Source organism: Cyprinus carpio, chromosome A1 (genome assembly GCF_018340385.1).
Source record: "Cyprinus carpio isolate SPL01 chromosome A1, ASM1834038v1, whole genome shotgun sequence".
Classification (NCBI taxonomy): domain Eukaryota; kingdom Metazoa; phylum Chordata; class Actinopteri; order Cypriniformes; family Cyprinidae; genus Cyprinus; species Cyprinus carpio.
In genome coordinates this window covers 27,373,681-27,431,084 of record NC_056572.1, presented here as the reverse complement: position 1 = coordinate 27,431,084, position 57,404 = coordinate 27,373,681, and the positions used below count along the sequence as shown (strand labels likewise).

The 57,404-nt window shown below is 34.9% G+C and overlaps 5 protein-coding genes and 1 long non-coding RNA gene across 8 annotated transcripts; 4 read left to right on the top strand and 2 right to left on the bottom strand.

Moving 5' to 3' along the window:
- Positions 1 to 207: 207 nt before the first annotated feature.
- LOC109101301 (sodium/hydrogen exchanger 9B2-like) lies at positions 208 to 8,127 on the bottom strand. The gene is made up of 12 exons (XM_042758585.1): positions 7,610 to 8,127; positions 6,561 to 6,774; positions 6,115 to 6,285; positions 5,685 to 5,827; positions 5,330 to 5,457; positions 5,076 to 5,251; positions 4,274 to 4,380; positions 4,007 to 4,156; positions 3,623 to 3,731; positions 3,376 to 3,521; positions 3,120 to 3,223; positions 208 to 322 (listed from the first exon to the last, which is right to left on the bottom strand). Exons 1-12 carry the CDS (start codon positions 7,679 to 7,681, stop codon positions 208 to 210), a joined length of 1,635 nt encoding a protein of 544 aa, XP_042614519.1. The 5' UTR covers positions 7,682 to 8,127.
- Positions 8,128 to 8,852: 725 nt separating this feature from the next.
- On the bottom strand, positions 8,853 to 9,693 carry LOC122145632. Its single transcript, XR_006160444.1, has 2 exons — positions 9,273 to 9,693; positions 8,853 to 9,116 (listed from the first exon to the last, which is right to left on the bottom strand). It is a non-coding gene; the product is annotated as an uncharacterized LOC122145632 (long non-coding RNA).
- An 8,443-nt stretch (positions 9,694 to 18,136) lies between these two features.
- On the top strand, positions 18,137 to 20,916 carry LOC109068406. The gene is made up of 9 exons (XM_042760129.1): positions 18,137 to 18,235; positions 18,367 to 18,431; positions 18,586 to 18,689; positions 18,884 to 18,920; positions 19,014 to 19,192; positions 19,408 to 19,523; positions 19,618 to 19,673; positions 19,843 to 20,074; positions 20,291 to 20,916. Exons 1-9 carry the CDS (start codon positions 18,170 to 18,172, stop codon positions 20,384 to 20,386), a joined length of 951 nt encoding a protein of 316 aa, XP_042616063.1. The 5' UTR covers positions 18,137 to 18,169; the 3' UTR covers positions 20,387 to 20,916.
- Positions 20,917 to 22,318: 1,402 nt separating this feature from the next.
- Positions 22,319 to 28,446, top strand: si:dkey-56e3.3 (zinc finger protein 19). 2 transcript variants are annotated; one of them, XM_042760001.1, is made up of 8 exons: positions 22,319 to 22,749; positions 22,850 to 22,956; positions 23,630 to 23,732; positions 23,991 to 24,088; positions 24,175 to 24,277; positions 24,677 to 24,762; positions 25,081 to 25,138; positions 25,278 to 28,446. In XM_042760001.1, the coding sequence occupies exons 1-8, from the start codon at positions 22,332 to 22,334 to the stop codon at positions 26,066 to 26,068; spliced, it is 1,764 nt and encodes a 587-aa protein (XP_042615935.1). In that variant the 5' UTR covers positions 22,319 to 22,331; the 3' UTR covers positions 26,069 to 28,446. The 2 variants fall into 2 exon arrangements, with proteins under 2 accessions (XP_042615935.1, XP_042615931.1); XM_042759997.1 differs by having other exon boundaries at positions 24,674 to 24,762.
- Positions 28,447 to 32,755: 4,309 nt separating this feature from the next.
- Positions 32,756 to 37,755, top strand: LOC109068405 (mannosyl-oligosaccharide glucosidase-like). Of its 2 annotated transcripts, none has more exons than XM_019085218.2 (5): positions 32,756 to 32,909; positions 33,299 to 33,705; positions 33,811 to 34,034; positions 34,700 to 34,893; positions 35,111 to 37,755. In XM_019085218.2, exons 2-5 carry the CDS (start codon positions 33,357 to 33,359, stop codon positions 36,873 to 36,875), a joined length of 2,532 nt encoding a protein of 843 aa, XP_018940763.2. In that variant the 5' UTR covers positions 32,756 to 32,909; positions 33,299 to 33,356; the 3' UTR covers positions 36,876 to 37,755. The 2 variants fall into 2 exon arrangements, with proteins under 2 accessions (XP_018940763.2, XP_018940762.2); XM_019085217.2 differs by having other exon boundaries at positions 32,763 to 32,919.
- An 8,610-nt stretch (positions 37,756 to 46,365) lies between these two features.
- Positions 46,366 to 49,193, top strand: LOC109090443 (zinc finger and SCAN domain-containing protein 32). The gene is made up of 2 exons (XM_019104257.2): positions 46,366 to 46,928; positions 47,117 to 49,193. Exons 1-2 carry the CDS (start codon positions 46,772 to 46,774, stop codon positions 48,379 to 48,381), a joined length of 1,422 nt encoding a protein of 473 aa, XP_018959802.2. The 5' UTR covers positions 46,366 to 46,771; the 3' UTR covers positions 48,382 to 49,193.
- Positions 49,194 to 57,404: the final 8,211 nt, after the last annotated feature.

Here is a 57,404-nt window from a genome sequence, read left to right as displayed (position 1 = left end):
ACTCTTCTGTAATATATCTAATGCAAGAAATACTATCAACACAAATGTAAGCCAGTTAGAAAAAATAATAGTGTTTTGCATCCACCTTGGAAGGTAAAAATGAGAGTTGGGTTCCTTCATTTGAAAAGCATCTGCCACTTTTGCAGTCTGACTTCAGAGGGTCGCAGCAATGAGTTTGAGAATCCACTTTGAAAGCAAAAAGGACAATCAGCAGTCTTCGATGTGGGGGCTGTCACTTCCCAGATGCATTCCAGAAAACATCACAGGGCACTCTCGTATGTCACCGGGGTCCCCGATGTAGATAAAGCACCTTGACTGACAGCTACAATTCAGAAAAAGACAAGTAACACAAACACCATAAAATTTATTTAAAAAAATATAAAAAATGTTTTTGTATTTTGAATATTTTGGGGGGTTTTAGTTTCTTTTTTTATCTATTTATACTATTTATGAACAGAGCATATAAAAAGATGTACAGTAGGCTAGTTATAAGATGGGTTCATTTCAGATTTTCACATATTAGCAATTGCAATAGCCAACATTGTGCAAAACAATAAAGCAAAACACAGAGTAAACAGGACAAAGGGTGAACTGCCAGCATGCAAATTCACCAAGCTATGGTGATGCATTTCCACATGTGCATCTCATGTTGCATGTTTATCAGAATAGATTGGCTGTTATCCATACATTTTTGGTGGCAAGACACTTGCAGAAATCTACTTCAATATTTTTTGCACAGTGCAGTTTAAATCTGGCCCTTAACGCTGCTTCAAGCATACCACACAAATAGCATTTCTCATGTAAGAGCGACTAATGTTCATGTTGCTAAGCTAACGACTAATGCTGTAAGAAAGAGATTCATTGCATACATACAGTATACATACATGTATATGTATATATACAAATTTGTAAGATTTTTTTTGTATATTTGCATATTTTAACATATTTAGTAAAATGTAATTTATTCCTGCAACAGCAAAACTGAATCCAGTGTTCTAATAAATTTATTTTAAATATAATATTTAAATATTACAAATTATATTTAATATTACAATAATATCATATATATTTAATAATAGTACTGTATTTTTATATTTAAATTTCATTTGCTATACATACAGGTGCATCTCAATAAATTAGAATGTTGTGGAAAAGTTCATTTCAGTAATTCAACTCAAATTGTGAAACTCGTGTATTAAATAAATTCAATGCACACAGACTGAAGTAGTTTAAGTCTTTGGTTCTTTTAATTGTGATGATTTTGGCTCACATTTAACAAAAACCCACCATTCTCAACAAATTAGAATACTTCATAAGACCAATAAAAAAATATTTTTAGTGAATTGTTGGCCTTCTGGAAAGTATGTTCATTTACTGTACATGTACTCAATACTTGGTAGGGGCCCCTTTTGCTTTAATTACTGCCTCAATTCGGTGTGGTATGTTCGAGGAGGTATGGAAGCCCAGGTTTCTTTGACAGTGGCCTTCAACTCATCTGCATTTTTTGGTCTCTTGTTTCTCATTTTCCACTTGACAATACCCCACAGATTCTCTCTGGGGTTCAGGTCTGGTGAGTTTGCTGGCCAGTCAAGCACACCAACACCATGGTCATTTAACCAACTTTTGGAGCTTTTGGCAGTGTGGGCAGGTGCCAAATCGTGATGGAAAATGAAATCCTGCATCTTCAAAAAGCTGGTCAGCAGAAGGAAGCATGAAGTGCTCCAAAATTTCTTGGTAAATGAGTGCAGTGACTTTGGTTTTCAAAAAAACACAATGGACCAACACCAACAGATGACATTGCACCCCAAATCATGGAAACTGTGGAAACTTAACACTGGACTTCTAGCACCTTGGGCTATGAGCTTCTCCACCCTTCCTCCAGACTCTAGGACCTTGGTTTCTAAATGAAATACAAAACTTGCTCTCATCTGAAAAGAGGACTTTGGACCACTGGGCAACAGTCCAGTTCTTCTCCTTAGCCCAGGTAAGACGCCTCTGACATTGTCTGTGGTTCAGGAGTGGCTTAACAAGAGGAATACGACAACTGTATCCAAATTCCTTGACATCTCTGTGTGTGGTGCTCTTGATGCCTTGACCCCAGCCTCAGTCCATTTCTTGTGAAGTTCACTCAAATTCTTGAATTGATTTTGCTTGACAATCCTCATAAGGCTGTGGTTCTCTCAGTTGGTTGTGCATCTTTTTCTTCAACAACTTTTTTCCTTCGACTCAACTTTCTGTTAACATGCTTGGATACAGCACTCTGTGAACAGCCAGCTTCTTTGGCAATGAATGTTTTTGTGTCTTAACCTCCTTGTGAAGGGTGTCAATGATTGTCTTCTGGACAGCTGGCAGATCAGCAGTCTTCCCCATGATTGTGTAGCCTAGTGAACCAAACTGAGAGACCATTTTGAAGGCTCAGGAAACCTTTGCAGGTGTTTTGAGTTGATTAACTGATTGGCATGTCACCATATTCTAATTTGTTGAGATAGTGAATTGATGGGTTTTTGTTAAATGTGAGCCAGAATCATCACAATTAAAAGAACCAGAGACTTAAACTACTTCAGTCTGTGTGTATTGAATTTATTTAATACACGAGTTTCACAATTTGAGTTGAATTACTGAAATAAATGAACTTTTCCACGACATTCTAATTTATTGAGATGCACCTGTATATTTTATATATAAATATTTATAATAGAACAACGCATTATTAACTATGACACAAACCTGTTTGCAGCAGGGACTACCAAGGATCGTCTAGCAGAAAGAGCACATGTAATTAAATAATTATTTAATAACAATGTGTGTTCTTAATATTTTATATTCTGACTATCTTATGAAAGCAATAAAGCACTTATTCCACCATGTCTCTTAGCTACACAATCTTGGATAAACGTATTTACTAGAACCACTAGGTCTTGGTTTGGCTAATATGCTCTAACCTTTATTTGTTTTAAATTGTTAAAAATCAATCAAATAATAAAAACATTTTTCAAAACATAATAATGTTTCCTGACCATTTTTATTTATTAAAATCAATTTATAAATAATAATTTTTTTTAATGAATATTTTTTTTTTTTGTCCATTTTTTGTTTTTGTCCAAGCTGTGACTTCATACCAAATGGACAGCACAGCCACAGTGAGGACGTCCATGGCGTACTTCTGCAGCTCAAGGTCATTCTTGGAGCGCGCCATGTCCAGAGCCGTGGAGCCTATGGCAGCCTGACACCAATCACATAGCATTCATAGGGATCTCATAAACATTTCATTTTTTGTCATTTAGCTCACACTTGTCTAAAATACCTAGAAGGACTGAGTAAAAGATAAAGGCACAGTAAAACAGAGGGTCTATTTGTTAGACTTGACAAGTATACCTGTACTGTTGCTTTAGGCATTTTGGGTATAGTGGTTAGAGTGTTTATGTTTTTGTTTTTAAGGTTAAAGCCGGCTCGCAGTACCACAACAAAAGTGATAAGCAGGCGTACCAGGAGTGCAATGAACAGGGCTGCGATACCAAGAACTGAGGACACATTACATTTGAGTAGATGAACTTGGCTCAATCGGCTATTTAACTGAAACATGACAACATAGAATTGTCAAACTTGGGAGTATGACACTCACACACAGTCGTGACCTCCAAAGATGTAACGATAACCTCAGCACCGATGAGACCAAAGAGAAGAGGCTGGAACACATGCCAAAACCTCTCCACCACCGCTTCCACTGGAGCCTGAAACACACATACACATTGAAATTAGACACGTGATCTGAAAAATGGGGAGAAAGATCTATTAGTACTGACACAGAGAAAAATAATGCATGTAAGGTTTGAGGTAAAACAAAATAATTTTGTTTTCTGATATACTCTTTTTAAAATTATACATTGATTTAACAATGTAAGTCTAAAATGTAGCCTTTGTAAAAATATAAACAAAAAAATAATAATTATGTAAACATTTAGTCATCTTGCACATCCCTAGTGTGTTAGGGAGGAGAGATTCAGACCTTAGCATTCCCCCAGCCTATTCCAGCCACAAACGTCAGCACCAGCGTACAGAGTCCTCCTGCGCCAGGAATCCCAGCCACGTTACAGCCAAACAAAGCAAACACGGCCAGCCCCAACAATAGAAAGGAACGTTTCAGCACGAGATTTCCCTGTGTTGTAAGATAAAAGACACAAATCATCAACAGCTATCAAAACTGTTACCCTGACAACATCAATTTTTGAATCTCAACATGTACTTCTCAATCATAATGTTGTAACTCACGTACCTGGTCTCTGCTGGGGAAGTAACGTAGAAAGTACCCTAAAGCCACACCAGTGGCAGCGCCACCTAATACTTCCAGTGGTCCCCTCAGCACATTTAACCACACGGTGCCTGCAGAGGGCGACAGAAAGGCCACTAATATAAAATGGGACCACGGACACCAAGGAAGTCCATAAAACCTGGAGAAAGAACCCTACAAAAAATCTAAAATTAAAAAAATAATAATAAATTCAAATACTTCTACAACTGCATATGTTAATATACAAAATATAATCATTCATATACATACACTATTAAAAGGGTGGTCTGGTTTTTAAGAGATTTTAATTGTGTGTATATATATATATATATATAGATAGAGAGAGAGAGAGAGAGAGAGAGAGAGAGAGAGAGAGATTTCTGAAGGATCATGTGACACTTAAGACTGCCAAATCATTATAGTTATTGTAAATTGTAATAATATTTCACAATATTGCAGTTTTTAATGTGTTTTTTGATTGAATAAAAAGCAGCCTTGGTAAACAGAGACATAAATTTTTAAAAGCAGCCTTGGTGAACATAAGAGACTTCAAAAACACTACCAAAAAATAAATAAATAATAAACTTCTGAAAAACGTAATTTAAAATACTTCTGAAAAACGTACTTTTTAGTTTAGTGTAGTGTGTATACAGCATATTGAATTCATATGTAAGCTGAATCCAGTGTCAGCTGACTTGGGGCCCATGTTGGCACTGATCTCTTATGTATTATTTTATTTTAGAAATATACTGTGTATTTGCTACCTTTTAGATATCTTTTGGCATACCTGTGGAAAAAGCTATACCCAAGCAAGTGGTGAAGCAGGTAATAGCAATGATGTCATCAACACTGCATGCTGCCATGAGAAGAGTAGGTATACCCTGCTCTAAACCATATCCTTCCTTATGCAGAAGCAGCATTGACGGAACCACAACAGCAGGAGAAACAGCCCCAAGAACAAACCTAGAGCAGAAAACGGCAGCAATTGGTAGCAGCAGACATTTCAGAAAGGTTCTTGTCTTATCAAAATCAGTGATTTACCCTAAAATAAAGCCCCAGACCCACGGAAGACCCAATATTAAATAGGAGACCACAGCCATAGTGGTTGCCTCGCAGGTGAGAGGGCACATGGACAAACGCAAACACACGGCTTTCAGCTTCTTCAGAGCCTGAAATACATATTAAAGCAATATATTAGGACAAAATCAATTTGAACAAATTATTCATACTTTACAATCTTCAGTTAAGTGAAAAACCTTTGTGAAATGAAACTGGATATCAACAAACAATATGGTGTTTGGCTGAAAGAGAATTCTATAGAGCATGAAGGCACATCCTCTCAGGTTAGCAGCAATGTTTTTGGTGTAACTCTCCAGGGGCCGGTGGGGTTTCATACCTTGCCGTCTAATTCCAGCCCAGCCTTGACCAGAATGACACCCAGTGCAATGTTCCTCAGAGAAGCAGACCATCTAACATCAATGTAAACTGCATCTGTCACCACAGGGATGTTTCTGAGGATAAACCCTGCCAGCAGCATGCCTGCGGACACACACAGAGAGAACTACAGAACTGAATAACGCAAACAGAACATTCATTACAGTTCTCACACTAACAATGAAACGGACCACTCTGAGAAAAAATGAAGAAATAACAGAGGCAGTTTATCCTTGAGATGTGAACTCGCCATGCTGACCAACAGAAAACTGCGCTGTGTGCAAGCGTTGCTTTATGAATCACTACATTATTAACAACAGACAACAACATTTTTTGCATGCAAAATTTCACTAATGTAACCACACCTTACTGTTTTCAGAAATTGCTCATACCAAGTAGTGGAGGTAAAGGTGGCACGTTCGGGAAGCGTATGCGTCCAAACAGCTTTCCCCCAGCTACAGAACAAATAAACAAGGTCACGATGCCAAAAAGGTTGCCGCCAGGAAGACATTCCTTCTCTGTAATGGACCACACAACCCCAAAGAGCACTGCAGCCATGGACACTATAAAGAGGACAATAACAAATAGATACTGTGTTCACAGGAATTAATTACATTTTAAAATATATTAGGATTTAAAAAAAAAAAAAAAACTAAATTAAATTGTAACAACATTTCATAATATTAATGTACTTTAGATCAAATAAATGCAGTCTTGGTGAGCAGAAGAGACTTCTTTGAAAACTTTTAAAAAATCTTACCAACCCCAAACATTTGAAAGGTAGTGTACATGTAATTTCTATCATCAGGTTTTGGAAGATCATTGCCCCTTTTCTAACCTTTGGTGATAATGGTAGCCAGCAGGCCTCTGGGTGGACACGGGCATAGTCTGCGCAGCCATGGGCAGCATTTGTACGGAGGGTCTGTGTTAGTACAAGCGTCAACTGAAGACACCAGTCGAGGGACATAAATGGTCTCTCCGGTCATACTCGGACTGGGGCTCTCTGAGCGCTTTGGAACCACCAGGACTGTCTGACTGACAGGAAGGTGATGCTGTTGGAGAAAAAGAAGAGTGAAGAAATGAGCAGTGATCTTTGCAGCAAAATCTAAATTTGCAAAGTGTTTTTTTTTTTTTAGTAGAGCATATAATACATAGTACTGTATGAAGCATGTCCATATGTCTAAGACTATACCTATTTGGATGTAAAGAAAGAAAGAAAGAAAAAGAAAGAAAGAAAGAAAGAAAGAAGGAAGGAAGAAAGAAAATTAAAAGAAAGATGTTATGTTCTTGAAGTCTCTTATGCTTTTCAAGGCTGCATTTATTTGATCAAAAATACAGTATAACCAATAACATTGTAAAATATTATTACAATTTAAAATAACATTAGAATAATTTCCAGAAGTGTCAGCTGGAAATTCAGTTTTGTCATCACAGAAATTACTTTGAAATGATAAATTAAATATATTAAAATAGAAAACAGTTATAAATTTCAACTAATCTACAAAAATAATCATTATTAGAATATAAAGAGCAATAATATAAAAATGATTTTGTTATCATATTGTAGCCTTCTAGAATTTGCAGAGATTATTATAGGCTATTAACGTTATGCAATGAGCAGCAGTAAACAGAAATTAAAAAAAAATAATTAATGAAGGGGTTTTTTTTGTATTAAATTAAAAAAGTGATATAGTCTTAGATCTCTCAGTGTATTTTCTTATACATATCTGAATGTACTACTGATCTATAAAGCATTGAAATGTTTGTTAATTTATAAATTAAGGTTATTATAAAGTGTTGAACCTAACATTATATAGAAACAATATTGAAATAATATAGAAAAAAAAAAAAACAGAATAAAGAGGGGAATTCTCACTAATAACCTACTTCAGCATGATTTCCCAAGGCGGAGGCTGCATCCTCAGTCCTCTGTGAGTGAGTGGAGTGGGCATCCTCCATGGCACTGAAGGTCTGCTCTATCCAAGCTCGAGTCTTCTAGCCATCGCACGTGCTCATAGCCAGCAACAGTCCATCTGTGTTGATATAAATCGCGATTACAGACTCTGACTATCGATGAACTTCAAAGAGGAAATAACACGAGTACTAGAAAAGAAACCGAATGGTTTATTCAACAGGTTAATCGGATTGTGACATGACTTAACGCGACGCCTGGGCCATATGGTGATTTATCAGAGTGAAGAGCGCGTGGCATATGGTCTCTGTTTGTAAGACTCACTGAATAGCATTACTGACATCACAGTGTTCTTAGTCCATGTATTCTTATTTACAGCATCGTCTATAGTAAAAGATTGATTTCCTTCATTGTTTCGTGACGACTGTCCTGGTATCTTTTTTTGTTTGTTTGTTTGTTTTTGTGATGATTATAGTTTTTGTTATGATAAATTAATTGGCCTACCTGACATGAAATGATGAAACAAACAATCGAGGCATTAATCTTTAATGCCATCATATCGCATGCGGAAGTATCTGTAAGTTCAACCATCTGCAAGTGGCTGAGCGACATGTGCTAAGATCTATATATACAAAAATACTGAAAATATACGCGTTTGATCCCAGAATGCACGAACAGATTTAAACGTCTAATATTTCACCCGGTAACGGCGTCCAGATGTGTGAGTGACGGCTGGAATATCGTTTTACTGTACGTCCGGTCCAACCCTAATAATAAAATAGTCCAATCAGATCCAAGCCGTGCTATTTTTTCCCAACCCCTCTTCTGACACGTCCCACCCTCCTGTGAAGTGATTGGCTAGATCTAACAGCAACTGTCCAATCACAAAAACGTCGGCAAGTGACTAGTCTTTATGGTTTATCATGATCTCATAATCCTGCGACATCCACAATGATTTATGCTTTAGCCACTTTATTTTTCCCCTAAAATCGAGCGCGGCTATTTGTAAATTTTATGTGCGGTCTCATCCGAGTTTCAAAGCTTATTGTTTTAAATTACTAATTGTTTTGATGCAAGATTTCAGTTTAAAAACATTGATTCTCAACCTTTATTTATGAATTTGTCTAATAGAAGATACAAATTGCCCCCCAAAAAATGTTGATTACATTTTGCATGGTTAGAATATTTAAACCAAGCAATTTATCTTTAAAACCAAAACTGAAGATTAGATGACATGCAGTAAGTGAGCTTGACATCCACAATTTTTGACATCTATTACCAGGAACGATTCAATTCATATTCAGTACAATCAACAGCACCATTGCAGCATTACAGTTTTAAAGATGAAGAAAATCAGTGACTATGTTTGTCTGGAACTCAAACTGCATGCATGTTAACAGGTTATTTAATAAATGTAACAAAACATCCTCAGAGTCTCCATCCTCCATCAATGATGGCTTCTGTTCCTGTTACATAGGCAGACTGCAAGAATGAAAATCCTTTGATTATTTTTAGACATCCAACTATATTTTTAACCTAAGTGAACTGTTAAAATGGCAACACTGCTTTTCAGTACGACATGGTGTATTTTAAATGATACAGAATAAAAATAAATAAATACAATGGTTGAAAACTCACCTCATCTGAGGCCAAGTACACACACAGATGTGCCACTTCTTCTGCAGTGCACATTCTACCAGTCTTCTGTCTGGCCATAAACTTTAAAAGCCTGAGAGATGAAAAAAAAAAAAAAAAAAAAAACACATTGCTTAGTGTTTGTATAAAAAAAGATTTTTGTACTCATTCAAAAAAAAAAATCTATTGTTCTATGGCTTTCAATAATATGCTAAAAGCAAAAAATAGCACCTTGTGTGAGGAAAATTGTTTTCACAGAAGCATTGTTCATAAACAGCCATTCTCAGAAGGTTTCAAAAAGCAGATGTGTCATTTTATTCTGCTGACAGCTGGATCACATCATTTAGATTCATGGTGGAAAGTGGTTTTACAATTTTTACAGAACAATCTTTTTTTTACATTTATAATAATTATAATACACTTACGCTTCTCATACAAATTAAACAAAAATCTTTACTGTTTTTTTTTTCTTTTTCAACATCAATAATATCATGTGATCATATAACACAAAAAAATGGATGAATGGCTTCTGGAAATTCAGATTTTCATCACACGAATAAATTACATTTTTTTTTTTTTATTAACTTTTTTAACAACATGTATTACACACACACACCAGGAACAAAAATACAAAATGCAAGTTATGTAGACACTATTGAGTGTCTTCGCATCGTTAACAATTCGCCTTCTCAATTTGTACAGGACTCACATCCACAAGAAAAAAAAAAAAAAAAAGAAAAAAAAAAAAAAAAAAAAAAAAAAAAAAAACAAAAAAGGACAGGGAAAAAAAAAAAAAAAAAAAAAAAGTCTTCAGAAAAAAAAAAAATGAAGCGGTTGATTTTTTCTCCTGCAAAAAAAAAAACTGGTGGGCAAAAAGAAACACTGGAAAAAAAAAAAAACAAGAACCATTACCTCCAAAAAAAAAAAAAAAAAAAAAAAAAAAAAAAAAAAAACAAAAAAAAAAAAAACAAAATTTTTTTAAAAAAAAGTAAAAAAAAAAAACAAAAAAAAAAAAAAGATGAGAAGAAAAATATAGGAAATGAACAAATCAAACAAAAGAAAAAAAAAAAAAATGGAAAATTAATATCAAGAAACATAAACGTAAAAAAAAAAAAAAAAAAAGTCCCTCCACAGATATCTCTTGCTTTTTAATCAAAAAAAACTTCAAAAAAATAAAAAAAACGGGAGAGAATCATTCTTCCAGGGGGAGAGGTCATACAAACCAAAAACCTCCTCCAAAAAAAAAAAACGAAAAAAAACAACCAAAAAAAAAAAAGATAAAAAAACCAGTACAAATGTTAGAACTCACAACATCATGTAAACAACAAAAATCAAATACAAAAAAAAAAACACAACAAAATAAAAAAAAAAAAAAAAAAAAAAAAAACATTTAAACTTAAAAAAAAAAAAAAAAAAAATGGTTTCAGCAGATGGTCACAGGACGTTCCGTTCCGCCTAAGCTTCCCCCCCAAAGCCCGTAAAACACTGGTCGCTCAATGCAAAAAAAACTCTGGCGTAAATCCAGAGAGTCCAACACAAGGAATCAACAAAAACAAAAAAAAAAACCGATGGAAAAAAAAAAAAAAAAAAAACAAAAACAACAAAAAAACGAAAAAAAAAAAAAATGAAAAAATACAGGGCTGTTGGAAAAAAAAATTTAAATTTCCAAAAAAAAAAAAACAAAAAACCTCCTATGCTGTGGTCTTTAAAATAAAAAAAAAAAAAAAAAACAAAAAAAAAAAAACCTAGTTTCTATAAAAACAAAAAAAAAAAAAAAAAAAAAAAAAAAAAAAAATTGCGAAAAAAAAAAAAAAAAAAAAAAAAAAAAAAATTGCGATACGCGCTGCGAAGTCTTGGATCTAAAGCATTGATGGTTTTGGGACGCGTCACTAAAAGAACACTCTTTCTGAAGAACCTGGAAGAAAAATCTTAAAAACACAACAAATCCTTCCAAAAAAAAATAAGAAAAAAAAAAAAGAAAAAAAACTTTAAATCATGGGTCCGCTTAAACAAACTCATTGAAACTACAGTCAAAAAACATACAAAAGACGGAAAACAAAATTAAAAACAAAGAAAAAACAAACAACGTACTAAAAATTGGAAAACAGTCCTTAATAAAAATATCTAAAAAAAAAAAAAAAATAACACTTCCAAAAAACAAAAAAAAAAAAAAAAAAAACAAAAAAAAAAAAATTGGACAATGTCAAAACAACCTTGGCCAATAGTACAAAAAAAAAAAAAAACCAAAAAAAAACCCCAAAAAAAAAAAAAAACAAACTTAAAAAATCTTGAACTACTCCCTTCAAACCACCATGTAAAAAAAAAAAAAAAAAAAACAAAAAACAAAAAAAAAAAAAAAAAAAAACAACATTACAAAAATTGGATGTTCAGAAAAAATCTCGCAAAATTTTACAGAAATAGATCAAAAATGGTCACAAGCAACGAAAAAAAAAAAACTCCAAAAAAAAAACCGACAGAGCGAAACTCCATCTAAAAAAAAAAAACAAACTACATAAAAAAAAAGAAAAACTGAATCGGTGCAAAAGAACAAAGAAAACAAAAAAAAAAAAAAAACATAATAAAAACGTTGGGAACAAAAAAAAACCACAAATTCCAACCATGAAGTCAAAAAAATCTAACTAGAACAAAAAAAAAAAATCCCGAAACAAAAAACAAGCAAAAAAAAAAAAAAAAAACAACAAACAACAAAAGCATTCATAAGTAAGACCAAATGTCCCTGAAAAAAAACAAATTCAAAAAAAACGAAAAAAAAAAAAAATACAAAAAAACAAATAAAAAAAAAAAAATAAAAAAAAAAAAAACATATAAACTAACAGTCCTTTTACAAAAAAAAAAAGAATGGGTTTGAAAGCAACACAAGAAAGCTACAAAAATACAAATAAAAAAAAAAAAAAAAAAAAATAAAAAAAAATTATAAAAACACAAAAACAACCAAAACAACAAAAGAGTCTGTTAAACAACAAAGAAAAAAAAAAAAAAACAGTTATAAAAAAAAAAAAACAACAAAAAAAAAAACTTAATTAAAAAAAAAACAATCAATAAAAGAAAAAAACAAAAAAAAAAAAAAAAAAAAACAAAAAAAAAAAAAAAAAAAAAAAAAAAAATCACAATTGTTTGTCCTTGCAAAAAAAAAACTAAAAACCCAGTTGATAAAAAAAAAAAAAAAGCTCCAGGATGGAGATGTCACTACAACCAGTCAGCTTCCTCATGAGCTACGTCTCCCAACCACTACAACAGTGTTTCCAGAAACAACAACCAGTGTTTCTGCTACTACTCCAAACCTCATGTTAAAATTTTGGTTTTCAAAAAAAAAAATAAAAAAAAACAAAACAAAAAAAAAAAAAAAAAAAAAAAAAAAAAAAAAAAAAAAAAAAAAAAAAAAATACAAAAAAAAAAAAAAAAAAAGAAAAACAAAAAACACAAAAATAAAAAAAAAGAACAACAAAAGAAAAAAAACAAAAAAAAAACTCACAAAAAAAAATCAAAGCACAACACAAAAACAGAGACAAAAAACACAAAAAAAAAAAAAAAAAAAAAAAAAAAAAAAAAAAAAAAACAAACAAAAAAAAAAAAAAAAAAAAAAAAAAAAAAAAAAAAAAAAACAAAAAAAAAAAAACCAACCATAAAAAGCTTTGGAAATTCCAAAAACAATCTAAAAACATCCAAACAAAAAAAACTAAACCGCCTAAAAAATGGTCTTTACATTTAAAACAGATTACAACAGCCTGCCAGAACACCCTGTCGTCTATGAAAAAAACACAAAAAAAAAATGCATAAAGCCAACCAAAATCTCGGTAAATTGCAAACAAAAAAAAAAAAACACAGCACAAGGGTTAAGTTGGCATAAAAAGAAAAAAAAAAATAAAAAAAAAAAAAAAACTCGCTGCAGCTGGAAAACTCTTCCTGCATGAAAAAAAAAAAAAAACTTTTACAAACCAAAAAAAAACAAAAAAAAACAAAAGTGCAAAAAAAAAAAAATTTCTTTATTTGCAAAAAAAAAAAAATTTTGAGCTCCTTATTGACGCTAGTACATAAACTTTAAAAAACTAAAACATTATAGATAAAATTTATATAAAAAAACAATAAAAAAACAAATAAAAAAAAACTTTTCAACGTGTAAAAAAATATAACTCATACAATATCTCTTGCTTGTTCTTCTAAAATCAAAACAAAAAAAAACAAAAGCAGGATGGATAAAACAAAAAAAGAATAATAACTAAAGACGACTCCAAGAAAAAAATAAAAAAACTAAGAAAACCACACACTAAAAAGGTGTTTCCCGAAACAACCAAGGAAAAAAAAAAAAAAAAAACAAAACTCATGTAAACAAAACAAAAAAAAAAAAAATCAATCAAAATTAGAATAGAACAAAAAAAAAAAAAAAAAAAGCGATCTAACAAAAAAAAACAATGAGAGAAAACAGACAAAGGAAAAAAAAAAGGCATTGTCAAAAAAAATACAAAAAAAAAAAACGAAAAAAACAAAATCCACCATTACGAAAACACAAATAAAAAACAAAAAATGCAAAAAAACAAAAAAAAAAAAGTGCAAAACAAACAAAAAAACTGGCTGAAAAAAAAAAAAAAAAAACATGAGAAAAATGTAAAAATTTTCAAAAAACAAAAAAAAAACGCAAAAAACAAAAAAATGTGAAAAAAAAAAAAAAAGAAAAACAAAACAGAATCTCCCATCAAATAAGGGAGGAGTAGAAACTAGTGGGTCTTAACATTTAACGTAAAAAAGAAACCATGGCCAAATGACCCTGTGGTCGGTAGAGTCAACAAAAAAGAAAAAGGGCAGAAATAAAAAAAAAAAAAAAAATAAAAAATGCCAGAAAAAATATCAACTAAAGAAATTCTATTCCAGTCTTACGATAAAAAAAAAAAAAAAAAAAACAAATCCGCTCTAAAACCCAAAACAAAAAACAAAAATTCCAACAAAAAAAACACATGTCCAAAAAAAAAACGGTAAAAAACAAAAACGGCTAAACAAACAAAAAAACTTCAAGAGTCCTCCCTTCAAACAACCAAAAAAAAAAAAAAAAAAGTTAAAAAACAAAAAAAAAAAAACAAATACAAAATCAAAAAAACACAAAAAAAAACAAAAAACAAAAAAAAAGTAAAAAACAAATTCTAAAAAAAAAATAAAAGAAACACTAAACACAATAAAAATAACAAAAGAAACAAACAACAAAAAAAAAAAAAAAAAAAAAAAAAACAAAACAGCGTCTCAAAAAACAACGTCTAAAACCCCCGAAAGCAAAAAAAAAAAAAAAAACAACCAGTGTTTCTGTTTAACTCCTCCAAACCAAAATGTAAAATAAGCTGAGAAACAAACAAATACAAAAAAAAACAAGTCAGTGACAACAAAAAAGAAACAAAAAAAAAAAAAAAAAAAAAGCTCCACATATGGCAGAAAAAAAAAAAAAAGTTAAAACAAAAGCAACAAGAAGAAAAAAAAAAAAAAAAAAAAAAAAAAAAAATCGTCTCAAAAGAAAGTGCAAAAAACTCTGCGTAATGTCAAACAATAAACCAACAAAAAATAAAAGCGAAAATGGTGACTGAAAACCACAAAAAAACACACTAAAAAAAAAGGACCTTGGAAACTTTTAAAATATGAGAAACAATCCAAAAAATGGAAAATTAAAGAAAAAAAAAACATTCTAACAAAAAAAATAAAAACCAAACAGAACATCTAAAAAACCGTCCTAAACAACAAAATTTGAAAAAAAAGTGATTGAACAACAAGCATGCCCAAAGGCCCTGTGTCTAGAGGCCAATGCACCAATGAGAAATGCAAAAAACACAAAAAAATAGCGCGGTAAATTTAAAAAAGGAACAGTGTAAAAAATCTTAGGTTCCGCAACAAACATAACGAGAAAAAACAAAAAATGGTTTGTATTTTCTGTTTCCCCTGCAGCTGAACAAAAAAAAGGACAAAAACCAAAAAGTCCCAAACAAAAACCCAAGTCAAAGAACAAAAAAAAAAATGTGAAAAAAAAAAAAAATCTTTTAAAAAATGTGTCCTCACAAAAAAAACAAATTTAAACTAGAAAATTGTTTAAAAAAAAAAAAAAAAAAAAAAAAAATAAAAAACCTTTCAAAAAAAACAATAAAGTGGCCAAACCAAAAGTCTAAAAAAAGAAAAAAAAAAAACTTCAAAAAAAGTGATGGCAAAAAAAAATCCACCTTCCAAAAAAAAAAAAAAAAAAGAAAACCAAAAAACAAAACAAAAAAAAACCACGTCTAAAAACCACTAAAAAAAAAAAAAAGAAACAACAAACCAGTGGTTCAAAAACTACGTTCAAAAGTGTTGTAAAAAAAAAAAAAACAAACAAAAAAAAAAAAAAAAAAAAATGCAAAAAAAATGTTTTAAATTTGCCCCAAAAAAACATGTCAAAACACAAACAATGTGGTTTATAAAAACAAATCTTGGTTCACCAAAAAAAAAAGCAAGAACAAAAATAACAAAAAAAAAAAACCAAAACAAAAAGAAAAAAACAAAAAAAAAACAAAAAAACTCAAAAACAAAAAATCCAAGAAACAAAGCTCAATGAAAAAAAAGGGTGTGTTGAAAAACACCTGCTATGAGATTTAACCAAAAAAAAAAAAAATACAAAAAAGTTTTTGAAAAAAAAAAAAGGCGAAAAAAAAAAAAAAAAGAACACAAAAAAAAAAAAAAAAAATTACCAAAAAACAACAAAACGAAAAAAAAAAACCTCCTAAAAAAAAAAAAAAATTGCCATTTAAACGTGAAAAAAAAAAGCAAAAAAAGGCCCCTGTGTGCTTAAAAAAAAAAAAAACAGAAGTGCAAGGAAACCATCAAAAATGCAAAAAACTTCAAAATGAAAAGTGGTAATACAACTTAGGTTCAACAAATCCTTTCAAAAAATTGATTGAAAAAAAAAAATTTTTCCCTGCGCTAAACACAAAAACAAAATGAAACCCTGGACAAAAAAAATTAACAAAACAAGTCAGCAAAAAACAGAAAAGATGTGAAAAAAACATCAAAAAAAAAATTTCATGTGTCCCCTCAAATTTTTCGCTTATTGACGCTAAAAAGGAAAAAAAAAAACACTTTTTCACCACAAATAACAGCAAAAAAGTCCCTAAAAAATAACAAAAAAAAAAAAAACAAAAAAACTTTCAACCAGAAAAAACAAAAAATGGATACAGCTTTCCAAAAAATACCATTGTCAAAAAAAAAAAAAAAACAAAAATGAAAACGTCTACCATAACCACTAAAACAAAAAAAAACAAAAAAAAAACAAAAGTGTAACTGTTACTAAAAAAACAAACAAAACTGTACAAAATACAAACAAAAAAATTTTGACAACAAAAAAAAAAAAGAGGAAACAATTGGACCAAATTGGATGTTCACAAATCACAAAAAACTAATTTTACAAATCTGGTTCACGCAGTGGTCACAAGCAAGCTGGTTTTCAAATCAAAAAAAAAAGTCCCAATGAATCTCAAAAAAAAAATGCAATCCAAACTCTGCGTAAAAAAAGGAGAAAAAAAAAAAAAAAACACGGTGAAACTGAAAAAAAAAAACCCAAAAATGAAGGTCCGTGTCTCATTTTTCACCTGGGAAAAAAAAAAAAAAAAAAAAACAAAAAAAAATGTGATACAAAAACAAAAAAAATTCAAAAAAAATTAAAAAAAAAAAACAAGAATCCAAAAAAAAAAAAACAAGAAAAAACTGTGTCTTTACAGTTAAAAAAAAAAAACAAAAGCATGCCAAGGAAACCTTTGTCTAGAGGCAACAAAAAAAACCAAAAAAAAAAAATAAAAAAAATAAAGCGCGTAAACCAAAGAAAAAAACGGTGTAAAAAAAAAAAAAAAAAATGCCCAAAAACAAAAAGAACAAAAAAAAAAAAAAAATTTTTCCTCCTGCAGCTGAATACTCTTTCTGAAAAAAAAAAAAGTCCAAAAAATCAAAAAGAAAAAAAAAAAAAACAAAACGTAAAAAAAAAACTCACTCAAAGTGTTTAAAACATGGTTCCAAACTTTTAACTTAAATTTCGCAATACAAAAAAAAAAAAATAAATAAAAAAAAAAAAAAAAAAAAAAAAATACTTTTTCAAGATTGGTTTAAAAAATCCCCAACAAAAATCTATTGTTTTTCTTTAGAAGCACTTTAAACCAGATTGTGGGAGAATGGAAAACACCTTTCCCGGGTGGAGAGCAACAACCTCAGCTTCCTCAAGGAGCGTTTCGTTCACAGACAGGTTTTTGTCAAAACTGGTCAACTGATTGGCAAATGTGTAAAATGCAAGCCCTTCCATAATCCATTACTTTCTTTACAGTCTTAACGACAGACAGCCTCTGACAACTCTCCACGGATAGTGTAAGTTCAATGATTTCAGTCTGGTATTTACTTCTTTTTTTTATTATTATTATTTTCATTTTCAAACCTTATATCTATTATCTATTGTCTTTGTAGGCGTGGCAAAGCGCTTATATTCATTCGCCTCGTGTTTGTTCACACGGGCCCCTGCCAAATGCAGAGAAGGTTCTTTGAGGTGGCCAACACTCACTGCTTTCAGACGCGTCTCAAAACTAAACAAGGGACACCAGTAAGCTCAAGACCTGAGTGATCCTGTGAGCTTTGTTCAATGTCAATATATCACGTGAGTTTTGTCTCTCCTGGTTTGGCTCCTTTTGTGATCTGAATATGTTATTTAAATTCTAATCGTTGTAGATCTGTAGCTTTTATAGCCTATTTTGAAAGAAAAATCATATTAAGGAAGTGCATAGCTGAAATTTACCCCACCAAATATAAGCAAACAACTAATCAATTGGTTTTATGTATTTTTAAAATAATAAATGAGACGGCCTTATGCTCTCCACTTTGGATTTGAAATCAGCAATATAACCATGACAGAGAAGCTTGAACTCAGGAATGGCACCCACCTGTTAATACAAGACTCTATAAACTCATTGGTAAGTTGGAAACATTTCAATAGTGTAGTCTTTTACAAACACTTTTTTTCTTTTCTTCTTTTGTCTCTCTTTTTCATTTGCCACATTAACCTCAACATATTTATAAACAAATTCATCTAATTTTTTTTCAGCTGGGCAAGATCCTTCTCAGTAACTCATCAGCGCCTATCATTAAGTTCCAACCAGCTGATTTCACGTACGTTCTGCATCACTTTTTACTTTAATTTGAGCAAATTATGTGTCCTAATGTCTTTTTTTTTGTTTTGTTGTTTGTTTTTTTTTTTTTTTTGTTGTGGCTTGTGACTTATTGACTTTAGGTTCACATTGTACATTTTAATTCATCCCCACAGGGGTAATTCCACAGTAATTAAGGCCAATGTAGAGTATGTTTTCTCACCAAGTGACATCACGCAACCCAGCATCTTTGTTCAGGAACTTCTCCAACTTAATGAAGGTAATTACCATATCCACACCTGCTGCACTGTCAACCATCTGTTACTGTACCTCAAAGATTATATGGCCAAACTGACAATCAAATGTTAAAAAACTTCAATTTTTTGTCATGTTTTATATGTCTTGCTTCAAAAACAACAAAAGCTGTAACTGAAAGTCTGATTCTCCTCCATTAATTATTACTTTCTTTTACAGCGAGCACTCTGACAAGCACAACTTCACCACCGATCTTGTAAGATCAATGAGTGATTTAAAAATAAAATAAAATAGTTGTTTTCATTTTCTGTTTTTATATACCAGTTATTTATCATTTTTATTTATGCAGGACTAGGAGGGCAATTATTAAGATTCGTCTGGAGTTTATCACACTGGGCCCAAGACCAAGTGAGAGTAATGTTCTACAGGTGGTTAAATCTATGCTGGCCACAAATCTCACAACTAAACTAACCACGAGAGTAACAAGCGTGAGCGAACCTGTGACCTTGAATAATGTTGTGTGTATCGGTGAGTTTTTCTCTCTTTTTATGCTCCTTTTTTTGTTGTGAATATAACATAATTATAACACAATAATATATTTTATGTATTTCTTTGATTGAAAATAATAATAAAAAAAAAAACAGTCAGTAATTATGCATAATGAAAAATGAAAATGGATAATGAAATATCATGCCCGATATATAGTCACACAACTAATTATTTTTGTTATATATATTTTTAAGGAATTAATGACACCGCCTACGCACTGATTTTTGCATTCGAAATGAACAAAGTATTACTGACAGAGATACAAAGGCAAGAAGCCTACAAAGAAATCCAAAACAAGATAAATGATTTGGTGAGTTTGAGAGGCTTGGATATTGTTGTCCCTTTAATTGAAATTGCCCTATTTTAATCAGTTACTTATTGTAATTTATTGCTGCACTCTACAGGTGAAGCAGATACTAAAGGACCCCTCGGTTAATCTGCTCATTCCAGCCGATTTCAAGTGAGTTCTGATCCACTGCTTTTTACTTTATCGTGAGAAGAAATATCTAAATGAATTTAAGAAAACTGCTTTTATTAATGTGATGTTTTTGATAAATGGGTGAATGATTGGCAGGATAATTTTTAGTTATTTCCTTTTGTTTCTCATTGTATGTTTAATTTCTCCATAGGGATGATCTCCTTGTGATCGAGGCCAATGTTACGTATGTTTTCTCAGAACGTAACAGCAACACGGGCTCCGGTTTCTTGGTCAGTGCCCTTTTCAAGGCTTTTACCACACCAGCTCCAACCACCATGAACACTACAATCTCAAACAACAGTACTAATGCAGCATGGATTGTGGCTATCATTGTCCCCTGTGCTATTGTCATCGGGCTCGTACCTTGCTGGATTCTCCTTTGCGTAAGTATTATGTTGACTGAATGTCAAATATGTGCATTTGTAATTGAAGTGATTACCAACAACAGGCATGTCTTATTCTTACAGTAAAATAGACATAGATCTTCCTTTTAAGTGTGGTATATAATTGTGTATCTAAAGCTGATTAAAAGTGTTTTTAAAGTGTATAAAATTCCCTTCCTTGATGCTAACTCTCACTTTGTCTGTTTATGTGTTTAGTGTTTGCTGTGTGGTTGCTGTGCAGCAATCAGAAGACGTTGGCACAGAAGACAGTCGTACAATGTGCAGTACACCACTCGAAACAGTCTCTTCTAAAGAGTTCCGAGATATTTGACAAAAACAGGACTGAAAACCAATGAGAACATAAAAATCATGGATTTTGGATGCTATCAATACTGCTTCTTTTGTAGTATTGAAAGTACTATGTTAATGCTTCTTTATAAACTATTTATTTTATTATCCTAGACAAACAGGTCCTCCATAAAATATTCCTTAATGTGACATTTTAATACGTCCTATAGTCTATAATGAAATTGTATTATTGTTATTTATTTGTATTTATTTGTAATATTCTGTTTATGTTTACAGTTAATCTTTTGCAAATCATTAGTCTGCTTGACATTACACATTTTAATTTAAAGGGACAAAAGGTAGAACATTAGCTATTATTTATTCATACTCCATGCACTTTAACTTTATAAATGTAAAGCAAGCTTGTGATGTAAAGGAAATGCAAAAAAGCTCATTTATGTAAGTCATTGGCATGAACATGTTAAACTGAAAAATAAATAAGAAAAAAAAAACTGTAATAAAAATACTAGATCAATAAAGAATACTGAAAAATACAGATGTTTGTGTTTCTTGTTGTGATGTACTGTAAATATAAAGGTCACTTTATTTTTTAAAAGTTCATTATTGGAGTTTGTCTTGTACATCAAAGCTGTTTTTACGGTAAACAATGTTACCCAGAATCCAGTGTTTCTCAGTTTTTTCAATTAGGTGGAAATAAACGTATCTACATTCACTTCTTTTTCAAGATGTATTTAAGTAAGTAAAGTTCCACAACTTTGTAAAGTATTAATGAATATCTACTGAGCCACTGCTGATTTGAGTTTTTGCTTAACCTTATTGCTCAGGTCAAGTCAAGGTTTAAGATGAGCAACAACACTGCAGTCAGTAGGCTGCTGTAGTTAGAGTAAAATAAATTGAAGTAAAATAAAATAATAAAACAAATTGGTTGTTTTGCAATAATACATAGTGGTAATCATTCAGGAATAATGATTATAATAAAAACTGAAAATAAAAATGCCCAGCAATCATAAATGCAATGAATTTAGAATCTATGCATTTTATGATTTATTTCTGTAAGGCAAATCAATTACTAAAAGATTTTGCCACACTCCCCCAGTTGATTGACTGCATTGGGAAACAGCATATTTTATTTTGTATTAGAAGCTGCCTTAAATCTTAAATTATCACGGTTCGCTGTGGCAAGGGAGAACGCAGGGGTCTCAAACTTCACTTGCATAGAGTTTAATACTGAAAACGCAGGGTACATACAACTCAGGATCAAAATCAAACAACTAGTAACAAAGCTGACCGGAATGAAGAAACAAACAGGAACTAATATACATAGGATAATTAACAAAACAGGTGCATAGAATAATCAAACAACTCAACAAGAACAGGAAAATGACCATAAAAGGAAACTCAAGAACAAGGACAGGGGTACAACGGGTAAAACACGGAAAAACAAGTCCACAAAATTTTGTAAATAAATATAATATTAGCATACATTTTGTTTACATACTAGAAGGTTTTAATCATAAATCAGAAAATACAGTCAACAGCCAGAAAAAAGGAAATAACTATTTTTTTGACGTTTTAGAAATAAAATGTTGTATAACAAAAATAATTTAGAAAAAAAAAAACTTTAAAATATGTATTGTACTTAAAATCTAGGCTATAAACAAATACATTGCAATGAAATAAAGACTTCCATCTCAAAATTGGCCAGTTCATAACAAAATGTTTAGCCTTATGTTAGTGTCTCGCAATTTTTTATTTATTTATTTATTTTGGTTACTGTTTTTAGATCCATTTCTTATTAACTTCTCAGTCCGTGCCAGTTTTTAACATCCGAAAATATTCCAAATAGATCGTTATGTTCACTCATTGTGATAATGTACTAAGCCTATTTATGGGCACTTGAAAAATTGTTCAGTAGCACGAGAGCTTTTATTTTAAAAAGCGCAAGCGGATGTTGTCGACACAATGGCCATCTTCACTTTTCGAGCTGTATAAATCGGTTTCGAGAGAGCTCCAGACCCCTAGACATACTCATTTGAAAGGATTTATTGTAAGGACCGCCTCGCTATTATTAAAGGAGCTTAATCTTATAGATTCCAACACAATGGCAAATATTGTAACGTTTCAGACGCAAATCGCTTCAGTTATGGAAGTACTCGCAAACGCCGCTGTGGCAGAAATATGCAAACTTGTCGAGGACAGCTATACCGAATTACAGCTTGAAATATCTCAAACACAAAAGGAGAATAACCACCTTAAAAAGAAATTAAAACTGATAGAAATCCGGGATTCGTTTTATCGAAGAGCGCACAAACTAAGAAACGAATCAACTGCCTTGACAAAAACAGGAGGTCACGAAAAAGCATCAGGTGAAGGGATGATCATGGTCTTTCCAATAGACAACAGTGATGTCAGACTAATTCTAATATAATTCATTAATTGCTAATGGAGAACGTGTTCTGTTTCCAGGTCGAATTAGTGTGAAAATCGCTTCGCTGTCTAATGAGGATAGGGATGAAGATGAAACAGCTCGCTCCCGTAAAGTCTCGCATCTTCAACCAGAAAGAATAGACGAGGTTTGCATGAACATTGAATGTCTCGTTTTTGTACACTGCAAACATCTTGTTACCTGCTCATTCAATCTGACAGTTCCACTGAACCTTTCTCAACTGTCTTCCTACAGTGCTTATACTTCCCCATTTATCACAGAGTTCAACTTTTGTGTTATTAGCATTTCAGTGATACTTAAAAACCTAAAAACTTCAAATATTGTATGCCACTTGCTTTTATTGAGATGTTTTTTGTATAGATAGAGACATTAAAAGCAAAGATTGATTTTCAGCATGATCCTTCAGAAATCATAATATGCAGATGCTTTATCTAATACGCTGATTTGGTCCATAATTATGTTGAAAACAGTTGTACTGCTTAATATATTTTTGTGGAAACAATGCTTATTTTCAGAATCCTTTGAAGAACATAACGTTCAAAAGAACAGCATTTATTTGAAATAGCAATATTTTGTAAAACTGTAAATGCTATTAATGTCATTTTTATCAATATAATGCATGCTCGCTCAGTGAAAGTATTAATTTATTTAAAAATAAAAATCTTACTGACCCAGAATTTGGAAGGGTTGTGTATATGCAATCTGTACAGATCTGGATATGCTGTCATAGGTCATTGAACAACCATGTCAGTTGACCCCCTAAACATTTACTCTCATGACAACATTGTATTTTTGATCAGTCTGTAGAGAATGACGAGCCGGACATTGTCCTTATTAAAGAGGAGAGACCTGGCAACGAGAGGTGTGAACAGTCAGAAAGAGAAACAGAGACTACTGAAAAGCGTGAGTATGATGTATTGTTTTATTTTCGTTGTAAGTTATTTTTGGGAATAAGTGCATATAGTGGTCAGATCTGTGATTAGCTGATACCAACAGAATGACAAAATATAGCTTTTAAGGAGATTTTATCCAACCAACTAATGTGAAGTTCACAGATATATATGAATTATTCAACGAAAACTGTATTTTAGTATTTTATTTCATATGGATATTGCATGGTATTTTCTTTTTGCTTTATATACTGTTATTTGCATGTTGTAGCTAAAGATGACAGCCTGTACAGGAGTGCAGGAGTCTTTTTAACAGTCCGCAGAGATAACTTCATAGACCAGAACACAGTCCAGCGCTGCCATCAAGAGGTAAGAAACTGTATTTCACAATCAGAGAGCTCATCTGGCCACTAATAATGTATCAGGAATCATGACAGCGTTTCGCTTTTTGTCAGTCTGTAGAGGATGACGAGCCAGATGTTCTCATTATTAAAGAGGAGAGACCTGACAACATGAGGTGTGAACAGTCAGAAAGAGAAACAGAGACTACTGAAAACCGTGAGTATATTGTACTGTATGTAGTGTGTGTGTGTGCACTTTATTTTTCACTTATTTAGTTGTCCCAACATGGATGATAAAATTTGTGTAAGGTTTTACAAATTAATCCAGATAAGTAATTAGTAATATTACATATATTACTAAATATGCTAATTATTTATCTGGTAATACATGAAGGAATAGATTCATAAATTGTCAAATATACAACAAAATTATAGCATTAATAATAGTGCTATTTATTTATTTATTTGATCTATTTATTGTATTTTTTATTTTATATTTATTTTCCTGAGAAAATAATTAAAACATGACAAGCTTTTAAATGGATCTTGATATTAAAAATGAAAATGTATCTTTGCTTACCCTGTGTTATTTCTACTCTTTGCTTTCTGGGAGAAGACACACAGTATGGTGCAGGAGTTTTTGTAACAGTCCACAGAGATAACTTCATAGACCAGGACACGGTCCAGCACTGCCATCAAGAGGTTAGTGTAAGAGATGCAGTAGTTAAAATCCTTTTTTCAGTGTATACTGTACCAAAATTATTTAATGAACAGCTAACATGAACAGTATTTTTATTAACTATATTACTCATTGTTAGTTAATTTTACTTCATGCATTAACTAATGTTAACTAATGAGACCTTATTGTAAAGTTACCAACATATCAAATTCAATATTCATATTTCATGGTACATAGATAGTATAGCTTGAATATAGACAACAATTTTTTTTTTCCTGATAAAATTGCTCTTAACATTCAAACTCACAAAATTCTCCATCAATGATTTGTTCCTCTGGCAGTCCAATGGTATGCGACCTGATCACCTTGAGGACGAAACCCCAGAAATGATTGATATAGGTGAAGATGCACATTTACTATTAGTAACAAATAATAACTATGCTTGTTGTGAGTGAAATAATTACTAAATGCAGTATTTGCTCTTTTTTTTTTTTCTTGTGTACTAGTTTCCTTTTAAGCATGTTGTATTTCAAAATAGGTGAAACGACTATGGAGAGACGTTGTGATGGAGACGCAGAGACTAACCTGCAGCCTGTCCCATCCTTCCCCTCATGGGTTTCCAGGAGATTTGACGCAACCACAAATCATCCCTCCTATGCTGAATCTGAATGCAACGGAGGACCTTCTGTGAATCAGTACTTGATGTACAGAGGGAGCGCAGATCCTATGTGTTCTTATGCAACTCCAATAGACTCTAATGGCTTGTCTATGCCTGATGTGGAAGGTCATTTAACACACAGCGTTGAAGGTAACAACATTTCTCAATCCAAACATTCCCGTTTCACACCGAGCTTTTCTGTCAAACAGTCAGACTCTCCTCAGATGCAAAGGAAAGACAAGTTTATATGTAAACATTGTGGAAAAGCGTTCTCTCAACCCAGCACTCTCCTCTTGCATCAAAAACTTCATAACAGGGAGAGGCTTCATCACTGTACACTCTGCGGTAAGCGATTTAGTCAGGCGTCTAGTCTCAAAAGACACCATAGCATCCACAGAGGAGAAAAACCGTTCAGATGCGTGCACTGTGGCAAGCAGTTCGCAGATCAAAGTAACCTCAGAAAACATGTGACTGTTCACACAGGTGAAAAGCCTTATGGTTGTAGCCTTTGTGGGAAAATGTTCAACCAGTCTTCAAACCTCAAAACACATATGAGGATCCACACACGTGAGAAGCCTTTTGGTTGTGATCGATGTGGGCGGATGTTTGCACACAAGTATATTTTGGTGAAACACCAACAGAGAATCTGTGTGTCTACTGGACAATTCTAGACTTCACAAGGTAGAGAATATTCCCATTGGTACCTATCATTAATGTAATTAGCTTAATTTACATTGGAATGGAAAATGCACTGGTGCACATTATTCCAAATAATAAATAGGAATCTTTTATCAAGTGTAATAATCTTTCAAATGCTTCCTACAAACTAACTCGTTCCATTCTGAAATGGACACTTTTGATGATCCAAGCAATTCTCTATGGATAAAATCAAGTCCCTACATTGAATATCCTGTTTCACTGAGAAATGCATCAGATTTCTGATGTAAACTGAGTTGCGATTAGCATTTCATGTTGACTAACTTTTCTTAGCTATGTTACAATGTACAGTAAATGACATTAGCCTTTAATTAACGATTTTGATTATCTCAAAAATTCTCTACGTTAATTGGAATAAATGTGAAAGTTTATTGTATACATTTTAACTTAAAAAGACTGCTAAATGTTGTTATGTAACATCAGTGAATTTAATGTTAATAAATTCATGCACCTTCAAGCAAAGGATCTCTGATAATTGCATAGAAAATGACACGTGGTTCTCAAAAAAAGCATTTTAGTGTAGGTTGCTTTGTCTGCATTAAAACTGCTGCTTAATTTCTAATTTAAAGTTGTCCATTTAAGGTAAATTTCCCAAATAGAAACAATGATTTGCTACTCAAGAAACATTTCTTATTGTTGAAAGAGCTGTGCTGCTTAATATTTTTGTGGAAATCTTGATGCATTTGTTTTCAGGATTCTTTAAAGAAACAGAAATAGAAATCTTTGTAAGATTATAAAGGTCTTTGTGATTTCATCTTTGATTGATTTTGTGTGTCCTTGCTTAATAAAAATATTAGTTTCTTTCTTAAAAATCTTATTGACCCCAAACTTTCATGGATAAATATTACATTTACATTTCAGATTTATGGTCCATTATATTACTGGTATGTTTTCAAATATTTTTGCTTAATATAACATGATTCAGAAACAGATTATTTAGATAGTTACTGGAGAAACAACTGAAAGCTTAAGCACAGCATAGCTGAAATCACTTTTTCCTGATGTTTGGGCCTCAATGGAGAGGGTCACTTCAGTGCCTGAAGGAGTGTTTGAGGGTGCAGTGAGATTTACTGTGCTATTTCCACTTCTTCCACTTCCAGCAGTCATGGTGCTGGGAAATACTGTAGCAAACCTGTGGTCATTCCTAGCATTAATGTTGAAGAGCTCATCAGATCCACTGTAAAAGGGATGCTCAGTGTCTTCCCAGGCTCCCATACATCATCTGTATAAATAAATTGAATTGCCTGTAATATAGATTGTCATATTTTTCAATGAGGAGTCCACAATGAAAGAGAAGGTTTCTGCTTTTCCTGGGTTCCTTACAGTTTGAAAAACAGTTACCTGAAGACACAGAGAAAATGTTGTATGCATATTGATTTTGGATACTCAATATCTCAATGAAACACATTTTAATAAACACACTCCTTCACTATTGTGGATGGTGAGGATTCTTATTCAACCATGTGGCTGAGAAAAACATAACTATTCCACTGTGTGAAAGGTCTGGATATTGATTTCATTACTAAAACAGATGTGGAGGCATCCGCTATAATGTTGGTGGCTTCAGTCGCCTGTCCTCCAGAGGCCAGAGCTAAATCCACATAGACCGGATTTAAGGGATTGGAGATCCTGGTGGAGTAATGCTGATTCTGTCCTTGATTCGGATCCTCGCTCCTTCTTCGACGAGTAGCATGAGGGCTGAATAAAGCCTTAAAGCATCTTCAGAGTGGAAAGTGTGTCAAAACAGAAAAGGTGGTTTTGTTTTCAAGAAAGTCAAAAATGGGTTTTAGAATAGTGAACATTATTTATACATATGAATATTAATTAGTGAGAGTATAGCATTGTTTTCAAAAAGATTCTTAATGGTTTGGTTCATATGCAGTAGTAAATTTTTTACTCAACATGGATAGTAGTACTCATAGATAGGTGATGGTGTCAGGCAATTATAACGTAATATTCTTTCGAGATGCAGGAATTCAGCTTGTTTAATTTGCAAAAAGTTCTATGTCTAGGTCTATGGCCATAATAGATTCAGAATGAATTCTGTTCATAATATTATAAGAAGCTTTTAATATATACCACAGACTTTGTGCTTTCAATCAGTGCCAACACAGTGTTTTTTTACCCATTTGTCCTTTGCAACAGCATCCGTAAAAACAAATATATTATTTTGGGAAGGTGAACCAGACAGCCAGCTGAGAGAAACAAAAAATACAAATTGTTTGAAGTGTGTTGATTAGGATACAAAATGATTAACTAATATTTATATATTATATAGTTTTGTGTAAATGTGCCCCACATGTTTACAAATACACCATAATTAAAGCAAAAAAAAAAAAGAAAAGATAATTCAAATGCATACCGTGAGTCCTGAGAGGCTGAGCTCTGGTGTGTCTCCTCCATCATGTGGTTGAAGGGCATTAATTTGAACTCATCCGGATCTGTTGTTCTTATTATTGGTCCAAAGTCTTTGGGAGTGGAAAAGGGTCAGTTATCAGATAATAAGGTCATGTTCCCACACATAATTATAGTTGTACTGTATATATTCTTGAGTTCAGATTTTGCAGTAATTCAGAGTTCAGTCATTTCTTCAGAGGTACAAAAAAGACCAAAACGAGGAAAGAAATATTCATGAATCATGATTGCTTAAAAATGTTGCATTTACATGTAAAGCTCTAAACTAATTTCATTTAAAGACCTAGAGTTCAAAGGAATCTATTTTTCAACTCATTTTAATTGCTGGTGCATGTATATGACATTGTTTTGTTGTTGTTGCACCATTTACACTTGGCACTGAAATGCAGCATGTATCCAGATGTTGTCCACATATGTAAAGACAAGTGTAATGTTATCAGAATGTATTCAGATCTGCTTGTCCCGATGTCGAATTAGTCAAGGATGTATTGTGATCTCTAATCAGTTTAATCTAAATGCACTATCTGTATTCATAGGTTGATGCCACATAAACTCTTGAACCCACTATAACCCGTCCTCTCTCTTCAAGGGCTTTACCAGAAAAGACACTTAGAATAAAGAGAAAGTAGGAGAAACCGGGGACAATTGTAACAAACTTAATTCCTCGAATCAGAAACAAGCTAGAGTGATGAATCAGCACATATTCAATAGGATTCTCTCTCCCTGTGGAAAAGGAGCACGATCATTTCACCTCAGCAGAAGTTTTCAACAAAATCCTGATTTTGAGGTAGGAAAGTTACTTTTTGGATATACAGAATGTTTCTTCTGCTGTCTAAAGTTTAGATGGCTGTGAATTTAAACTTACTGTACATACATTTTATGTCTAGGTTATTGACAGAGTGCGGTCAGTGCTCCTAATCTCCTTGTGCCTGAATTGTCAAATACACACACAGTTGTCAAAATGTCCATCATGTGGAGTAAATAATACAGTCAGTTATGGCTAAAGTGAATGTAAACGTGTGTGAAAACCGGATATGTGTCAGAAGGGTCGGACTGGGATTAAAAAATGGCCCTGGATTTTCTCCCAAATAGGCCCACCACAACTACAAACAGTCACTACTATCTCACATTATTACAGCAATCCTATTGCATTTATGGCAAATAACATAACAAAACCCATGGTGACCCTGCTGAAAAAAAGCAATAGATACCATCACAGAAGTTCAAATGATCTCCACTACAAATACCATCATAAACATCACAAACAATCAACTTTTAACCATTAAATAATGGTTTCCTGTAGTGTGTCTTGGGGCATATTACATTAGGATTTAGTGGCTTTAACAAAAGCCATGAATAGAAGGTGACCAATTACCGGTAGAGACCAAAAGGCACTATTAAGAGACCATTTAAATTTTATTTTAATTATAGTTTTTAATTATATTAAGTATTATGTTATGGTTTTTATTTTTTTTTTTTTATTTTTTTATTGAAATGAGGATTGAATTGTATGTATTATTTTATTTTATATCTACATAAAAAGAAAAGACTGCAAAATGTATACAACAATGACAAAAATAAACCTATAATCTAGAAACCTGAAACTACAGAGCTCTTCAGTTTGAATACAATAAAGCCACATTTGTCAGCTACTCACCCACACCGCTGTAACGTGCACATATGATGATATACGTATAATTTACAATTGAATAGACAAAGTCAAATGTTGCAACAGACCAGGGGCATGTCTATAGAATATTTTAAATGGGGGGCCAGGCTGGGGCACTTTAAAAGAGGGTGGCTGCAAAATGAGCATGATGAGAAAAAAACAAAACAAAACATTGTACAATCTATGGTACACTATTAAGAAGTGCTAACCTACAAATCTTATCTTAGGGAGCTATTTCTACCTCATCTAACCCTTAAATTTCATTTTATCACTGTAACCTAATGTATAGGTTAATTAGGTTAATATCTTTGGGTTGAATAAAATCAAATAAATTAGATGTTACCACATGAGAAATTGCACATATTCAATGAAGAAAAACATTTAAAGGAACTTAAAGGCTTTACTCAAATGAAAATACTTTCATCATCCTCTTGACAGTACATGCTGGTTTTGTCTCATATCTAAAAGCTACAACATACACCAGTTTTTGTTCCATGCTGAGTTATACAACTGAAATCTCTCATTATAACATACAGAGTGCATACATGATGTAAATAATAGATTGATCGCACAGTGTAGAGAGATTCATTGGTCATAACATAACTTTGTGAGATTGCGATGAACAGCTTTTTAAGAAAGCATTTTTTGTGAGCTTTCTATAGTCTATAATCCATTTAAAATGTATAAATTTTGTTTTTCTGCCACACACACTGGCAAAATTTCGGGAATTCACTCTCGAAATAGCAGTGATTGACATAGTGATAACTACAGCAATGGATGGGACAGTATTAAACCGGGCCTGGTTGATATGCTTTTATTGTAAAACTATATACAAAAACAACAAAATACAAATGCACTCGTCATTTGTCATTAAGATAACGTTAGAAACCTCCTAAAAACAAGTATATAGAAGATATTTTCACACAGGAGCGAGGATCGAGGAGACGCGGGAGTATTATAATATAACAGTCTTTAATAATCCACAGGAATCAAACGAGGAAACATATGGAGTGCACGGGGAGATGACATACTGTATAACAGTCGACGCTAGACACAGGGAAACACAGGGCTTAAGTAGACATGGAAACTAATGAGGGAACAAAAATTCCTTGATCCATAAAATCAACCAACTACTAACACCTAAATTGTGAAGACGCATTAAAAGAAGATTAGGTTGGACAATATTAAAATCAGACGAGAAATCCATGAAAAGTATTCTAACATACATATCTGACTTATTTAAATGATGTTGAACTTTATTCAAAAGAGTAAGAGAGGCATCCACAGTGCACTGATTGGACTGGTAGGCAAGCTGCAGGGGATCAATAAACCTCTCAATTTGGGATGACAATTCCTTACACACTATGCATTCCAAACATTTGCAGAGAACTCATGTGAGCGCAATTGGACGAAAGTCATTTAACAATTTAGCATGAGGTATTTTGGGTACCGGGATATTGACCACATCCGCCACAGGGGCAGTTGCAACATTTATTAAAATTGTAATTCAAATCATTCTTAAATATAATTTTGTAATTTCTTTATTTTATTTGTGCACAGACAGGGTCTTCAATAAGTTAAATTGGCTGCATAAAAACAAAGACTAGTAAATGGAAAAAAAAAAAAAAAAAAAACATTTTCGAGTAACAAGTAGGCCTAACAACCATGTTTTGGTTATTGTTACAGTACATTTGAACTACAAAATATTAATTTAATCAAAATCAAGAGACTGAACATTAATAATATCCTTCTGTTAACTTCTGTCAAAGTTTACTGAACTAGGGCCAGTTTCATAACTAACTAATCTGACTAACTAGCAGTTAACCTGTTTACTTGATTAAAAAGGAGAGATACCTGACTACTGAAAGGGTCAGGGTCAATTCTTTATTAATCTATAAAATTCCATATGTTAGCTATGCAAATTAGAAGTTGAGAAAACATTTATTAAAATGATATGTGCTTCATGCAAACACCTTAGACAGTAGGACAAAAATCATAAAAAACTGCTTTTTGTAAAAAGAATGGTCACATGTGGCTGTTTTCTTTCAAGAAGAATGAGGGGCTAATTGAGCATGTGCAGTATGAATATCATCACTGTAGCTCATTCCTGATTGAAGAAATAAGCCATGCTGCAAGGCTATCGAAATACACAGATCGTCAAGTAGCTATTAAATGTGTAGTTCACCTCCAAAAATGAAAATTCTAAAATCATTTCCTCACCATGTCATTCCACACATACCCTGAGTGCACACGTACATCACGGAGACTTCTTTTTGACGTCTGCATTGACATTTGCAAGACATTTTTTAGAGTGTTTGCTCATCTGGACGTTTCTTATCAGATGGCAAATAGACGAGATGTTTATGATTTTGAATGAATGTAAATATGAAAATCAATGCGATCCAAAAAAAAAAAACATCGGACCCCTTGCCGTTCACTGTATGGACAGAAACACTGAGACATTTTTCAAAATATCTTCTTTTATGTTCTACACAAGAAAAAAACAATTTAAGCTTTCTACGACATGGAGATGAGTAAGGGGTGATGAGTAAATGCTGACTAAGGTGTCGGCAGCAAAAGAAGGAGGACTGGAGGACTTTTATTTTGAATAATAGTGACTGCATACACGATTGTCGTCGCCTTCGCAAAACAATGCGGAAGTGTCCGTGCTGCTGATTACAAGTTTAGTAGAGTACCGACACGTACATAAGGTAACATAAGGTAAAATATCAATTATGTTTGCCTTGTTATAGTTACATTGCTCTTTGCATCGTTCACATTTAGTAAAGAAAACTGATACCTGCAGACGCGTTAAATAGATACTGACGAGCTGAATCTCATTCATTCCTTACCGTAGTTCTTTCGCTCGCTCGTTCATTCATTTCCTCATTCTTTTGTTCAGTTAGCCATCAGTTTATGCAATTTGCAGCATATTGTACATAGACAGGTGTAAAATTCTAGTCCTGTTTTAGGGGCATATATTCCCGTAAATGCATTACTATAGGACAGAAATTCATATACCATGTAGTCTATGAGCTTCTTATGCTGCAATCACTGTGCTAGCTGTAGTCAGAACCTCTTGAGTTGTGCTGATTTGCAGGTACTGTACATTTGAATGACCTTCGTCCCCAGACCAGCTTGGTCAGGTCAAAAGAAAGATGGGTAGGCGGAGGAAGAGGGTTGCAACAGGTGATGGAGTACCTAACCCAAGAAAGGAGGAAAAAACACCTGCTCCTCCACGCAAGGAGAAAAAGAAGAAAACTGACATTGGGAAGATGTTCATCAATATATCCATCGGTTTGTGTATCTTCAGTCTCATCTGGTTCTTCTATGCCCTTTATATGCGCTCATCCTTGGCCAGGAGGGTTGTGACCTTGCACCCCTCTCCACGGGTCTTGGATGCTAATAGCTCAAGTCCTGACGTGTCTCCTGAAAAATACTGGGGTACCTATCGGCCCCAGGTGTACTTTGGGATGAAAACAAGAAGTCCCAGATCTGTTGTGACAGGTGGGGTGTTTCAGATTCACACTTTATCTTTATGCACCATTTATATATTTTTACTTGTCTTTGTGATGTTGTTACAAGTCTGCATTTTCCTATTGATTTAATTAGGCTTAATGTGGATGCGTCAGTTTGCTGAAATGGATGGAAATCTCAGGCACACTTGTGAGCAAGGGGACCATTTGCTGGGCTACGGATGGCTGATGCATGACGGAGTTTCTTTTGGAGTCCAAGAGGTACATGACCGTGATTTCACCCTGACCACAGAGTTTGTGAAGCGTATGGGTGGAGACCATGGTGGAGACTGGACTTGGAGGATTACTGCAAAACAACATGTAAGTTAAGAGAAATGCTCTTACAGTTTGTGTGTTTAACAGTCAGCGTTAACTGATTTATTACTCTAATATTGTAAAACAAAAGGATATTTAATTATAACATTGTAGGAGTATTATAGAACAAATATTTTAGTTGTTTTCAATGCACTAGGCTGGGGATATCAGGAATCTCACAGTCATGGAAAACCTGGAAATATCAGGAAATGTTAAAATTGAGGTGTTTAAGCAAGTAAAAAAAAAAAAAAAGAAATTGCTTCTTTTTACAACATCCTCTATAAAAAAAAATAATATAAAAAAAATTATCCAGGAAGCAGAAATGAAAGGTCATGCAAATTCATTAAGTAAAATGTTGTGGCAACATTGATATGTGTTTAGGTCTTTAAGAGGGTCATAGGTTGAAAGCCAATCCAATACAAAATGAATTACATGAAATTTAATAGAACATATATAATTTGCATGATTAGTCAGATACTGTAGAGTATGGTAGACATAGTTTATCAGATCCACATAACATTACAGTTTTCTGGTAGTTCCTTTAATATGATATAAAGTTAAACTGGTTACTTCTGATAAACACAAAAGCATGTAAACATTTAGAATTATAGTTTTTCTCAGTATCAAAATTGCTTCATCACATCAAATCTGTCTTTGTTTCTGATTGGCAGGGCACCGCTGCCTCAGCTCCTGTGATCTCGCTGATGTTCTACACTGCTACAGATGTTCAAGGTTCCTTGCAGGCTCATGTAGAGGAGAAAAATCGCTTGAGCTCTGTGACTGGAACATCTGAGGAGCTTGGCAACTTCAAGATCACATTTGGCAAGCCCACTGCAGGGGAAGGTGCTAGTGGCAAATATGCCAGGTATCTTACATTTATTGTGCACTACAAGCTTTTGTAATAAGTAGCTTTGTGAACAATAGTATTAGTAATAAGGAGGATTGTAGGTTTTTAGCAGTTTAGCACATTATTAGTATGAACAGAATGAAGGAGTGTGAGAAAACAATATGATAAAATAAGTTTTTTTGTCATATTATTATTTTAACAAGTTTCTGTATTGTTTTACTCTTCTTCTTTTCAGATATAATTACTTGCAAACTAAGAGCCCTGGCCTTGATAAACTAACAGATATAGTGAAGAACAGCCTAAATCACAAGTTTGATTTCAGTCCTCCCAAAGGTGAAAAAAGATTTTATTTTGCTGTGGATTCTTACAAAGTCACTAACCACCAGAACCAACAGAAAGATCTTAAGATGGAGAGTGATTTTGTGGTGCATCAAGTAACAGTTCAAACCCCTTTCCAGATTGAAGTTTTGTTTGAATCCGGGAGCTTCCGGGAGCGACCGAATCAACTTGTGGGCTCTATGCTTACAGACGAGCTGGAGAAGCGTAAGGTGGCATTTGATGAGAAGTTTGAGAGTACATTTGGCCTCCAAGCTAAAGGGTTCACATCTTCACAGATTAAATTTGCTAAGGCAGCTTTAAGCAACATGCTTGGTGGCATGGGATATTTCTTCGGACAGTCGGTGGTACAGTCGGTTTATAATGAGCACCCTGTGCTTTACCCTGAGGGTCCACTGTTTACGGCAGTACCATCTCGCTCTTTCTTTCCAAGGGGCTTTCTTTGGGATGAAGGATTTCATCAACTTCTCATCAGCAAATGGGACACTCAGTTAACAAAGGAAGTCATTGCACACTGGCTTGATCTTATCAATATAGAGGGCTGGATCCCACGCGAACAAATCTTGGATGATGAAGCACGCAGCAAAGTACCGTCCGAGTTTATAGTGCAGCACAACGAAAACGCTAACCCGCCCACGCTCTTCCTGGCCCTACAGGAGTTACTAGAGCAGCTGAATGCTCAACCAGAGTTGCCATCCTCTCAAACCATGATTCCTTTCCTGAGAAGGTTGTACCCAAGGCTGCAGATTTGGTTTGAGTGGTTTAATACCACACAAGCTGGACCAATGGCCAACTCCTACCGCTGGCGAGGACGGGACAAAGACACCAACCTTTTCCTAAATCCCAAGACCCTGACCTCTGGCCTGGACGACTACCCACGGGCTTCCCACCCATCTGCTGATGAGAGGCATGTGGACTTGTATTGCTGGATGACCCTGGCCTCTGGCATCATGGCAAATGTGGCACGAATACTTGGGGAACCACATCTGGTGTACGAAAACACCCACCTTACTCTGAGCAATAATGATCTGTTAAACAAACTGCATTGGTCTGAGAATCTGCACACATTCAGTGATTATGGAAATCACACCCAGGTGGTCTCACTTCAGCAGGAGAAAGTGTTCGTGCCTCCTGGACAACCACGGCACCAGTTCCCAGTCACACGGTTGGTTCGCTCTGTTCGTAAAGCCCCTAAGCTCCAGTATGTGAATGCATTAGGCTATGTTAGCCTTTTTCCGTTCTTGCTACAAATTCTGACACCAGATTCGCCAAAAATAGAGCATATTTTGCGGGATATTCAAGATCCTGAACGCCTTTGGACACCCTATGGCCTGCGCTCGCTCTCGCACTCAGATCCCCTCTACATGAAGAGGAACACGGAACATGATGCCCCCTACTGGCGAGGACCGATCTGGATCAACATCAACTACCTGGCAGTTAGAGCACTGCATCACTATGGCAGCATAGAAGGGCCATACAAAAAGAAAGCAGCTACCCTATATCAAGATCTCAGGACTAACCTTATCAATAATGTTTACAAGCAGTATATGGAAACTGGATACATCTGGGAACAGTACAATGATAGCACTGGAAGGGGGCAGGGTAGCCACCCCTTTACTGGCTGGTCGGCTCTGATTGTACTGATAATGGCTGAAGAGTATTAAAATCAGTAGCAGGCCAGAATCAGAATGATAAACCAAGATCAACTGGTGCCATATGTTTATTACAACAAAGTGTAATTCAATTTTACTTAATTGGTGGATTTTTTTTTATTTGTTGATTTAATATAATAATGAAGAGTCCACATTAAATATTTCAGTTTTATGTCCAGTTAAATGTGATTATATCCTCAGGTTCGAAAAGCTGTAGGCTTTTTCTGGATCAGACAAAACAGTATCATCTGTGTGAACCAAGAGTGGTCCATTGGTGTTTGGCTTCATTTAACAAAATAAATTAAAAACTTCTTATAAAATCATTCTTCAGATGAATTGAATACTATACTTTATATAACAGTCATATCTCTTTATGGATGGTGTTTTTAAAAAAGTGTTACGTAATTTACTCTGATTATAAATAGGGTTGGAGATTTGCTCTCTTTGTACTGTATATAATTCATGTTTTAGAATTTGAATTGAATTGGCCACAATTCACAGAAAGTTGAATTGCAGTGACAGAAAAAGTACTGAATTGATTCTTTCTGTTTATCAGGTCTAGACATTTTTAAACTTTTTTTTTTTTCAAAGAAGCCTTTGTCATGCCACAGTTTTTCGATTTTTACTTTTCTGCTTTAAAAATACATTTAAATTTATTTCAGTTCATTTTAATTGTACTTTCTTAACAATTTTAGTTAGATGTGTAAAAACATTTGAAGAAATGTTCATATACTAAGTACAAAAAAAAGAAAAGATTTGAATATGAAAGTTGATAATTGTTTTGCAGGAAAGTATATATTCTCTCTCTGTGTCTACATGTACAGTGCATTTCTATTCTCTTTCAGGTAGAGAGTCTCAGTTTTCTTTGAGTCATAAAAATTTGTAAACATAAGGTTGGTGTTTGTGCAGAAACCTTGTTAACATTTCTTGCCAGATTGTCAAATGGAGACTAGTGGTTGATTTCTCTTCTGCATATAGTTTGCATTGAGTAAGTGGTTCTTGCTTCTTGTACACTAATGCTAACACTGAAGAATACATTTTATCTTTACAGAGTATTGAGAGATGGCATATTAAACAGGGCTCAGCGTGATGGTCCAGTGACCCTGTGCCAGCGTTTCAGGCCAGTTGAAAAAAAAAAAACACTTGACCTTTCCAGCCAGCTCTGTGTTGCCACTGAAAACGTTACATTCATTAATCTTGCACATCCATTTTTGGCCATATATTTTAAGCCTTAAATAAAAAAATTACTTGATAGCCTTGGAAGCAAGAATATGGTAAACTACAAACCAATCTGTAATTTTTTTTAGCATCGTATGACACTGTTTTCCAGAATACTTTCTTTCTTTCTTTCTTTCTTTCTTTCTTTCTTTCTTTCTTTCTTTCTTTCTTTCTTTCTTTCTTTCTTGCTTTCTTTAATGAATGTATGGAGCTACATTAAAGCTGTAAACAAAAGAAAAAAAATCCAGCTTTGTAGAAAATAGTTAAGTTTTTTTTTATTTCTTTTTTTTTTAACAGAAAATTTTATTGCTATTTATTTTTTAAGAAATTACAATGTTGGTAGGTCAAGTAAAAATCTTTACTGGCTGACTAAGCGGAAAAATCCTTATTGTTAAGCACTGTTTAGTGCTTTATGTGTAGCTTGAATGAGTGCAGATGTTCAAACACATGAATTAAGTGGCATGACTTTAAAACAATTATTAATTAGAGGTAGTATTTGCACTATACAAAAGGCTTTCTGCTTTCGTTAATCTGAACTTCAGAATCTGTTATTTACATAATACGGTATATAAGTGTCTTATACATATTGTATTTTTATTTGTTATTCATTGAGTAGGTTTACAATTTAATTAAGCAACACTTTTGGGTCCCGTAAGAGGACAGGTAGCTAAACTTGTAGATTAATTGTGATTGTTTAAGTGTGTTTTTGATGATGATGATCGGAGGAAAAGTTCAAAAGTGTTGACACCCCTCTGTTTACACTCTCCTGGTTGCGTCAGCAGTGTTTTGGAGACTTAGGCCTATTGATGAGTCATGCTGTATTTGACTTTTTTTTTCATTTCTTTTTTTTTTTACTTCAATATCTTTTAACACAATGAAAGAACCATGTGGCAACGTGAGCGATATGACGAATGATGAGAGAGGGGATAAACACACATCTTCCTCTATATTTTCATTCCCCTTGGGCATCATAGCATGTGTGCCCTCATGGGTATTGCCATTTGAAATGCATCTCCCAGCCTTTGTAGTTTTTGGTTGTTCGGTGTGACTAAAACACTCAATGCGCAATCCCCCTCCCTCTTCTCAGACGCACGGTACAATGGGATAATAGCCAAAACAGCATTAGCCAGATCTAACGCACAGGCATAAATAGATGAGTCAGAGTGCCTCCATTTGCGCATTGATGAGATCTCAAGCCTCTGTTTGCATCTATTGGTAAGAGTAGTTAGGGCATATTTACGTGAGTCACACTTTTTTTGCCCAGTAATGGGACAATTATTGCATTACATTCTCAAAGCTTTCTGTTTTATGAAGTGTGAGAGTTTCATTTGCTGATTATATCATTATATATGAATAACAATCGGGATGTTCATTCACACCTCATTCAGTCAAGCTCAAAAGAAGCAGTATTATAGTGTGGAGGGTGTAAAGACTGTATATGACTGCTAGGGGGAGGCATTTAGTCACACTCGGTGTGTTAAAACAAATGTATTTTCTGACACCGGGTCTGTCAGCGCTCTCTTTTAAACAAGCTACTGTATCAACAATAGAAGACTTGTCCAGTTCTACTTTAATCAGTATCATTAGCCAAACATATTGTGACGTTGTCGTCTCAGGCCCTCAGCTGTGTTCTCTTGATTTTGTGTGGAATGTAGTGAGTGTGGCTCAGTGGGTAAAGTCTTGTGTTTGTTATCCCTGACAGCATTCTTTTCTGATGTAATCGCTGATACAGTGACGTTCAATGGCAAACATCTCCCACCACCACAGGCTGATATGCATCCCATGGGAGCTTGAGTTGCTGATCAACAAGCACATGTATGCTGAGCTTTGCCAAGCGCTCACCCTTTAGCGGTGCAACCATCAAATCCAATCCAATCCACCTTTGTCTTTTCACCTCTCTGTTCAAACTCTTTCTTTCCCACTTCTTCCCCCTCCTGTAGCCTTTCATGCTTGCTCATAATCTTCAGTGTAACCTCCAGACAGCACTCTCTTGCACTCGATTCTAGGGCCGGTGCCCCAGTGCCACTCACCCCAAAACCCAACCTCCCTCGGCCAGCGCTGGTCTGCGTGGAGATTATGTAAGCCTGCCTCTATAAATAGTGGCGCTCGGGATCTTTTGTCTTTACCTGCTCGCTCTTAGCCCAACAGTTTTATTTCTGGAGAGCTTGTGGAAGCAGTGCCATGCAGAGCGCCTGTTACCATAGTTACTTATGTTAGCGAGGAAAGAGAGAGAGAGAGAGAGAGAAAGACACCACGTTCTTATTTGGTTTCCTCATAGCAGCAGTGCAATCTGTTTCAATAGACTTATTCCTTTTCAGTTTGTAATTGTCTCTAAGAAAAGGTGAATTCTTTTACAGGCTTGAATCGCCTTGACGGGGTCAGTCTTTATGAAGTCTGCCTCCTGAAGAAATACGCAGTGCTAGCTGCTCGAATTACATGGTAGGAAGAGGACTGCCATGCAAGTGCACAATGAGTTTGTTGATTTCTCCAAATGGCTCAGGTGGCAGCTGGGGAGTTTAGGGAAAAGTTATGGGCCTTGTTCCCTGTAACAAGCAGGAGTGCTACAACATTTAGCGCCCTGCTGCGTAACAAGAAGTGAGTCCTGTCGCTGTGGTGCTAAGCTAATTTATCCTCATTTATCGTGATTAGATAACTCCAGGTAGCTGGAGGAGAGTCAGATTGGCCTGCTGGTATGCTCTGTAGCTGTGGCTCAGAGTAGAGAAGAGGTTGCTGGGAATGTGGGGGTGTCAGTCAGAGCGGGCGGGGAACTGCTGGAACCCTCCACAGTCACGATCAGGAAGAAAGCCTAAGCTTCGGCCCCTCCCAGCATGAAAGGCGAGGATGGTTGTCCGGGGACAAGAGTGGGCGAGCACAAGGGTGTATTTCTGGAACTGCAAGGGAAACCTGCAGCTCGCTGAGTGGGGGTTCGGTTCTGCAATCGGGCTTCCCTAACCCCACTCCCACACTCCGTAGATGGAGGAGAGGGATTAAGTCACCTGTTCGCAAGATCTGTGCTTTCTGAAAGGGGTTCAAGCGCTGGAGCGTGGTCATGCATGGGATTGTGATTGAAAGGAAAAAGAAAGCTTAATTATTTGGCAGCGTGATGCAAGCTTGCATTGAGTCGTGTTTCCGGTCGTGGAAACTCTGATGTTAGCTCTCCCAATCCCTTTTTTCGGTTTCTCATTGTTGCTATGGTTTGAGGAAGATGAGCCTTCATCCGGTGCCATTGGGGGTTTGTAATATGGGACATACTACAGAAATGTGATGTGGAGGGCGTATGATTCCTCTGCCTCTTGAAAATCTACCAGACATTCTTGAATATACTCCAAAGCCTCTCTTTTCAGTATGTCTTCATGCATTTCAAGCCCATAAGCTTGAGCCTAAGCTTTTTGCAATAGTAAATAAGTTATTTTATCATAATATTTTACATGAAACCTTTTCATTGCTCTGTTTTTGTACTGTTAGATAAAATATTTTCCAACTTTCTCTTTGCAGTGCTGCTTCTTCCTTCAGCTCAATCATTGCCTTGGGAATTAGTCAAATTATGTGTGGATACGATTATACCATTTGATAATGGTGTTGTTGAGCGTTCTACGAAATGCTGCTATGAACAGATGGATCATGAGCATGAAAAAAAAAATGAGTGAAGATACTGTAGAGACAATGTTCATTTCATTTTCACATGCACTGCACTGGCACTGACAAACCAATATTATCTATAGACATCTATTTTGCCATTCGATTCTTTTAAAACACTGAATGGGCTTGAAATATCTGATGTTGCAGTGCGAGCTCAGATCATCCGACGTTTCCTTTCAAACAAACTTTTAAGAAAATACTGACAGATCGATGGTCTCATTACACTTTTACATTCATTGCATTTCTTTGGTATAATAATCTTGTTAAGTGCAGGAATTACATAAATCCATTACTGAGCTCCGTGGCATTTTGCAGAGGCGAGAGGTGAGCGCTACTTAGCAGTTAACACAACAGCGTCTCAGTGTTATGAACTCTTTAAGAGGAGAGCTTTTTAATAGGTTTAGGTCAACTGGAAGAGACCACTGGAGAGGGGGATATTAGGGGCTCGAATAGGGGAAAGTAGCGTGATGCGAACAGTTTCCTCCAGAAAATGTCAAACTCGTTGTTAAGTGTGATTTTGTATCATCATAATAAGAAGAATATTTCATGCACCACCAAAGCCAGTTCCATCATGCATATGGCCGCTTCTTTATCATTGTGCATATGTATTTATGGAAAATATTTTCAACTATTGTATGCACATGCTGTTCAATAAAAAATAAGCCATAAAATAAAAAATAAAAAAAATTCCATAAATAGATTTGGTGAACAAAGGATACTTGAGTAGGCATGTGCTAAATGAGTGCCTCGCTTTTTTCAGCCCACTGCTCAACATATTCTTCCTCGTCTCTTTTTGTCCTCCATTGGTGCCCCAGTGGCCTATGCAAAGTAATATTGCACAAGAGTAGCAGTCACAGCTATTACTGCACAGTAGGATGGGGCAAACCACAGTTCTCAAGTGATTTTAAAGGCACCTCAATTTCTCATAAAGTTTCCACCTACTTATTACAGGACAAGTGGACATCATTGTCCCCCATGGTTCATTAACAGATTTTTTGCAAACCAAGCCATAAAGTACTGCTTAAGCTTGTAGCTGTGGTTTGGAGCATGATAGCTCTGATCATTAAGTGCTCCAAGCTGGTAGACCATCTTGAACCACAGTTCAAGCTGTTTTTGAGCATGGTGGCTGGTCAGCCAGCTACTATGTTCCAAGACAGTTTCCAGATTAAACTGGATTTTGCAACAGGGAATTTTAGTTGTAGAGAGTAAAGCCACCAGTGTAGGAGTTTTCATGTGCTACTGTTGTAATTTTTAGAACATTTGGCTAAGAGGCTGCAAAACATAACTTTAATTTTATTAATCTAAAATATAGGCTACTTTTTTGTTCGTGTGAAATGCCTTCTGAGAAAATCTGTTTTTAGATATTATTCAATAACTTTCAATATTCCCATAATTTCTTGTTGAAGAGGCAAAATCCTAGATATTGGCCTAGATTTGACAACAGTACATGGGTCAGTGACAAATAAAAATGGCCAATATCAGAAGATTTTTTTAAATTCTTGTTACATCAATTTAAACATTAAACAACATTAATTTACTTATTTGGAAAATATATATGAATGAATTTATTCATTAAAAAAGTATCTGTTTTAATAAGTTGTCAAGTGGAGTAAACCACCTAATACTTTGAATACATCCAAATGTGTGTACAGACACACACGTATGATTTTTTTTGAGTAAATAATAATACATAAACTTGAGCTTATACAGGTCCTTCTCAAAAAAATAGCATATTGTGATAAAAGTTCATTATTTTCCATAATGTAATGATAAAAATTAAACTTTCATATATTTTAGATTCATTGCACACCAACTGAAATATTTCAGGTCTTTTATTGTTTTAATACTGATGATTTTGGCATACAGCTCATGAAAACCCAAAATTCCTATCTCAAAAAATTAGCATATTTCATCCGACCAATAAAAGAAAAGTGTTTTTAATACAAAAAAAGTCAACCTTCAAATAATTATGTTCAGTTATGCACTCAATACTTGGTCGGGAATCCTTTTGCAGAAATGACTGCTTCAATGCGGCGTGGCATGGAGGCAATCAGCCTGTGGCACTGCTGAGGTGTTATGGAGGCCCAGGATGCTTCGATAGCGGCCTTAAGCTCATCCAGAGTGTTGGGTCTTGTATCTCTCAACTTTCTTTTCACAATATCCCACAGATTCTCTATGGGGTTCAGGTCAGGAGAGTTGGCAGGCCAATTGAGCACAGTAATACCATGGTCAGTAAACCGTTTACCAGTGGTTTTGGCACTGTGAGCAGGTGCCAGGTCGTGCTGAAAAACAAAATCTTCATCTCCATAAAGCTTTTCAGCAGATGGAAGCATGAAGTGCTCCAAAATCTCCTGATAGCTTGCTGCATTGACCCTGCCCTTGATAAAACACAGTGGACCAACACCAGCAGCTGACATGGCACCCCAGACCATCACTGACTGTGGGTACTTGACACTGGACTTCAGGCATTTTGGCATTTCCTTCTCCCCAGTCTTCCTCCAGACTCTGGCACCTTGATTTCCGAATGACATGCAAAATTTGCTTTCATCCGAAAAAAAAGTACTTTGGACCACTGAGCAACAGTCCAGTGCTGCTTCTCTGTAGCCCAGGTCAGGCGCTTCTGCCGCTGTTTCTGGTTCAAAAGCACACGCCTGTGCACGGTGGCTCTGGATGTTTCTACTCCAGACTCAGTCCACTGCTTCCGCAGGTCCCCCAAGGTCTGGAATCGGTCCTTCTCCACAATCTTCCTCAGGGTCCGGTCACCTCTTCTCGTTGTGCAGCGTTTTTTGCCAAACTTTTTCCTTCCCACAGACTTCCCACTGAGGTGCCTTGATACAGCACTCTGGGAACAGCCTATTCGTTCAGAAATTTCTTTCTGTGTCTTACCCTCTCGCTTGAGGGTGTCAATGATGGCCTTCTGGACAGCAGTCAGGTCGGCAGTCTTACCCATGATTGCGGTTTTGAGTAATGAACCAGGCTGGGAGTTTTTAAAAGCCTCAGGAATCTTTTGCAGGTGTTTAGAGTTAATTAGTTGATTCAAATGATTAGGTTAATAGCTCGTTTAGAGAACCTTTTCATGATATGCTAATTTTTTGAGATAGGAATTGGGTTTTCATGAGCTGTATGCCAAAATCATCAGTATTAAAACAATAAAAGACCTGAAATATTTCAGTTGGTGTGCAATGAATCTAAAATATATGAAAGTTTAATTTTACTTTTATCTCAATATGCTAATTTTTTTAGAAGGACCTGTAGAGCTGTTCCACAAAAAGTTCAAAATCTCATTTTTCTTTCTATTGTAAAATGTAGTGACCTTCACACAAACCTCCCAAGCATTATAAAATTGTGACTGCTATTTTTTTTTTAAGAATAAGGTCAACTTATGCACTTTTTGCTTTTTTGTTGATGAGACTTTTGTTTACAGTTTTCTACAATTAAACAACCTAGACATTTTGATCGTAACCTACAAAAATAGAAAATGACTTTTCATTCAGAAACTGAAAACATGATATTGAAGAGGTCTTTAAGTAGTCTATATCTGAATGAATTCTGTTCGTTAAATTATATATATATATATATATATATATATATATATATATATATATATATATATATATATATATATATATATATATATATATACACCTATAAAAAAAGGCAAAGGAGAAAGGAAACCGTTATCAGTTCGACTGTTATATTAGACAGACAGCAAGAATTTCACCGTTATAGCATTGTACACAGACTGCAGGCCGTGAACTATAATTGTAGAATAGAGCAGTCTGCTATTTCAAGTGGCGCTCTCCATGGTGCTGGACAACAGATCACTTTTACCGCCAGCTTTGCGCGACAGGATAGCAGAGCGTCTCAACAATCTACTTGTATGAGGAAAATATTCACATTTGTCTCAGGACCATTTTACTAAATGTTGTATATTATTATTAGTTTTGTATTCTATCTATTTTATGATGTTCAATGAAGTGTGTTTTATCTGTGTCAAAGTATATCTAGTCTACAATCAGTCGAGCTTATGTTCTGGAAAATGTACATTTTTAGGACTGCAATGACTTTACAGCCTAGTCAAGGTACTGACAAAACATTAATAAGGTGAAAAAGTTAATAAATAAAAACAATTTACGCTAAGAAAAAAAAACGAGGGAAATAGGAATGAGAATTGCTTTCCACGCTTTATGCTACAAATTGTAGCGTACTGCAATGCCTCTTTACCTTATAAATCATTTGCATGTCCTAACAAACTGAATTTCAAAACACAAATATGTCTACGTTCACAGTCAGTTGATTGCTTAAATTAATCTTACACAGATATTTTTATGTGGCTATGAACAGCATGTCATGAACATTTATGATGTATGTTAAACACCTAGGAGTAAATTAAGTTTTACAAGACGTTCATAAAACGAAATAAAGGAAATGGACTGAATTCGATGTCGAATTTTTAGAGGTTGATTTTGACAGAGACTGAAAATGAAAAAGCTTTTTATAAAACACTTTCCGTTTATTTTCGTCAGGAACGCGTTCAGATGTCTACAAAAACGCAGTCTAATGAATAGTGCTTTAATTTGAATTAGCCAAAAAACATTCATAGCTTAAGCCTGGCTCTCCGTTGTCCCCGTACACTTAACTACAGTCTTGTTGAAGCGTCAGAACCGTAATTCTCCTTTTTGGGGAAGCCCGTCATATCCTCTGTCCATATATGGTCACGAAGATGACACGCAGCGGGGAATCCTCTCACTGGAGACAATGAATGGGGAGGAGGGCTGATCGGGTGAGACGGAGTGTATAAAAGCCGAGCGATGGGAAGCCGTTGGTGTGAGAATCAACAGATCTACACATCTACAGACAGCTGGAGAGCTATATTACCTCGACGCAGATCTCAAAAAGGGGGAATTCCAAAGTATTTACATTTATTTTTTGGACGAACGCCTTCACGGACTTAACTATCGGTTCGGTTTTTGCGCTTTCTTGTGTTTGCAATACCCCCTTACTAGTAACCTGCTCGGACTCACAGCCATTGGGAAGCCATTCACGGAAAGATGCTTAACAACATGGATTTGAACTCTCAAGATTCTTTCTACTCTCAGTTTGAAAACTGTAACAGTTCTGCGATAGGGATGGAAACTCACGGCTCCAAAGACAGCCAGAATGTATTCATGGATTCTGGAAGAACAGCACCTGCCCAGTTTGCACACGGTGAGTTTCTGACAGATCTTTAAAAATCTTAGCTATGTTTATTAAAGAGCAGATATCAGTACTGCTGCATGACAAATAATACAATGCAAGTTAATTCAATCCACTCACGAGACTATATAGTTATATAACTGATTGCACATTTCACTGAAGGCACTGACGCATGTCTGTCTTTTTCTTCACCACGTTAGGTGCGCCTATTACCCCCAAAACGGAGCCCACGAGTACAGACCAGTATAACTCTTGTCAGGGTCCGAAAGAAAGCTACACAACCTCCTTAGCTTACTCAGGCAGCTTCTACGTGGAAACAGCTCAAGGAACACCTTGCAGCACGGAAACACTGCTCAATATGATCACCGAAATCGTTGGCATCTCAACTACCCCTGTGTCGGATGCGCATCAGTGCGCTGACGGTACGATGAACGCAAGCCGTAGCAGTTTCGGCGACGAGGGCGTCCAGACGCAGGCCTCCACGTGCACCACCCCGCCGCTGTATTCCCCGGGACAGGCAGGCCACAGCTACTCGGACTCCCAGACCGCCGCTCAGGCCCAAGACTCCGCTGCAGAGCATTTAAACTTTGCCTCCTCTGCGCAAGACGCGGAGCCGCTGTCTGATAGCGCGACGTTCCCGGTGGTCATCAAAAATGAATTCGAGAGCAGCTGTTACGAGTGGGGGGCCTTCAGTAAGTCGTACTTGGATGCTGGCTTCCAGTCAGAGCCGTTCTCCATGTCGAATAGTTTTCAAACTGATCAACAACAGGTGGACGTGAAAGAACTTTTGAACTCTTACTCTCCCATTTGCTCAAACCCAGAGACTGAATTCAAAGTAGAGAGTACCCTGAAACAGGAGCAGTGCTTTGGAGATACGTGCACACAGGGCTTCAGTGCTCCCATGTTTAACTACTCCACTCCAGTTATGGATATCCCACCCACCAGTCTTTTAAAACCGACCATTTTTCCAAATATTGAACTCCAGTCGAGTTGCGACACAACCTACTCGACTTCCACAATAGACTCGGTACTGTATTCATCATTATTGCCGGAGTCTTTCAGTCAAACTTACACACGGGCTCAGAAACCTAACCGTGTAAGAAAGAGCCCTGCTTCCTCTACTGGTCCGGCCAAGGAGAAACCCTTCACGTGTCCAATGGAGACCTGCGACCGGCGCTTCTCTCGGTCGGATGAGCTCAACAGGCACATCCGCATCCACACGGGACACAAGCCTTTCCAGTGCCGCATCTGTTTGCGGAGCTTCAGCAGAAGCGACCATCTGACCACGCACACCCGCACTCATACCGGTGAGAAGCCCTTTTCCTGCGATGTGTGCGGCAAACGCTTTGCCAGGAGCGACGAAAGGAAACGGCACGGTCGGGTGCATCTCAAACAGAAAGAAAAAATGGAGTTGAAGCCACAAGTAGTCAACGCGTGGCCATTCACTTTGCCAGAGGCCATATAAGCGAAAATTGCGAAAGGCGTAATGAGCGCTCGTTGTGCGTGATGTCAAATCTTACCGTCTTGGAAGATTCAAGCTTACTAAAACAGTGGATAAGGCTACAGAATACAACTCCAAAGCTCAAGTGAACGTCGTGGCAACTGATTCAAGCGACATGCATGAGCGTAAAGGTCCACTGAGGTGACGGATCCCTTTTTTGTGAAACAGGGAATAGAATTTTAAACCAGGACCTCCCACATTGAACCTTGCGTGCAGCTCGGGGTGTGTGCAGCAACTTAAATCGAGTGTTTTTTTATTTACAGTTTGTCCTCGACCATTATATTTCTTAATCAAGGAGCGTGTTTTGCAGAACACATGAACTGCAGTTCAGCACTTTCACTATGGAACAGCTCCAACCTCGACCTTGCATTGTTATGCGGCAGTAAAACGCACAGCTGGAATGTATTGCACTTATCTCCACTTTTGAACTTAAAATTGTTTTAATTCGTGCTTTTTGGTCTTTCCTATTCTAACGTTGTCACCTGTTTAAGAATTAAGAATTCTTTAAAAATGCATGTATATGTTTACGTTATATTAATAATCACTGATAAATGCTTCACAGCACAAGTCAGATTTACCTCGTTTTACAACATTGTGGCATTATTGATTCATTTGTGCCAAGGTTTTTACAACGTATTTTCCCCTTTATATCTGTTTCATTTTGTTGCTATGCTCTATCAATTAGTAATTGTGTTGTATAATTATACAATCCAGTTCTACTGTTGTCAAATTTACACAGCTAGTGGGAAGAAATAAATAAATTTATATGCCAATGATCATTTGTATTTTTCTAACAAGTGCTACTTTTTACATTTTATTTTGAACTGAAAGACTATTTATATCTTTATTTTCAATGTGTCCCTTGTGTTATGGAAAACACGGGCCACGCATAAGATGTCTTGAATTTCTTCAGTCTATAATTTAAATGTATTAAGCCATTTTTAATACCATTGTCTGCCCTAGGTATCTGCTATTCGATAACAGGTACTCTCTCTTTTTTTACCAGATCATAATTGTGTGTTAGTGTGTGACCATGTGACCCTAATTCATTAATTATGAATTATCCAGTTCACATGGCTCCTTTATTTTGTGATGTGATGAGAGAAAAAGTAGAATAGCACAGGGTTCGACACTGCTGTTGAGTGATTAGAAAGCATACGTTGCTGCAGTTTTCAATAGTTCTTTCACACGATACTAGAACAGTTTCAACATGCATTTCAGTCTAAAAGCTTTTACATTGTACTAGCTGAGTTATTCAATAGAGGTAATGGGGAAAATGTAGAAAATGTGAACTTGCCTTAAGTTATAATAATTATACTGGAGAAATGATTTTGTACATATCAAGACCATTTATACAAAATACTTTGGATGAACGTTGATGTTTGTTATTTTTATGACAAATATTTATGAATAAAACTATTTCTTGAGGTGTTTAAACAGAAAGCTTTTTACTGAGAATGGTCATTCAAATGATACGGCAAGCAACATTTGCCATTAATGTTATTTTGTATATACTCCTCCCATCCCTCCTGCCATTCTCATGCAGACATCTACACTGACTCTGAGATCTTGCAATCTGTCGCCAAGTGCTAAACAGCAGCAAAAGGGACTCCTCAGCATGCAGGCTGCCCTGTACGCATGACTTGTCCCGCTGGCAGTACATCACTGGCTCCCACTCCAGTGCGTAAGAGCCTGTGCTGTCTTCCTGACACTCTAGCTACTGTCAGTGATCAGCGTGTGATGGATCGCGCAGCGTCACATTTCAGCATAATGTATTTGATCAAACTGTGGCATAGATCTCCTCTGATGCCATCACTGTCCTCTTTGGAACAGGGTGTGTCGTGGATGATAAGTGTTTAAGTGCTGCTTTTGTACTGTAGTGGCTTATAGTTATAGTGCAGCACTTTATCTATGAATGAGATTCACGTTTTCAATAGAGAGGAGAAGAGACGGAAGCCTACACTCTTAAAAATGAAGGTTCTTTATTGGCATTGATGGTTCAGTGAAGAACCTTTAAAATCCATGGAACCTTTCTATTCCACAAAAGTTCCTTTAGACTATTGAAATATTCTTTTCACTAAGAAAAAAAAATGGTTCTTTCAAGAACTGTTCACTGTTTTTAAGGTTCTTAAATGGCACAAAAATGTTTCTTCTATGGCTTCGCTGTGAATATCGCTTTTTGAAACCTTTAAAGGGGTCCTATTATGCTCTTTTACAAAGTCTTGGTTTTGTTTTGATGGTGTAATAGAACAGGCTCTCATACTAGGTTGTTCAAACAACACATTATTTTTCACATATTTTACATTATAACAACACCTCTCTCCCCAGTCTGGCATGAACGGCTCGAATAGTTCCTGTATCAAATGAAGGCCCGCCTTCTGAAATACGAAATGTGCTGTGATTGGTTAGCTGGGCCAGTGTGTGTTGTGATTGACAGCACTCGGCGCCTGGTCTGGAAATGTCATGCCCCTTACCATAGCTGCATGCTAGCTTCAGTATAAATATTGGTCAAAATCAAATCAATTTGAGCGAGATTTAAACACAGATGATTGTAACCACTCTAAGTTCATCTGCCTTGGAAAAACTAGCACGTCTCAGACATCGTGAAAACACTCGTTGCCTTCTCTAGTGCAGCTAAACCAGGTCTTGTCCCATTCATCGATCTTTGTGATATAACAAATCCCAGAAAATATGCATTGTGTCAAAAACGAGTCGTTCTTTGTAGTTTTTGAAAAGCATTTAAAAAACTTGAAAAGCATTTGAATTTCTGTTAAATAAAATATCTCCTTTTGAATTGGACTTTGAGCTTTGTTACTTTGCAGATCTTTTTTTATGCTCAAACAGCAACATTACAGACTAACTAAAGTTGAAAAAGTGAAAAAGCATAATAGGTCCCCTTTAAAAATAAAGGTTCTTCAATGGCACTGATAGTTCCATGGAGAACCTTAAATGTTTCTCACACTGAGAAAAAAAATGGTTATTTTAAAGACTGTTCACTGAAACGTTCTTCAGGGAACCCAGAATGGTTCTTTTATGGCATCACTATGTAAACCCCCTTTTGGAACATTCATTTTAAGAGTGTGTATTTAAACCAGAAGCCACACAAGCCATATTTTCTCAATTTTCCACAACTGAGAATAGGAGTTAGGCTAAAATCCAAATGAAAGCCTAGTTCCATTAGCTCAACTCATTCTACTCCCCTCACTAAGTTATAAAAAAAAAGAAAAGAAAACAAAAGAAAAAAAAAACCTTTTCCTTTGGGTTGATGTGGCTCCATGTTACTAAAAAAGCAACAGCCTACGTTAGGCAGCCATACAGTATGTCTCATACAGTCACATAATTGGTCTGTAAGAATCATTCAGAATCTTCATTGTAATAGAGTGCTGCAGGTATGACGTGTTTTTGTAGGCCAAAACCCTTAAGTTAGCATTTAAGCAGTCTTGCTCCATCATTCCAAAGTAATTAGGCTTTTTGAATTGATTTTTGGTGCTATGCATGATAAAGTCAAGATATTTTCTTGTTTTATTCTACAACATAAAATACATAATTAATAGAAGCTTTCACTTGTCCTGGAAAAGGTGTTTACTAACAAGTGGCTAAACAGACTTAGAGGTTGATGGTCACATTTATTATCATCACACAGAACAGGAAAACTGAGCTACTCCATTTTCACAGCCTTGTTGTGTTTATACTTATGCTCTTGCAAGCTGTTATAACTCAAACTTTCAAGGAAAATGTTTTTTGGAAATAAAGACTAAAAAAGTTGTCTGAAGCTTAGTGATGTCACATTAAAGTTAAGTGACTATGCTGTAGTTCATTTATAGCTTTGCTTAGCCTTCTACTTCTGGTGATTTTATTAGGCCTTAAAAATGATAAAAGTTGTGTTTATTTGTTGTGCTATCTTCCAGGTTGGACTACAAAACCATGTCATTACTGCAACTCCTTATAAAGGCTTTCAAAGGGTTGTACCTTTAACCTACAATAAGCATGTCATTTTAGAAGTAATTTTGGGCCAACAAATTATATATATATATATATATATATATATATATATATATATATATATATATATAATATATATATATATATATATATATATATATGGAGAAAGTAAGTGGCAGAATTAGTTGTTATTTCAGTAACACTTTACTTTTCAATTCTTGCTATTAATTAGTGAATATTGCTATTAATTATTAATTAGTGAATATGTGTTCCCTATTCTAAAGTGTCACTGTTATTTATTAAAGTTATGTGTCACTATGTGTATTTTTTCTTTCAATCAGTGACCAGTCAACTTTAGTAAAAATGTAGTCTCTTTTTGTTAAATTCGGTTCAGGAAAGACCATTTAATTCTGGCCAAATTCTAGCTTTTATAGACAGATTCATTGTCTTTTTCAAGACGCCAGTTAACAGTCAGTGAAATTTCTCCATGTCCGTCAAATTAAGTGTTTGTTTTATGACGCGTAAAGGCCCGACTTTTAAAAGCCGGAGGTCTCGTTAAGTGTTACTAGATATATAGGTCTCAAGTACACCTTATTAATCATAGTTGCACTTCAGACTAAGCTAAAAGACGATGCGGCCGGTAGATTGATCCGTCCCAGTGCAATCATTGAGTGATTTTATATCCACCTTGACGATGTGTAGCCGGCGTAGCGTGGTCCTCGGGTGGGCTTCGTAATCAGGGTGCATAATCATAAGCTACTGATGGCAATCAGCCTTAGCGGATTAATTCGTCGGATGGCTTCCCGGCCCGACGGTCCTGTCTCTGATCCTGAAGAAGGGTGTGGGTGTTTTGGAGAGTGCGAATCATTAAGACGGAGAAGTGGCGAGGTAAAAGAGCTCGTTATGCAAACATTTAAGTGTTTGATTCTCACCATTGTTCCGAAAGCGAATTTCTTCATTAGTATTACTGGTCAGGGTAGACACTAGTGGATGGATTCGAGAACTTGTCGAGGTGTTTTTATTCCGCAATAAATGACAAGTTAATCCAAGGGGTCAAGGAGGCTGAAACATCACTATGGCAACAAGGGTTAAGCGTCACGGTGCGCCAAAACGGAATGGAGAGGTGAATATTTTGAGTGAGATGAATTGCCTGAAAGCAATTCAATCACATCGTGGAACAGTTCAGAGTTGTCCTTGATGGTGCGGTGGAGGCAAAGAGCCTTTAGACCCAAGAACAGTTGCTGATAGGAGTTAATGCAATGCAGCCGGTATAATAATAAAGCAGGAGAACGGTGATTACAAACAAATAATGCATGTCTTTTTGTGGGTTACACTGTCTGCTGGAATTTAAATATTGTTTTGTGTTAGTTTTGATGTGTAGCGCACCAATGAACGGAATTTCATTGCAGGGGCTCAAGTGGGAAAAAAGGGCATTTCAATTTTTTTTTTTTTTTCACTAAACAAAACGTTAAATATATTAAGGTTGTGGAATATAATATAGGCTATATAGGCCTATATACAGTACAGACCAAAAGTTTGGAAACATTACTATTTTTAATCTTTTGAAAGAAGTTTCTTCTGCTCATCAAGCCTGCATTTATTTGATCAAAAATACAGAAAAAACAGTAATATTGTGAAATATTATTACAACTTAAAATAATAGTTTTCTATTTGAATATACTTAAAAAAAATATTTATTCCTGTGATGCAAAGCTGAATTTTCAGCATCATTACTCCAGCCTTCAGTGTCACATGTAACATCCAGTCTATCACATGATCATTTAAAAATCATTCTAATATTCTGATTTATTATGAGTGTTGGAAACAGTTCTGCTGTCTAATATATTTGATGAATAAAAGGTTAAAAAGAACTGCATTTATTCAAAATAAAAAAAATTCTAATGATATATATTCTAATAATATATTTTCTTTATTATCACTTTTTATCAATTTAACACATCCTTGCTGAATAAAAGTATTGTTTTTATTTTAAAAAAAAGAAAGAAAAAAATTACTGAACCCAAATTACTGACCAGTAGTGTATATTGTTATTACAAAATATTTATATTTTAAAAACATAGCTTCTTTTCTTTTTTTCTTTTTTTTACTTATTATTCATCAAAGTATGCTAAAAAAGTATCACATGTTCTGAAAAAATATTAAGCAGCAGAACTGTTTCCAACTTTGATAATGAATCATCATATTAGAATGATTTCTAAAGGATCATGTGATAATGATCCTAAAAATTCAGCTTTGCATCACAGAAATAAATGATAATTTAAAGTATAATAAATTTAAAAACAATTATTTTAAATTGTAATAATATATCACAATATAAATTTTTTTTTTTTTGTATTTTTGATCAAATAAATGCAGGCTTGATGAGCAGAAGAAACTTCTTTCAAAACATTAAAAATAGTAATGTTTCCAAACTTTTGGTCTGTACTGTATATATATATATATATATATATATATATATATATATATATTATATATATATATATATATATATATATATATATATATATATACTCAATATTTTCTGGGATTTTATCAATAACAATAATTAGATTACATTTTGTGGAGTATGTTATTGTGCTGATATCTTAAGGACTACTGTGGACAGCTGACTCCTAATTTTTTTGATATGCATATTTTGTGTGGTGATGAGTTCACAGCACTGATACATGGACAGAGAAATTAATCTTTTCCAATAAGTTTAAATTTTGACTTTGACCTTTTATGAGCATGTTTACCTTGGTTTCAACGGCAACATAAAAAACTTTTTACTGCGCATGCGTGCTTTTGTGGCCCTAACTTAACTTCCGGTAGACTTCCAAATAGAATCAATAACAACAGCTAAGTAGTCCCTCTAGCATAGATTATTTTTGATAACAAGCAACATATTTTTACTGCGTAAATCAAAATGAAAATGCTAATTCATTCTCTGCCAGCAGGAGGTGCTTTAAAGCAGGAGAAACAGAGGTTTCCCCAGTAACAGCCCTACACAAAGCAGCCCTGAGCTCACAAACACTGCTTTATCAGACATTACATGCAAGATGAAATGAAAATGACATCGAAAATTTTCTAAAGATATTCTTCCTTTAGAAATACAGTGATATAAAAACACCCGCGCCTCGTTTTGATTTTTAAACGTGCTCATGTTTATTCAACGAAGCCTTTTGGAAAATCGGTCAGTTTTGATATTGTGGCCAGCAACACAAATAAATAAATGTATGGGAAACACACAGCACAACCACCTGAGCCCAAAATCAGTCTACTCATCACCTTAACTTTAACTCTTGCGTTTGTAGCTGTCACCATAGCCAGACTGATAAACAAACACAGACCGGAAGTTAACTTCGGGCCAGGCATGAAAAGAACACCTGATGAAACCGTCTATAAAGCCTTTTTTTCTCTCTCTCTAAAAGTGTGCATCATCTTTTCAGTCAAATTCTTAAATTGAATAAGTCAATTAGAATAATAAGTCATTTGGGCTGTTACCAGTCCAAAATCTAGTATATAAAAATAGTAGGCTATATACTGTATCAAAACCTAGTATAAAGATATTCATCCCAGTTACTGAATGCATTAAGCTAAAATGCAAAAATACCCATACATCCATATAGCACACATTCATAGTTATAAGTCAAAAAAAAAAAGGTTTGAGTTGAGGCCCTTACCCTGTCCTCAGTGGGACAATGATTGTGGTGTGGCTGACATTTGTGCCGCGGTAATGAGGCTTGGCCTGCAACGGCTATGTCACTTTGGGCCACCCATGTCAGCGTGTGTCAGAAAAGAGAGGAAGAGGTAAAGAAAGAGAAAGAGAGGATGAAATTGGCTAAGATAAAAAGAAAGAAACAGCATGACATGTATTCGGATATGGAGAGAAATTGAGATTGTTAAGCGTGAGAGAGAAAACAATGTGGTCAGTCGCAGTCACACCGCTGCCAATGGTTTCACATGCCGTGTCAGACGATTGAGTGCCACAGTGACGCAACAGTTACCTCAAATGAAGTTTACCACATCTGAACACACTGGAATCCACTATCAGAAACAGACTCCAGTGCTGTGCCGTTATAATCATTGCCAACAAATTTGTTTTTTTTTTATTACTTATTATTTTGGCATCTGTGTTTTCTGTGTTAATAGAGTTTGTGCTTAATATTGTGGTAACACTTTAGAATAGGGAACACTTATTCACTATTAACTATTACTTTTCCCTCAATAAATTCCTAATTAGCTGCTTATTAATAGTTGGTAATGTAGTTGTTAAATTTAGGTATTGGGTAGGATTAGGGATGTAGAATAAGGTCATTTAGAATAAGGCATTAAAATGTGCTTAATTAGTAGGCTACTAATAAATGGCTGATATTCTAGTAATATGCATGCTAATAAGCAACTAGTTAAGAGACCCTAAAATAAAGTGTTACCAATATTGTTTGTAGATTACATTTCTGTATGGCAATAGATTCCTGCATGTTTATCAATTTTTTTTATACCACCCCCCAACTCCACCACCCCCACACTATCAGAATGTAATAGTTGAAATCCTGTTCCAAAAGGGCATTAGCAAATGAGTGGGTTGGCTGCTTAACACACACTGTCAGGGCTCGGCAGGAGTAGTCTATACATACACTTTACTATTCCTCAATACTGCCTGTGAATCATGGTGCCATTATATGTGCATGAGCTGTATGCACATATATCATTTGTGTCAACAGACATGTTGCTTTTTATGCTGACATTTTCACATTGGTGTGTGCTTGATGACAAGTTTGTTGTAGAAACACTGCAAAGTGACTTACACATAAAATACCAGACAAACATAAAAGTATGCATGACAGTGCCCCCCTGTGCACTCTTAAAAGGTACCTTAAAGATTGTTATGGTTAGGTATGAATGTCTTTATATAAGAATCTGTGTATATTAGACACTATTGGCTTGACTTCCAGCTTAAACTTCTGAAAACGGAAAAAAAAAGCATACCGTATAATTATTAAATGCACTATCACTTTAATTTAACATTATATACTGTACTATAT

What these genes read in the sequence shown, in the direction of transcription:
- LOC109068406 (XM_042760129.1), top strand. Translation starts at nt 18,170, where the DNA reads ATGACAGAGAAGCTTGAACTCAGGAATGGCACCCACCTGTTAATACAA. An exon ending in GAATAATGTTGTGTGTATCG is followed by an intron (nt 19,193 to 19,407) that starts GTGAGTTTTTCT and finishes TATATTTTTAAG; the next exon opens with GAATTAATGACACCGCCTAC. An exon ending in CTTGCTGGATTCTCCTTTGC is followed by an intron (nt 20,075 to 20,290) that starts GTAAGTATTATG and finishes TTATGTGTTTAG; the next exon opens with TGTTTGCTGTGTGGTTGCTG.
- LOC109068405 (XM_019085218.2), top strand. Translation starts at nt 33,357, where the DNA reads ATGGGTAGGCGGAGGAAGAGGGTTGCAACAGGTGATGGAGTACCTAAC. An exon ending in TCCCAGATCTGTTGTGACAG is followed by an intron (nt 33,706 to 33,810) that starts GTGGGGTGTTTC and finishes TGATTTAATTAG; the next exon opens with GCTTAATGTGGATGCGTCAG. An exon ending in GGATTACTGCAAAACAACAT is followed by an intron (nt 34,035 to 34,699) that starts GTAAGTTAAGAG and finishes TCTGATTGGCAG; the next exon opens with GGCACCGCTGCCTCAGCTCC.
- LOC109101301 (XM_042758585.1), bottom strand. Translation starts at nt 7,681, where the DNA reads ATGGAGGATGCCCACTCCACTCACTCACAGAGGACTGAGGATGCAGCC. An exon ending in GGCTGGAATTAGACGGCAAG is followed by an intron (nt 5,458 to 5,684) that starts GTATGAAACCCC and finishes TATGTATTTCAG; the next exon opens with GCTCTGAAGAAGCTGAAAGC. An exon ending in TAGGCTGGGGGAATGCTAAG is followed by an intron (nt 3,732 to 4,006) that starts GTCTGAATCTCT and finishes TGTGTGTTTCAG; the next exon opens with GCTCCAGTGGAAGCGGTGGT.
- LOC109090443 (XM_019104257.2), top strand. Translation starts at nt 46,772, where the DNA reads ATGCTTAACAACATGGATTTGAACTCTCAAGATTCTTTCTACTCTCAG. An exon ending in ACCTGCCCAGTTTGCACACG is followed by an intron (nt 46,929 to 47,116) that starts GTGAGTTTCTGA and finishes TCACCACGTTAG; the next exon opens with GTGCGCCTATTACCCCCAAA.
- si:dkey-56e3.3 (XM_042759997.1), top strand. Translation starts at nt 22,332, where the DNA reads ATGTTGTCGACACAATGGCCATCTTCACTTTTCGAGCTGTATAAATCG. An exon ending in AGGTCACGAAAAAGCATCAG is followed by an intron (nt 22,750 to 22,849) that starts GTGAAGGGATGA and finishes TTCTGTTTCCAG; the next exon opens with GTCGAATTAGTGTGAAAATC. An exon ending in CCCAGAAATGATTGATATAG is followed by an intron (nt 25,139 to 25,277) that starts GTGAAGATGCAC and finishes ATTTCAAAATAG; the next exon opens with GTGAAACGACTATGGAGAGA.